Source organism: Pinus tabuliformis, chromosome 3_2 (assembly GCF_031772625.1).
Source record: "Pinus tabuliformis cultivar Carrire ecotype Pingquan chromosome 3_2, CPIR1, whole genome shotgun sequence".
NCBI classification, from domain to species: domain Eukaryota; kingdom Viridiplantae; phylum Streptophyta; class Pinopsida; order Pinales; family Pinaceae; genus Pinus; species Pinus tabuliformis.
The window spans coordinates 875880870-875952958 of NC_142302.1; the positions used below are offsets into that span (position 1 = coordinate 875880870).

Genomic DNA, 72089 nt, shown 5'->3' on the forward strand with positions numbered 1-72089 from the left:
GCTCTAGTAAGGGGTGAATTAAAGAAAAAGACACCATGGGTTAAAACTTCAACATATCATCACCCACATCACCCCGCAAGACAACAACCAACAAGATGGCAACCAATTAGCCACAAAGACAACAACCCCCCCCCGGACAGATAGAGAGGAGCAAAGATCCACCTACTACACATCAACACAGAAGAGCTACCATGGTCAGCGTCCATCTCAAGCGAGCGCGGCACCAGCGAGATCGAGGGTTCATCTTTCTCTTGGATGGCTAGATGCATGTGCATGGTACCAGTGGACTATTCTTTTGAGTAGATCTTATTATTTATGTTCTTCCCATGTTTCGGGGACGAAACATGTTAAGGGGGGTGGAATGTTATATACCTAGGGGGATAATATGGGGTACAAAGAGAGGTACCCAAGGTAATAATGTAATAATGGGATGGGCCATAGTAATAAATAAGGTGGTTAACCCATATCATGTAAGGGACCACAAGTAGTTAGTAATAATGTAATGGGCCCATGGTATTAGTTCGATGGTATGAGGGAACCATGGTAATGATCCATGGTATTGTATGTATGAGGCCTATATAGAGGCTAGAGACTCCACATGGAGTGATGTCAAGGAATAATGTGAAGGAATTATTGTATGAACAGGCATATGGCTTGTGGAGTGTTCTCCTTCCTTAAGGAGTGAATGTATGGTGTTGCCCTACCTTAAGGGTTTTAATATCAATAAAGTGAATCACTTCTATCTATGCTCAGATCTTGTTACTCTTAGGTTTATTTGCATTGGGATCTTAACTTTTAAAAGTTATATGGTAGTAATGTCGAACCAGATTTGGGAAATGCCTCTGAGTTTCAAAAACTCATTCGCGTTGATGTTCTCGGTGAACCTCCGTCTGAACATATGTTTTGCAGTTAGCATTGTGAGCTCATATTTGGTTGAGCTTCACTAGATTGGTGCCAAGAATATTCTGAGATGTCTTCAGGACACAATCTCTCATGGATTGAGATACACTGCCGGAAATATGAAACTGCATGATTATTCGAATGCTGATTAGGCAGGTAGTGTGGAGGATCACTGGAGCACTTCTTAGTGTTGGTTCTCTTTGGATTATGCTTCGATATAATGGATGAGCAGGAAGCAGAAGTCAATTGCCCTAAGCACTTCCGAGACTGGATACATATCTACGAGTATGATCTCATACGAAGCTGCCTGGTTGGGGAAGCTCTTCAGTGAGCTATTTGTACACATGATGAATACCACTTTGATTCTCTGTAACAACCAGAGGTGAGATTCGATTATTGAGGAATCTCGTATTCGATAATTGCTCCAGCAAATAGACATCACATACTACCTTACCTAGGATATGGTAAGTCGATGAGCAAGGAGGCTCCATCGCACTGAGATGATGTACAGGTCGCTAAAGCCCCGAGGGAAAGATCAAATCTGTGATTTTCCCAAACGACTTGGAGTCGTCAAGAGACCCTTATACAAGGGTCCTGCATGGAGATCTGAGGGCTTGCGGTTCTTACTGGAGCAACATACGACCACAAGGTGACTCACCCTCCCCTGGTGGTGCACTCTGGGACAAGATGATTCGCTCTCTTGTGGGACAGGATGATTCGCTCTCCTGTGAGCAGGATGATTCGCTCTCCTGTGAATAGGATGATTCAATCTCCTGTGGACAAGATGATTCACTCTCTTGTGGGACAAGATGATTCACTCTCTTGTGGAACAGGATGATTTGCTCTCCTGTGTAGCAGGATTGATGTGTTCTCCTGTGAGGCCTAGATTGATGTGTTCTCCATGGCGATTGTAGCAGGATTGATGTGTTCCCCTGTGAGGCCTGGATTGATGTGTTCTCCATGGCGATTGCAGCAGGATTGATGTGTTCTCCTGTGAGGCCTGGATTGATGTGTTCTCCATGGCGATTATAGCAGGATTGATGTGTTCTCCTGTGAGGACGGGATTGATTAAGTTCTCCTGTCGAGGCATCCTACCCATGCAATCTGGGACTCATAGGAAGTACCTCTCATCTGATCAATGAGTAGGGAAATGAAGTTAGGAACCATAGTAGTACCGATGGACGCATCGTTGTATCTACCATACTCCCTACACTAGGATGACCTCCATTGATATGGGATCAATGATACTGGTCTGGGACCAGTGGTAAGAGTTGTACCATACTATGACGCTGACTTCGAGTTGGTTGAGACTGGTTTGGGACCAATGGTACGCACTCTGAGACTAACTTCGAGTCAGTGGAGAATGGTATGAGACATTCTCGACCAATTCTTCTTCTTCATAGTTTAGCAGAGCTAAGTTGAGCAGAGCCAGAGCCAGCAGAGCTAGGCAGAGCAGTGCAGGGCACTGATGGCAGAGATAGTACAGTCGGACTTATGGATCAACGGATGGAGTTCTCCCTAGTTGAGAGGAAGTGTTAAATTGGCAACTAGGGCACCTTAGAGAATCGGTTGAAGCAATATGTCTTCAACTGATCTCTATAGATATCATAAGTCAAAGTATGGACTTCTATTGTAAATGTACTTTCTCTCTCTTTCTCTGTTGAACTTTGAAGAACATAAAAGAAGAATTGATAAAGGGTTTCCCCACACATTGTGGGGTTTGTCCCTAGCTTGCGCCACATCTTGTGTCCTCTTGTCTTGGCTTGTCTTCTGCGATTTATATTTATGTTCTATCTGCAGTTTATTTTATGCTGATTTGATTGCTAATATGGAAAAGAAATTAAATAGATTGCTCTAGCATAGGACATACCTAAAATTAACAATTAAACCATTTAAGCAAAAACTCAGGCATATCAATCATTTGCTTTTACCATTGATTGAGAAAGAAGTTAAGAAGCTTCTTGATGCCAAGATAATAGTTCCACTCCGATACTCTGACTGGGTGGCCAATTTAGTACCTGTAAGGAAGAAAAATGGAGAAATAAGGTTATGTGTGGATTTTAGAAATCTAAATAGGGCTTCCTTAAAAGATAACTATCCATTACCTAAAATGGATCATGTGCTGCAGAAGGTAACTGGATCATTCAGAATGTCAATGCTAGATGGGTTCTCTGGGTATAACCAGGTGGTTGTTGATAAAGAGGATCAAAAAAACACTGCATTCACAACTCCTTGGGGAACCTTCATGTATGCTCGAATGCCCTTTGGGTCGATGAATGCAAGTGCAACATTTCATAGGGCTATGGACATTGCATTTGTAGGTGATAAGTTTGTAATGATATCACTGGATGATATCATTGTTTTCTCTAAGTCAGATGAGGAGCATCTGGACCATCTTAAACAGAATTTTGAGAGATGCAGAAAATTTGGGCTTTCCTTGAATCCTAAGAAGTCTATTTTTGCTCTAGAAGAAAGCAAACTATTGGGGCATATTGTCTCAAGAGATGGAGTAAATATAGATCCAGCAAGGGTGCAAGCTGTGCAAAAAATACCCCTGCCCAGGAGTAAGAAAGACATTCAAAAATTTCTGGGGAAAATAAATTTTTTAAGGAGGCTTGTGTCCAATTGTGCTAAAATTGTAAAGGAGATTACCAATATGTTGAAGAAGGAAAATGAAGTACATTGGACCAAGGAAGTCAGAGAGACATTTTCCAGGATCAAAGAAGCATTACAAGAAGCTCCAGTTTTGATTAGCCCTGATTATCAGAAGCCCTTTCAAATATTTTCATTTGCATCACTCAATTCAATAGTTGTTGTTTTGTTACAGAAAAATGATGAAGGAAAAGAACAGCGAGTTGCTTTCTTTAGCAAGAATCTCATAGATGCTAAACTCAAATACAATATTCTTGAAAAACAAGTATATGCCCTGGTAAAGGCCCTAAAGGCTTTCAGAACTTATGTGTTACAGTCTCAGATCATTGCTTATGTGCCAAATGTTGTAGTGAAGGATGTCATAGTCCAGAGTGATGTGGAAGGTAAAAGAGGACAATGAATAGCTAAGATCCAAGAGTATGACCTGGACATAAAGCCCACAAAGCTGGTGAAAAGGCAGGGATTGGCAAAGATGTTGATAGAGTCAAATTTTCAGGCATTGGGAATCAACTTGCTAACACCTGTAAATGGGGGAAGAACTGAAGAGGGTGAAGAAAAATCAAATCCAAGTATGAAGATCCAATGTAAATTTTTATGTTCAGAATGGTACAAGCTCATAGTTCATTATTTATGTTTTCTCTCTTGTCCCCAGTTATTGGATAGAACAAGATATAGAGCATTAAAGATCAAGGCACAGCCATATGTGATTGTCGAGGGTAAATTTTATTGAAAGGATCCTGTGGGAATTTTATTGTTATGTTTGACAGAAGATGAATCCACAGAGACAATTAAATATTATCATGAGAAGTTGTGTGGTGGACATTACAGTTGGAAAGCTACTGCACATAAAATCCTCCAGGCAGGATTTTATTGGCCCACCTTATTTGGAGATATATATAAGTTTGTCAAAAGTTGTCAGAAGTGTCAGCTTTTTGCTGAGAAAAAGAGGTTAGCTCCCTTGCCATTGATCCCAGTCTTCATAGAAGAACCATTCAGACAATGGGGGCTAGACTTTGTTGGAGAAATTAACCCACCTTCAAGTGGACAGCACAAGTGGGTTCTTACAGCTACTAATTATTTCACCAAGTGGGTAGAAGCTATACCTATTAAAAAGGCAAATGACCAGGTGGTGATGAAGTTTTTAGAGGAAAAAAATTTTAGCAGGTTTGGATGCCCTGTCAAAATCATAATTGATAATGCTCAAATGTTCAGTTCAATTAAGTTTGTTACTTTTTGTCAGAAGTATAATGTCATTTTATCTCATTCAACAGCTTATCATCCTCAGGGAAATGGATTGGCTGAATGCAATAAGAAAACATTGATGAAAATTCTTAAGAAAACTATTGCAGAGAATTAAAAAGATTGGGATTCGAAATTAAAGTTTTCTCTTTGGGTTGTCCAAGTGACTACAAAAAGGTCTACAGGAAAATCACCTTTTGAGTTAGTGTATGGAACTCAAACTCTGTTTCCTAGTCAACTTGTGAAGCATGTGATTGCAATGATTCAGAAGGCAAAAGAAGAGCCCAATGCTCTAATAAGAAGGATGCATAAGGTAGTGGAGTTGAGTGAAAGCAGAGATAAAGTAAAATATAATTTGATCATGTATCAATAAAAAATGAAGGGTATTTTTGACAGAAAAACCAAAGAAATTGATTTTAACGCTGGAGACCTAGTGTTAAGGTGGGATATTAGAAGAGAAGATAAGGGCAAACATGGGAAGTTTGATCCTCTCTAGTATGGCCCATTGAGGATTATAGAATTAAGGGCAAATAATACATTCTTCCTAGAGAATCTTGATGGTGAAACTTTACAACTGCCTGTCAATGGGTAGTACCTCAAACATTATTTCCAATCTGAAGCACAAACATCTTGTCATTGTAGATACTGGAGTGAATTAATTGTACAAATTTCCATAGAATTAAATTTGGCAAAGCAATATATGACTCCATGCCCGAGATGAAGGCATTAATCTGCAGTTCTTAGTGCTTCTATGGCAAAAGCACTATCCCTGAGAAGAGCCAGATGTTGTAGCATCCATCATCATTTAAATCTCATTTTCAATATTATCACAAAAAAATCAAATATTATGTTTAAAAAATCAGAAGAGAATCTAAAAGTCCAAAAACAGTGATTTATTTTATATTATTGATGGAATTCAAATCCAATATAAGGTGGGGCCCCAACCCATATATTAAATTTCAAGCGGTATGTTGACATGGCGAATTTTCACTATACCAACAAGGGGAAATACCCTGATCACGGACCCCAATTAGGCCTACTCTCATTTGGAATGGCTAGTTCCAACGGGCTTGAAGGGACCCCGTAAACTGTTAAATGCGTTAAAAGATGGCTTCTAGGAAGAAGACTTTAATTAAATCAACAAAATAAAACAGCTAACCACTATGTATTAAATCCTATCTACACTACTTTTAACTACTCTAATCTAGTCCTAACATCCTAATCTATCCTGCAGGAGCAAAACAAAATGAAGTTAAACATCATATATAAATCCCAAGTCCAAATGAATCAATTATTGGTCCACATAAGAACAAAGCTGTATTAAATTCTAATCACAATTACTTATACAGGAATATACATTCATTTCCATACAAATAACACTTGCAACTGATGTTTAACAAAGTCTAAAATCAGCAACCTTTCATGAATTATCAATGCTATTGAATTATATTCAAATAACCAAGAACAACCATGAACTGGTGGTAACAATATACACAAAGCAAATCACATTTATCTTCGTGCCAGCAACAACACACTGATCCTAAACATATGAGAGAAAAGGGAAACAAATTTGAAACAACATGCTCTTTCTTGAAACAAACAGTCCTCTTTATTCACAATAAATCAAAGCTGTCTTTCTCCAAAAAAAAGCCCTTCTCTCCTATCAGGAAGTAATATTTATGCCTCAAGGCTCGACCCTTCGTCTTCCCCTGTTCTTTTCAATATACCGATCCGAATAAACAGGTGTAGAGCCATCGGTATCACTGCTGACACGTAGAAGGTGTTTCTTGTCACTAAAGTGCTTCATTTCCTGGTGAAACGAATAGATGTTGATTAGAGGATGATGACTGTGTGTCATCTCTTCGTGATGAGATCTGGGGCAGTTTCGCTTTAGGCATACACAGGCAACGCATGGAACTCAACCGACAACACCTAAGGCTGCTTCTTTGAATGGAACACATCCGCTCATGCATCTTTCATCTGGAGCCATACTTGATGCCTATGTCCCTGTCCTTCGACCTTGCTTACCTTCTCTCAGTCTTCGCCTGCAGAGATAACCGACATCAGTCATACTCATATAAATATGATAAACATGCTTAAAAAACACCAATCTTGCCTTCATGAAGCGTTTATAACATCAGAAGGAATAAATGTGAAAGAATTGGCTCCCTTTTTTTTATTCACGCATCGATTAAGTCCCGCAAGCAAAACTCAGTTTACATTGAAAATCATTGTAAAACATAGAACTGGATGGTATTTCGGAAGGGGTCATAAGTGGTAATCAGTGTTGCGAGGTCGGCCCCGATTCCATTATTCAAATGACACGTAGCAGCTAGGAGGAAAGAGGATACCGCTTTTCGGGCGGGTATTCCTCGAGCAACTTGTTCACCCGAAATCTGCGTGGACCGTTGGATCCATGAGGGGTAGATCAACGGTGGAGGATCAAGGTAGGCGGACCCGAAATATATGTAAATGGCACTTAATAGTATTGGTAGGTCCACAATGTATGATTTCCCTTTGAAAGGCTCCAACTTCGATGTTTTTCAAAAACACAAGAATATATGGGAAAACCCCGTGTCCGGCCATAAGACCGAACCTGAAATATTATATACAAGGCCTATACTCTATCTAGTCTGCCATATCGCATCGCATCGTGCCATGTGTTTGGGTTTGAAACTATGTCGATTGCGCCTTTCAACTGGCCGGACCGGACATACATATATGTCGTGGTTCATAAACCTTTCAGGTCCACCTCATAAGACTCCTCTTTGAAAAACTTTGACCCCGGCATATTATCAAATAATACGGGAAAACACGAGAAAACCAGAGTTTGGCCGTTGGGCCGGACTTGAAAATTTATAAGCCCGGCTTTATAATCATCGGCGGGTCTGAGTGATTACGGTGCGCCATACATATAGACCCCGGACCCCGCCGATAGCGAAGAGCAATGGGTCCAAAACACGAAACATATAATATATAGTGTTTAATAAATCCATCGGGTCCGATAACAGTGGTGCACCTTTATATATATATAAGAGTTGGGCCTGGCCGATAGCGATATGCGATATAGCTCTGGACCCGATATATATATAATACAATTAATAATGACGTCGGGTCCGGAGGATAGTGACGCGCCATACATATATAAACCCCGGGGCCCACCGATTACGATATGCGATATGGCTTCCGAACCCGAAATATATGAATTTAGGTTAATACTGCTGTCGGGTCCGGAAGGTGATGGTGAACACTAAGTCTTAGTGTTGACTGCAATAGGCGGAAAAGGGGATTTACGCATGTTTTTGAGCATTTCCGCTATAAAGAGCTATGACGGGAATAATGATGCGATGGAAGGTTTTGTGGGTTAAATAAATCTCGATGAGCATATGAATGAGAGGCTTGAATAAGGTTATATGCGAGGGATTTATTAAGGGGGGCTTCAACCATTCGTGATTTGAAGATTTCACTCTCCATAGAGCTAAATCCCTCGGGTAAAACAGATCATTTGGACAAATGCAAGATTAACTTCTAGGGGACCCATCTAAAAACTTACCAAGGTAAGTTTTGATAGGGTGGTGGTTGTGGCCACAACACGGTATTATAATATATAAGCAAGCGTGGGCTCAAGAAGCGGGTAAAGTGCTCTGCAGGGAAACAAAGAGCACGAGTTATAACTCGGGCTCAACCCCCGCAATTGACCATGACGTCAAGGTGTTTCACTGAGATCTACGGCCTGAGATTGTTGCGGGGGTTCAAAACCGATGAACCTCCCGTACACTCCCTACCCCCGCAGCGGGCCACCCCCATCGTTTCACTTCATGTCATCTCCTCCACGTCATATGCCACCATCATTCATTACTGTCCACCTCATCGACCGTACCTCGTCACCTCATCTGCCACTCCATTAATTAGTTACATTAATTATAGGTTTTCCCTCCGTTTTGATTACCATATATATATAAGACAAATAAAACCCCATTGCATTAGTCTTTTGTTTTAGTACTAAGCAACCTCGCATCCAGTTCAGCACTCTGAGTCAGCGACTGTCCCGGCAACTGTCATCAACAACTGTCACCAGCAACTGTCATCCACAGACACCATGGCCAAACAAGTAAGTTCTTCATCAGTTATCCATGTCCCATTAATGGATGTCGAACGAGATATTTCTGATACCCCCGGCACAATTAAACATCTTTCACTGTATCAAGAGGTTATTATGAACCATAAAAAGTCTCTTATATTCATGGAAATGGTTAGGTCAGGTGTTTTAGCTACTTTTGTCCCCAGGACTCATTTATTCCCTGATTTTATTCAATGGTTAGCCTCAGCAATGTACCCCAAGAAGTGTTTTGTACCCATGGGCACATGTGATTCAATTGGGCACATGTGATCCCACCAACATCGTCCCAAGTGATCCCTTGGGTAGGGTAATTGATCTACCAGGATGGAAGTTTTGGGCGATGTCAACTTCCCTCATCCAATCACCATGTTGTGCTATCTCATCAACCAATTCGGGGCTTCCATGTTTAGGGTTTACCTTCCAAGGGTAAGATAAGGTTTAGCCAGATTGAGTTATAAATCTAAGGCATACCTTTATGTTTCGAATTGAGCTTACACTCGAAATTTTCTATGGCTCAACTAAGGGATCCATACCCTGCCTTATGTAATGCGTCAGACTGGGGCCTCCACGATCGCCATGAGAGCATGTTCCGACTCTACACTGATCTCCTTAAGGCTGATCATTTCAACCATGGCTCTGTCTCAAAGGTCCTGCAGACCCCTAGATCAACACCAATCCTTCATCCCAACATTGATGGTATATTAAGTCGCCCTACGGTGATACCCCACCTGAGCTTGGGCAAATCCCACTCCAATGAGTTCTTGGCCCTTTTGCATTCCCCGTTCTCGGGTAGGGAATTTCAGGCATGTTGGTGTAGGTGCTCCTACTACCATTCTCTATCAAGGGTTCGTGGTGAACTCCTGAAAGGTCTCCACCTCTCCTTCCACATGTCAAGGGTTCCAGACTCCAAGTGAAGGTTGTAAGCATATAACTATTACAGGGCTCCAGAGACTTTGTCTCAACCCACACCCTATAGGGACCCAAGTTGTTCCAGGGTTCCAAAGATCTTATCTCAACCCACAGCCTCTAAGGACCCCAAGCTATTATAAGGCTCCAAAGAATAATAACTCAACACACAGTCTGCAAGGAGCCAGAGGACCAATCCCTCTCTCTTTCATCTTGTTCTCTTCTTTCTACTGAAATGTTCCCTAATGGATGCTCCAATGGGGTGTCTTTTTTCCAATTGTTGCCAGCATCCCATTCCCTATGGTTTCTCCTACCCTCTTTTCCTTATTCTGTAGGGATTTTTCCATCCTCGTCCTTACTTCCTTAGCTAGTCTCATCCCTCATAAAAAAATTGTCCTCTTTTCTTATTAAGGTTCTCAAGCACATGGGTTTGCATACTTTCCTTTGTAGCCCATTCAATTTAAAAATCAATCCATTAAATCATGCGCCAACTAGCCTTTAAATGGTTGTCCAAATAATTCAGGTTTTCTGCGCAAGAAAACCTCAACATCCCAAGAAAGAATTCCTCCTCCTCATCTCTAGAATTTGTGTCCCTTAGACTCAATATCCTTTTCAAATGTTTATCATTATTTTTGTAAAAATATTTACAATGCATGTTATGAGAGAACCATGGGTGGAGTTGTCACAAGGACACTTCTAAGGAGGGGAAAAAGTGGAAAGGGGAGAATATAAAAAGATGACAGTCACAACACAATTGTGAAAATATTCCAACAACCACTACAACCATTGTAATTGTTGTAGCATCCATTTTCATTTAAATCTCATTTTCAATATTATCACAAAAAAATAAAAATCAAAAAATCAAATATTATGTTTAAAAAATCGAAACAGAATGTGAAAGTCTGAAAACAGTGATTTATTTTATATTATTGATGGCATTCAAATCCGATATAAGTTGAGGCCCCGACCCATATATTAAAGTTTGAGCGGTATCACAAAATATAAGCAAGCGTGGGCTCAAGAAGCGGGTAAAGTGCTTTGCGGGGGAACAACGAGCACGAGTTATAACTCAGGCTCAACCTCCGCAATTGACCATGACGTCAAGGTGTTTGACTAAGATCTACGACCTGAGATTGCTGCAGGGGTTCAAGCCCGATGAACCTCCCGTACACTCCCTACCCCCGCAGCAGGCCACCCCCATCGTTTCACTTCATCTCATCTCCTCCACGTCATCCGCCACCCTCATTCATTACTGTCCACCTCATCCACCATACCCCATCACCTCATCTGCCACTCCATTAATTAGTTACATTAATTACAGGTTTTCCCTCCGTTTTGATTATCATATATATAAAAGATGAATAAAACCTCGTTGCATTAGTCTTTTGTTTTAGTACTAAGCAACCTCGCATCCAATTGAGCAGTCTGAGTCAGCAACCGTCCCAGCAACTGTCATCAACAACTCTCACCAGCAACTGTCATCTACAGACACCATGGCCAAACAAGTAAGTTCTTCATCAGTTATCCATACCCCACTAATGGATGTCGAACGAGATATTTCTGATACCCCCTGCACAATTAAACATCTTTCATTGTATCAAGAGGTCATTCTAAACCATAAAAAGTCTCTTATATTCATGGCAATGGTTAAGTCAGGTGTTTTAGCTACTTTTGTCCCTAGAACTCATTTATTCCCTGAATTTATTCAATGGCTAGCCTCAGCAATGTACCCCAAGAAGTGTTTTGTAATGAATCAGTCAGGGAAGAGTGTTTTTCAAATAACCTCACAATTAATACACCAAGCTTTGAATTACCCTGTGTCTGTAACTTACACCACCTTTACTGAAGAATCTCTGATTTCATATTATGATAACATGTCTCCTCAGGAACTTTCTCATGTCACCTCTTCCCTGGCCCCTAAATCTGGTCAATTCTCCCTAGATGGGAATCTCTTCTCTTTAGAAATATTTGCAGTTGACATAAGATCTGTTTTGCAAGTAATTTTCAAGATTCCAGGAAAAGAAGACTCCACGCAGGTGGATAAAGTTGTGCTGGGATTTTTCTCCTTAATGATGAAGCCAGAGATAGTACTAGACATTCCAGCATTCTGGGTAGATACTATCAATACCCAATTTATGACTTTGCCTCTCAATGGATCCTTTAAATTTCCTTCAGTCATTACTTATTTATTTATGTACCAGAATACTGAACATTTTTTCTAATTTGGGACTAAATGTTGTTGCTATCAATAGAAAGAAGCAGTCAGTGGTATTCTGGACAGACCTGATAAGGGGTGATCCAGGAGATATTGGTTTATTGGAGTTTACTTATTTTTTCCTTCCAGTGGCTTATAAAATCTTGAATGGAACTCCACCCCCAACTTTTCTCCCTAAAGGTCAAGAATTTCTTCAATTAAGTAAGGATGTGAGATGTGGAGATTGGTTCATCTTTGAAGAGCATGCAGAGATTAGGCTTTATGGAGCCTCTGTCAAGCCTTACAAGTTACCCAAATTTGTTCCAATGAGGCTTTTTGCCCTTGAATTTACCAGGCATAGCTTGAATGTAGAACAAGTTCATTTTGTTCCTATGAAGAAAGGTTATTTCTTTAAGTTACCTAAAGCAGTGGGACCCTTCATTGTGAATACCAGACAAGCTGCCCAGGAGGTTGAGAGATTGTTGAATGACATTTGTCTTTTACAAGTGGTTGAGTGGGCTTATGACCCTCATCAAATTATTTCAAAGAGAAGAACAGAGAATGGATATTCAGCCTTTGTACATGAAAGTAGACCTGAAACAGAGAAATTGGCAAATGGAAGTTTGCAAAACACTCAGGGGACGGAGATTGAAACCCCTAGCATTACAAAAAAAGGTGTCAGGAGGGTTAGAGAGGAAGTTATTGATCTAGATGAGGAAGAATCTGAAGCAGCAAAAAGGACCAAGCTTCAGGATGCAATGTCTTCAGCACAACCTGGCTTGGTGATTCAGTGAAGAGAAACAGAAGGTGCCCCAACTTCCCCATCTTCCAGAGAACTTCTTCATGATCAGGTTCCTTTAATTCAAAGTATGTTTGCTTAGACAGCTGAGAGAAATCAGAAGGTAAAGTTAAATATGGAAGCTCAAGATGAGTCTCAAGTTGCTCCTGAACAAACTAGATTGCTATATGTTATGGATTTGGAGAGGAGCCAACTTAAAATTGCTTTTTCTCATCCTACTGAAATATCAATGGGGTCCACTAGTAATTTCAAGACTATGAATTTAACTGTTGATACTCACAAGCTTCCAATGCTTAACAAAAACAATTTGCACATGCAAACTAGGCTATTGATCGTAAATGATTTACATAAAACAAATGCAACAGCTATTAAAGCAAAAAAAATGCTAAATAAGGTAATTTAGCGATTAAAGTTGGAAAAAGCCAACTCTAGAGCTTTGAATGCACAGGTGGATGAGCTAAAGAAAATTATCATAAAAATAGTCAATCCTTATGATCAACCTACTATTCAGAAATTATTACAATCTACCAAGTCAAAGATTGGGGTTTTGAAAAAGAAGTTGAATCTACCTACAGGTGAGCATCCCAGCATCCCATTGCTGCAGGGATAGCTGAAGTGGAAAATGAAAAGGAAAATATTCTACAGGATGTGTTGCAGAAAACTAAAGAAGTTTCTTTACTTAAAAACTCTTTGGACAAGCTGCAACTACAAGTGGACACTCATGTTTGTACAACAGTAATGCCAGCCAACACAGATGAACCAGCAGCACAGGTTTTACTGTTGGGAACAAAACTTAAAATGGCTAAGCATGATGTAAAGAAAGCCCAAAGAGAGTTGGAAACAGCTTGCAAGCTATTGAATTTGAGTGAAGAAGAAGCAAGAAGGGAGAAAGATAATGCAAAGAAGTACAGGGAAGATCTCCTAAGGGTTGAAGATGAAATCAAAAGGCTAAAGGAGAAAATGAAGGGCAATATGTCCTTAATTCAAGCCAGGGAAATCCTATGGGATGAAGTCATTGAGGTTATCAAGGGCATTTGGGAATTTCTTGTTATTATATCTGAAGAGAAAACACTAGTCTGAGACATGGAAGAGGTGGTCATGAAAAATAAACAAAAAGATCTAGATAGATCAAAATTTACAAAGAGGATGATAGATTTCATTAATTCTAAATCAACTGCAAAATTGAAGGAGCATGACATGCCAAACAGAACATTATGTGCAATAGATTTCAATAAGATGATTGTCAGAAATATTTATAGGAATAACGCTGAGAAGAAGATAAATGAGATGAAGGAAGCAGTTTCCAAGTTTAACATCCTGTTTGATGAAAGAGTCAGAGTTGGACTTCCTTCTTACTAGGATCTACAAGGAAACTTGTTGCCATGGAAGACATATGAGACTTTGCTAGTTGAGGCAAAGAGCAAAGTGGATAACACTCATGAAAAGACAGCAGTATTAAAGGGAGCCACCATTGTAAACTACCTTAACAAAGATTTTAAGCTTCTCTAGATGGTGAAGACTCTGTTTACAGATAAGCCTACTTATAGTAGGATTACAGCTTGCAGAATAGCACTTGACAAGTTAGAGGAAGCACCAAAGTCAAATGTACCATTATGGAGAAAGTGCAAAGAATGGATGATAGAGCAGACCAAGGATGCATCAACAGGACCTTCTACTCAAGCCACAGATTCAAACAACGAGCAGCAATCACCAATCATACTTTAAATTTTGTTACTTTTTGTTATCTTATTTCTTGAGGAAAATGAAGTGTCTTTTACCCTCTAATGTAATATTTTGTAATGACTTTTACTTTAGCCAGTTAGAAAATAGTTACGCAGTTTGACAGTTTTGGTAGTTACCAATTGTCCCATGATGTATAAAAAGAGGCAAAATTATAGAAAAAATGTCAGAATTTTGAAGAACCTGGAGACTATGCAATTGTATTCTTGATAAATTGATGATTAATGAAAGAATGAGGAGTTTTCCACACATTGATGGGTATGATTTTGTAATTTCTCTGTTATGTGTCATCATGTTTCTTCATTTCTTTAAATATGGTAATGAAGTTGCAAGTCTTTGTTTACTTATGTGAATGAAGTTAAAGTTCCTTAAAAGAGCTCTCCTATGTTTAAAGTTCCTACCTCTAAATTTCTTCTAATTTACAAATAATAGTTCCGGTCAAGCACGGCATATTATCTTTAATTTCTCAAGGCATTCTTCACACAACATTTATATCCAACATCACATGGCATCTTGAGATTTTCATATCAACTAAATATTAAGGGTTAAAAGTCAGGTCCTTCAAGCCCTTCATATGAGGATACATTATACAAATAAGTGACATGCATAATAAAAATTAATGTCTTAAGCATAATTTCTACACAGCCAGAAAATTGGTTTCTTAAGGGGCAAAAATAACATTGATGGTCATCCAAAAGAGAAGTGTTGGAAGTTTCATATAGAGCATAACCAATTAAAAAAAAAAAAACTCATGGCCACTAATTCGAGAAATCAAGTTGAAAGCAAATCAAATGTGGATGAGAAGATCCTTTGTACATCAATGCACAAGGAGATGAATCTAAGTATCCTTCAGTGATAGGAAGCGAGTGAAAAGGCTAAGCTCTTCCATATTAAGATATATGTTAGAAAGACCAAGATTGATGTTTTGTTTGACTTAAGGTCATAGACGAATCTTATTGTAGTAGAGTTGGTCAAAATATTTGGATTGGAAGTTTGTGATCATCCAATCCCATATCCATTAAGATGGGTAAATAAGGATGTTGAGAAAAATGTAATAAAACATCACAAAATTATATTTAATACATATTTCATTAAAACTGGAATTATATAGTGGATCTAGAATATTTTTACTTTAACTAGATTGAGTTTTTCCAAAATAAGGAACTAGAAGTTACTTAATTCAATACTCTGAATGGATATATTGACTATTCTCATGATAAAATTATTATAATAAACTATATAACACAAATTTATATAAACTTATAGAAGAAAATATTCCATGTCTTTATATCTTAATGTATAATAAGTTATTTTTAATTATTATTATTCATTTTTAATTAATTAGTAAAATTTGTAACAAACTAATAATTATTATGATTAATAACAATAATAATTCAAGTATTATTAGGTAATTTAAAAATTAATAAATTATTACTAATTTAATTAAACAACTAATTAATCAATTTAATTTAATTATTTAATAATTAAATAATCTGGGATAATTTTTCAACCTGTTGATCAACTAGAAATCCAATTTTGGGGGGCCACTTTGCCAAAACAACTAATAATTAGGCAAAGGCCTATGGCTTTCTACAAGGCCTATCCCTGGAAAGCAGAGAGAATATCCAAGATCTGCTCATTCTATCTAGATTGACTTATTATAGTAAGTCTAGCAGATAGCACCATTTTAGAGCATCAGATCGATAAAACTATTAAATTGAATAATACCAATTTTTGTGATTGTTACAACAATTTCAATTATTGTTTCAGTAACTTATTTTATTTCTATTGAGATTTAAGGAAATACACCCTAATATTATACCATTTTTAGCAAGGCATATATTTCTCCCATTAAAAGCATTAGATCGATATCCTATGTATAAGAAGTTAAATAACATAGAAGACAAGGTTTCATAAAATTGCTTGTAACTCTAACCAAAACCAGAATCAACTCAAGTGGGAATGGCATAAAGATGAGCAACTTTGCTAGAGCATTAGAAGTTAAAGGAGGAGATCATTTTGTAGAATACAAATATTATTGCATCAAAATTCAATTATTATTAAATAGTGGGGTGATAAAGAGTTAGAGAGTAAAATGGAACTAAGATATTATATTGAGGAGGTAATCAACTCAAATATCCAAAACTAGAAGTACCTAGACTTTGTTTTGAGCAGTGTAAAGAAGAAAATAAATATTTTTAAAATAAGAATAAACTCTTTCGATCTCCATAGTGAAACTAGTCATCACTGGTAAATTCCAAAAACACCATGGGAGGAAAGTGTAAGTCACCTTCGTAACACTAAGAGGATTGAATATGAAAAACACTAAGTTCTCTTAGATTGTCTAGCTCACTGTTAAGCCCCTATACTACTAGAATTAAGGGGAAGGAGGGAACGGAGGTACGGGGAGTTATGAGAACATGAGCAGAGTGAAGGGGAAAGGGCAGGCCGGCCACTACAAATCCTGTTTTATCATAGAAAACCCGATCAGACATGTATTTTGACCTTTAAATATCGAGATCAATAGCAGAGCTAACACTGGCTCCTTCTAGGCATGAGATCCTCCCTGTGAGGTCTCAAGACCCTGCAGATCAATGCCTTTCCAGATGAAAACAAATTAGCCAAAATTCATAGTGTTTCATTGGGCATGGAGTCTATTTTTCCTATACAAAACTGATAAAAACCAAATATTTACAGCTTTCAAGGCCAAGGACCTTAAACCACATAAACTTTTAAAAATCGCCCATGAACTGGGCCATCAAAAACTATTTCTCCTCCCATACTTTTCAGTATGAAGATGTTGTTCCCTTGAATTTGTGAAATGATGAAAGTCCCTGTTCAGAAAGCATCAAATTTCCCATGGTTGCCTTTCTTTTCCTTTAGTGCATTCCACTTCAAAACCAAGTCACCAACCTGAAAATTATCTGTTTTTGCCTTCCTGTCAAAAGCATCATTGATCTTTTTTCTGATGTGTTGCAGCGTTTTCAACCAGCGGTTCTCTGATCTGATGTACCTCTGCTAAATCAGTGATCCTCTTTGCCATCTCTTTTTCCTCATTTTGCTCTTCTAGAAGGAATTTTGCCACAGGGAGAGTTAATTGGATTGAGAATACAGCCTCAGTACCATATACCAGCTTGAAAGGAGAATTCCTTGTGGATTTTTTAATGGTCACTCTGTTAGCCCACAGTGCATACTTAAGCTTTGAATCCCAATTTTTCTTGTTGTCTGCCAGCAGCTTTTTAATTATCTTGATCAAACTTTTATTAGAGGATTCTGCCAGACCATTTCCTTGAGGATAATATGAGGTGGAATGAACAAGTTTAATACCCATTAAATCACACATGTCCACCAATTCCTTTGCCCTGAAGGCTGTTGCATTATCTGTGACTAACTTGTGTGGACAACCAAATCTGGTAAATATATTCTCTGTCAAAAACTTCATGACCACATTATGATCAGCCTTCCTGGTAGGGACTGCTTCAATCCACTTAGTGAAATAACCAATGGCTACTAATATCCATCTGTGCTGGCCACTGAAATGTGGATTGATTTCTCCAATGAAATCCAAGCCCCACCGCTGAAAAGGTCCTTTTGCAAGTATTGGTTTTAAGGGCAAGGACTTCAACTGCTGTTTTCCTTCAAATCTTTGGCACCTGTCACAAGATTTAACAAAAGAAAATACATCAGAAAATAAGGTGAGCCAATAGTACCCAGCTCTGAGAATCTTATGGGCTGTAGTTTTCCAATAATGGTGCCCTCCACACATGCTGGAACGAAATTGTTGCATAACTTCTTTTGACTGTTCTTTGTCCAGACACCTCAAAAGCACTCCAGATGGATCCCTCCAGTAGAGCGGATTTTCATTAATACAATATTTAACTGCCCTAAGCTTTATAGTCCTAGCTTGACTTTGAGTAAGTTCTGAAGGGATTTCTAGCTTCAGCAAAAAATTAATTATTGCAAAATACCAATCACAAGAAGCTATATTTTCGGCCATTGACTGCTTTCTGTCTGGTTCAGTTACTTCCTCTTCTTCATCTGTCTGACCGATTTCTGCAATTGTGCACAGGAAATCAATATCTAATGATCTGCAATTTCTTCAGCCAATAACTTGGCAAGACCCTGACCTCTGACCAACTTGGTGGGCTTCAGTTCTATATTAAATTCTATCATCTTTGCAATCCATTTAGCCCTTCTTCCATCAGCATCAGGTTGTGTTAAAACATCTTTAATTGCAGTAGAGGGTACAAATGCAATTATATTGGAATGCGAGATATAAACTCGGAAAGCTTTCAAGGATTTGATAAGGGCATATGCTTGTTTTTCAATAATATCATACCTCAGTTCAGCATCCCTCAAGTTCTTGCTGAAAATTGCTACTAGATGTTCTGAACCTTCTTCATCTGCTTGCAATAGAACCGCTGCAATGGTGTCTTCAGAGGCAAATGAGAATACATGGAACTCCTTGCTGTAATCCAGACTTATCAAAGTGGAAACCTCCATAATAGCTTTCTTAATAGACTCAAATGATTTTCTTGTTGCATCAGTCCACCTGAGCTCTGCTCCTTTCTTCAACATGGAGGTAATATGCTTCACCAATTCTGCAAAGTTTGGGATAAACCTCCTTACAAAATTAATTTTTCCCAAAAAGAATTGGATATCTTTCTTCGATCTTGGGACAGACAAGGTCTGTATTGCTTTTACTCTTTCTGGGTCAATTCGGACACCTGCAGCAGAAACAACATGTCCTAACAGCTTGCCTTCTTCTAAAGCAAATTGTGACTTTTTAGGATTGACTGAAATCCCAAACCTCCTGCATTTCAGAAACACTTTTTTCAAATGCTGCAAATGATCTTGATCGCTGCTGGAGTATACTGTTATGTCATCAAGGTAGATGAGGACAAATTTATCCTTCTCTCATACAAATGCTATATCCATAGCTCTCTGAAAGGTGGCTCCAGCATTCTTCAACCCAAAAGGCATCTTGGCATACATAAAAGTGCCCCAGGGAGTGGTAAATGCAGTCTTCTCTTGGTCATCTGGATGCACAACAATCTAATTAAATCCTGAAAAACCATCCAAGAAAGACATTACTTTAGCTCCTGAGACCTTTTGCAACAAATGCTCCATCTTCGATAGGGGATAATTGTCTTTCTTTGAGCACTTGTTCAAGTTTCTGAAATCAACACACAGTCTAATTTCTCCACTTTTCTTCCTCACCATTACTAGATTGGCTACCCATTTTGAGTATCTGAGAGGAACTATAATCTTGGCAGCCAGCAATTTTTTAATTTCTTTTTCAATTAGAAGAAGAAGCATAGGATTTATTGGTCTCAGCTTCTGTTTAAAAGGAATGGTGTTTTTCTCCAGAGGGATTTTATGCTGAATAATCTTCTTATCATACATTTTCAGATCACTATACTCCCAGGCAAACACATCAGCAAATTGCTTCATTAATTTGCAGTATTCAGAACTTTGATCAACTGACAAATGAGTGGACAAATTTACATATCTAAGCTGACCTGGACTTCTTATATCATGCTTACAAACTGCAGATTGATCCTCTTTTTGGGCAGCCTTGTAAGGCACATCATTTTGGTCAAACAATATTTCTAAAGGAATTAAACCCTTTGGAATATGATTACTAGGAGGTTGGACAATGCTTTCTTTACCAATTTTATTTCTGAGCTGGGATTAGGGGCTTTCTTGCAATGCTTCATTATCTTGGTCAATTTGCATTTCAAAAAATTCATCAATGACTTGCAGAAACCTATTTAACTCATCATCATCTTCAAAAACTTTCCAATGGTGTACATTATCAGGCAAGGATGGTCTATATTTCATTTGAACTTCATAAATCAGTATGGGAGGCATGGGAGGGATAAATAGACTAGCAGAAACATCAAGGGAATATGCAAGCTGATTTTGGGATCTAGGAATATATGAAATACAGAAATAATCAAAAGAATCTCTGATTCTCCATACCTCATCTCTGTATGCTTTCAGCCTTGGGTGCTTTGCCTGAAATGTTTTATTTACTTGCTGAATGATCAAATCAGCATCTCCAAATACCTTCAGATTCTTGATTCCTCTGTCTTTTGCTGCATTAAGGCCCAACAGCAGAGCCTCATATTCTGTTATATTGTTTGTGACTTGAAAAGCCAGCTTAAAAGACAGCTGAATGCTTTCTTGTTTTGGAGATACTAGCACCACCCCTGCTCCTGCAGTCTCCCTGGAACATGCTCCATCAAAGAACATCTCCCAAACCTGACTTCCTTGCTCTTCCTCAGCCTGAACTGTTGGTTTCCTGATCTGCAATGAGGCCTTCTGGGATTCTTCTATTTGGAGGATACATGCTCCAAAATCAGTGTCCAGTGCATATATGGGATGATTAGTAAGATTCTTCTCATCACTGATGATGTATGCCAACTGTGCTTCCCTGTACAATCTCCTGCTTTCTCCTCCAAAAACTGGGACAGTGGCATAAAATAGATCATTTTGTAATGTCCCACCTAGTCTCTTAATCCACCCTCTAGACAACAGCATATCAAACTTGGGAGGCACATCTGCTACCAAAATATCCATCATCATACTCTTCATGGGCAGCTGTGTTAAAGTAATGGCCAGGTCTTTGATTAATCCTAGGCATTTCACTTTCCTTGAATCAAAAGAGAATAAATCATGATAAAGTCTAGTGATATCAAGGCCTAACTCTTCCATGACAGCGTTAGGCATTAGATTGTGGTTGGCCCCTGTGTCTAGCAAGCAATTGTGGAGGATTTTATCATGACTGGTCAAGGAGACATGAAAAGATAGAGAATTATTATCAGCAGGCTCAATCATGGGGCTGAGCACAATGGCAGGCTTGTCATCTTGCAAATTAACAGAGTCAGTGTAGGTTTGTGTGATTTCCAGCTCAAGAGCTTCAAGGATAGGCTTTCTAAATACTTCCCTCTTCACCAACTCTACCAGAGGCACAGATATTTTCAATTTCTGAACTTCTGACTCAACACTGAAAGAAGAAGATAACTTATCAGAACCTTTTACCTCTTGAACTGGAGCTTTAAGGATGATTGGATCAGCTGCTGGTCTTCTCTGCCTGCTATTCTGTGACTCTGTTTGGACAGCAGCTCTTTGGGCAGCATTCTCCTTGACATTTTTTGCATTTGACCTCAGGTTATATCTTTGTTGTTCCCCAGTTTGTAGAACAGCTCCTCTGTCCCATTCTTGACTTATTTGGTCCTGCAGCAGTGATTCTTCATAAGCAGCCGATATCAAAAATGCAGCACTGCCTTTATCTTCCATGTAGTGAATTTCATACCCATCTTCAAATTGTTCCTCCTCCATGACTACATTTTGGAAAGGAGCTTTAACCTTCTGTTCTTTTGATTCTTCACCCCTTGGAATAATTTGCAACTGTTCATTTGCTCTTCTAAATGGAATGGGATTTTTTGGAGCAAATGTGTTCTGCTGCCTTGTTTTTCCTTAATTTCGCTCAACCTTTAGCTTAGAAATTTCAGCAGCCAATGACTCTATCATCTTATTCATTTTATCCAACTTAGGCTCTGAAGATGAAGTATAGGAGGTAGAACCCTGAGCTCTCTACCTGTCAGCGTGGCTTTTTAGCTTTTTTGCAGCCATGATATTAGACTCTACTTCTAGGGCTGCATCCTGCATGTCTGTCAAAGTAGCACATCTTCTTTCTCTCAACAATAGGCAGAAATCAGAGTCAAAAGCATTGGCATAAGTGAGTTTGGCAGAGGTGGGGATAGGCTTTACCTCAGCTGGTATCTTACTATACATACGATTGAATCTTTTATTAAAATCAGGCAATGATTCCCCATTTTCCCTCTTCAGGTTACCAAACTCAGTATGGTAATACAGCAAGTCTTTTTTATCTCCCCAGTGCTTCAAAAATGCATCATCTAAGGCTTCAATATCTGTTATAGATCTCTGGGGAAATTCTCTGAACCACTTCATGGCCTCTCCATCAAGGCTCTAGACAAAAACTCTCATCCACACATCGTTTTCACTTATATCTAAATTAATAGCATAACTGTAAAAAGCTTCAAGGTGTTCTTCTGCTGTTACTCCCTCTGTACCAGTGAATTTAGGCATATATTTCTGATATTCTCCCACAGGCATAGGATTTAAAGGAACAGGCAAGACTAAAGGTCCATATCTAGCAGCAACAATTCTTTCTATCTTCGTAGGTGCTTGCTGGCCTGCCATGATTGGGGTATGTGGAAGAATACTGGCAGATTGAGCAGTATGAAACAATGAAATGGATGACAGAGACAGAGATGTTTTGGACTGAATGGGAAGCTTTGTTTGGACTGAGATTCAAAGGGGAACTAACTGCACAAGGGGCTGAATTAATCTCTGAAGGAATTTCCTTATTAACAGTGTTGAGCTCTAAATCTTCAAACTGTATATCTTCAGCTATAACTTTATCTTTCAGAGATGCATGAGATTTCTTAGGCTTACCTGATCCTGATGCCTCTTTCTATGAAGCTTTCTTCGATTTGACAATCCTCTCAGGGTCAGGCACTGGTTCAGCTGGTGATTTCTAAGGATTTCTTCGAGTATGTCTCACAAACTGAGCCATAACTTCAATGTGGAGTCGCCAAAGGTTGGTCTTCCTCCAATAGAGTCGCTAGATAGATGATTACAACCAGAAATGTGTATCCAGACCTTGTCTATCATCAAAATCTGGAACTGTGTCGTTCTCCCAGGAAGTTGAACTTCAATCTCCTCTCCCCGACAACGGCGCCAATTAATGTTATCACCCCAAGAAACTCTCCTAGGTTGTATATCAGAGATGCTCGGGAACATTACAAACTCAACAAAAATGTTGGAAAATGGTGGATGAATGGAAGGAATGATGCATATTCAAGCCAGATAACCACTTCGACTATGCTTAACCCCAGACATGGGTGAACACCCCCAGACTACAAGGGTTTAGACCACCAATTACTCACAGTTTGAGGATTAAGTGGAAATGGAGAATACTGATCACACCAGCAGATGCACAGGACCCTGTGATGGCCAACTGCAACCAGTGAGGAGGTCTGCAAATCTATTTCCTAATACACAAACAGGATGACAGCTCTCTTGCATTAAAAAAACAGAAACTTGCATATAAATTCAATGATACATACTAGATTTTAACACAGAGGTAGGATGACAACCCCTCTAATGCTAAACATTAAGAGCACATGAAAAATGCATAACAGGCACAGCCTGGAACAAAGAAGAAGAAGTGGAAAGTGAGCAATTAACAACAAAAGAAGCTTGCATTAGCTGAAAATGAAGACCAGAAGCTGCAGGTATCACAGTAGTTACAGTCTCCAGAAGTTGAACCTTACATCAAGATAGCATTCATCAACCTCATTACATCTTGTTTCTTGGTATATATGGAGTTTGATTACAAAAATCTGTTATGCTACGCGTGGAGGGGTCATAACTGACCACCAACCACATTTACAATCAGATATGGGTCTTTGCTACAAACTGTGTGTTTTAATAAATCAAAATCGGCCTTTCTGATACTCTGTTGTACTTCACAAACCAGTGGAGTGTTGAATGAATAAACTTCAATAACTGCTGGAGGCGTTTAACTGCTTGAGACTGTACTTTCTTTCCTTGGTCGTGCTGTCTCTTGAATGCAGTGGGTGAAATATTAATTGTGCAAAGTATTCGGTGAGTGATCGCTTCATCCTTCAGGTGAATGATACAGGGCAACGGCGCGAAAACATCATGGGGGATGTATGGGCAGGACGGGAATAAACAACAGTCGTCGGATCTTGCAGATGAACGGCGAAGAATGGATCGGAGGGAGCTAAACGGGAGAAGAGAGATGCGGGTCGTTAGATCGCGACGGGACTGATCGGACGGCTATCGGGAGTGAGAGTTGCGCGGATGTTAACAAACGGGGGGTCGTACGAGATGGCGGTAAACGGTTTCCCCGCACCGCTCATGGGAAAAGGTGGTAAACGTACAGTGGGGGCGCGATCCAAAACATTTGTGACGCGTGGCAGAAACTACGGCAGGGAAACCGATTTTCCCGCGGGCCAACGGGCGTGCAGCTTTCGGCGGTAGGTGTAGCGTATAACATTGGATCATGCAGGAGGAATGATCGGACGACGGAAAAAGATAAAGAGTTAACAGTAGTGATGTGACCGGATAAGCCGCGGGCCGGGGACTTTTTCGTATGCGTGCGGTTAAAAAGGTTAAGACCTTAGCGTCGGCGGTTTAAGAAATATGGGTTTGAACGAGGTTTATGAAGGATTGGAGAGGAAACAGAAATAACGGGGTTAAGGAAGCATAAGGAGAATTAAGGGGAAGGAGGGAACGGAGGTACGGGGAGTTATGAGAACATGAGCAGAGTGAAGGGGAAAGGGTGGGCTAGCCACTACAAATCCTGTTTTATCATAGAAAACCCAATCAGACATGTATTTTGACCTTTAAATATCGAAATCAATAGCAGAGCTAACAGTGCATAACTCTTTCTTGGAGAATCTAAATTCAATCAGACTGGTGGCAATGGAAAGAGGATGCAAAGGGCTACTGCAGTTCGCAATTTCAAAACTTAAAATCCAAAAGTACAGAGTTACAGTCGTTTCAAGATCGAGCTCCTAAAATCAAGAAAAAGCGAGATGAGGAAGTTTGATGGCAAGGATCTCGTAAATTGGATACTTCAGATGGAGTAATATTTAAGGTATGTATTGCATCTTCATATTTAGAACCAGATCAATTTTTATGGTATAAAAGGCTTTGTTCTCGTAAACAACTTGTTACGTGGTTAATTTTCACGGAGGAAATAATAGCACATTATGAGGATACAAAGAGCAACACCACAACAATTGGAAAGAGTAAAAGGGTTTTGTTACATAGTGGAAAGTAAAATTATGGCAACAAGGAAATCTACCAACTATAATAATGGAAGTGTTGTTTCTCTTAGCCTTCCACAACCTACAAGGGTTACACCACAACAATTGGAAGAGAAAAGAGAAAAAGGCCTTTGTTACAATTGTGATAACAAATGCACTAAAGGTCATAAGTGTGCTGAGAAGAAATTATTTTACATAGATTATGAAGAGGAGGAAGAAAAAGATCAAGAAACATAAAACAAAGAGTATATACATCAGGAACCAACCCCAGAAAAATAAGAAATGAATCCGACCATATCTTGTAAAGCATTGGCAAGAATTACCACTCCTAAAACTCTCAAGATAGAATGACATATCAAGAAGAAAAAGATTCAAGAAGTGAAAGATCACATCAAGAAAAAAGAAATGAATCCAACCATATCTTGTAATGCATTGGTCGGAATTACCACTCCTCAAATTATCAAGATAGAAGGACATATCAAGAAAAAAATGTTCAAGAAGTGAAAGTTCACATCGAGCATCAAGAAATGAATCCGACCATATCTTGTAAAGCATTGGAAGAAATTACCACGCCTCAAACTCTCAAGATAGAAGGACATATCAAGAAGAAACAGGTTCAAGCAGTGAAAGATCACATCGAGCATCAACAACAAGTTCTCCAACTTTTAAAAGATAACACCACTTTGGTGAAAAATTGAATGAAACAACAGGTAAATCAACATTGTAGTGAAAAATGTTTTGATGTAAGTGATTGGGTATTTTTACTACTACATCTCAAGCAAGCTATTTACGAGAAGGAAAGGTTGGCAATACTACATGCACTTAAGAAATGGCGACCTTACCTAATGGGAAGACACTTAAAGGTAAAAATGGATCATGATAGTCTGAAATACTTTTTAGAACAAATATTATCTTTAGAAAAACAGAAAAAATGGGTCACAAATATTTTGGGTTATGACTTTGACATCATCTATAGAAAAGGGAAGAAAATTTTTGTTGCAGATGCACTCTCAAGAAAGGATGAGGATGTGGAAGCATTGTTTTGTGCTATTTCTATTATCCAACCAGATTGGAAAAACGAAGCAAGAGATGAATGGAAGAAGGACAAAGAAATGTGGCCACCCATTCAAAATTTGCAGAATATCCCAATTCAAACAATATTGCTAGAACTTGAAGAGGAAGGAAAAATCATATTGGAACATGTTGCAATCGCAGAAACAAGAACCCGACAGCTACAAAATCAATCAATTTCAGAGTATCTCATCAAATGGAAGAACTTACCCGTTGAAGATTCCACATGGGAGGACAAAAATTTTATACAGAAGCATCAAGAACTACTCAAGCGTTGAGAACAACACTTTTTGCAAGAGGGGCATGTTAGGCCCCATACTACTAGTGTAACCCCTCACTATTAATAGTACAACCCCCTTATTATATTGTTGTGCCCATGTAGTCCCCATATTTTTATTATTGTGCCCCATAAAAGCCCACTATTGCTATTATTGTGCCCTTACATTATTATTGTTATGTCGGCTCTAATTATATTATGACCCCTTAGACTCCTATATATAGAACGGAGGCCTTGTCATTTGTATCATCCAAGAATTGTTCATTTGTGTAAGGTAAAGAAGGTTGCCCCCTTGAAGAGGCTGAATTCTAAGGCGTTCAACTATCTTTTCTATCTTTTGTGAGCTGGTTTCATAACACTCACACTCAAATTTGATCTAAATTTTAAAATATTTGTATCACTATCAACCTTCTTGACATTTTAATTCAACAAAACTACATTGGTCTTGAAACGATTCTCTTAATAATGTTTTTCGAACATAGAAATAAAATTCTAAAGAATTATGAGTAATCACTTTATGCCCTAGAAAATTCTAAGAAACCATACTCACTCTTAGTGGATGTTAATCATCATCATTATCACCATCATCAGTATATATTATTATAGAAAATTTACACCTTTATAGTTGACAAGATAAAAATAAATTATGACATAGAATAGTAACATAATTTATTTTTTATTATTTATATTTCCTATTAAAAGCTAAGTTGATTGAGATTTACTTCATGAGCAATAGATTAATGTGTTGAAAATATCTTACTTACAAAATTATTTCATGAAAATGACATTACTATTGTCCATTATCAATTATTAGTCATTTTAACAATCAAAATCAATCATAAATAAGAATAGCAATAGTTTAGTATAGATTAATTTTTTTCAAATACAAGAGGAAAGAGTGTAAACTAACTAAACTAATAATTGCCACTGTTTAATATTTATTCTTGAAATGTTTGAATATATAATATTGAAAAGAACATATAACTGATATTCCTCTAAAACTTGTATTGTTTACATTATTTTTATTATAATTAACTTTTATATTTCTATATTAAAATCAATTTCAAGAAGATTTAACTCGTGAGTAATAGATTGCATAAGTATGTTCTTACCTCTTTGTTATTATTATATGAAGTTTGCACCACTTTATAGCTCACAAGAGAAAAGTAAATTATGAATTAGAATAGAAACATAATTTATATTTATTAATTATATTTTGGTGTTGAAAACTAAGTTGATTGAGGGTTACTTCATAAATAATAGATTAATATGCAAGAAATATCATATTTAGAAAGTTGTTTAATGACAATGACATTAGTAATGTCAATATCTATTATTAATCATTTTGACAATCAAAATCAATAATATTTGCATCAAAATTCAATTATTATTAAATAGTGGAGTGATAAAGAGTTATAGAGTAAAAGAGAACTAAGATATTATATTGAGGAGGTAATCGACTCAAATATCCAAAACTAGCAGTACCTAGACTTTGTTTTGAGCGGTGTAAAGAAGAAAATAAATATTTTTAAAATAAGAATAAACTTTTTTGATTTCCATAGTGAAACTAGTCATAACTAGTAAATTCCAAAAACACCATGGGAGGAAAGTGTAGGTCACATTTGTAACACTAAGAGGGTTGAATATGAAAATCACTAAGTTCTCTTAGATTGTCTAGCTCATACTAAAATTTGATCTAAATTTTAAAATATTTGTATCTCTATCAACCTTCTTGACATTTTAATTCAACAAAACTACATTGGTCTTGAAATGATTATCTTAATAATGTTTTTCGAACATAGAAATAAAATTCTAAAGAATTATGAGTAATCAATTTATGCCCTAGAAAGGTCCAAGAAACCATACTCGCTCTTACTGGATGTTAATCATCATCATCATCACCATCATCAACATATATTACTATAGGGAATTTACACCACTTTATAGTTGACAAGATAAAAATAAATTATGACATAAAATAGTAACATAATTTATTTTTTTTATTTATATTTCGTATTAAAAGCTAAGTTGATTAAGGTTTACTTCATGAGTAATAGATTAATGTGTGAAAAATATCTTATTTACAAAATTATTTCATGAAAATGAAATTACTAATTTCCAGTATCAATTATTAGTCATTTTAACAATCAAAATCAAAACATAAATAAGAATAGCAATAGTTTAGTATAGATTAATTTTTTTCAAATACAAGAGGAAAGAGTAAAATAACTAAACTAATAATTGCAATTGTTTAATATTTATTCTTGAAATGTTTGAATATATTATATTGAAAAGAACATATAATTGATATTCCTCTAGAACTTATATTATTTACATTATTTTTATTATAATTAAATTGTATATCTCTGTATTAAAACCAATTTCATGAAGATTTAACTCGATGAGTAGAAGATTGCAAGAATGTTCTTAACTATTTGTTATTATTATATGAAGTTTGCACCACTTTATAGTTCACAAGAGAAAAGTAAATTATGAATTGGAATAGAAACATAATTTATATTTATTATTTATATTTTGGTGTTGAAAACTAAGTTGATTAAGGGTTATTTCATAAATAATAGATTAATATCCCAGAAATATCATACTTAGAAAGTTATTTAATGACAATGACATTAGTAATGTCAATATCTATTATTAATCATTTTAACAATCAAAATCAATTATGAATAAAAATAGTAATATAGTATAAATTTATTAACTATTTGTTATTATTATATGAAGTTTGCACCACTTTATATTTCACAAGAGAAAAGTAAATTATGAATTGGAATAGAAACATAATTTGTATTTATTATTTATATTTTGGTGTTGAAAACTAAGTTGATTAAGGATTATTTCATAAATAATAGATTAATATGCCAGAAATATCATACTTAGAAAGTTATTTAATGACAATGACATTAGTAATGTCAATATCTATTATTAATCATTTTAACAATCAAAATCAATTATGAATAAAAATAGCAAGATAGTATAAATTTATTAACTATTTGTTATTATTATATGAAGTTTGCACCACTTTATAGTTCACAAGAGAAAAGTAAATTATGAATTGGAATATAAACATAATTTATATTTATTATTTATATTTTGGTGTTGAAAACTAAGTTGATTAAGGGTTATTTCATAAATAATAGATTAATATGCCAGAAATATCATACTTAGAAAGTTATTTAATGACAATGACATTAGTAATGTCAATATCTATTATTAATCATTTTAACAATCAAAATCAATTATGAATAAAAATAGCAATATAGTATAACTTTATTTATTTTGAATACTAAAAGAAATAGGGTAAACTGACTAAACTAGTTATTGCCAGTGTTCAATATCTATTCTCGAACTGTTTGAATATATTATATTGAAAATAGTGTAGAATTGATATTCTTCTAAAAAACAGATTGCTTATATTATTTTTATTATAATTAATATTTATATTTCTATATTAAAACCAAGTTCATCAAGATTTAACTCATAAGTAATAGGTTGCATAAGAAATTTCTTACCTATACACTTATTTAATGACATATAAATATAGTGTTTGTTACAATTATTAACTATTTTAATGTTGACAATAAGTAACTATTTTGTCTATGTTTGGTATAAATTATTATACTAGTACAATGTTGGCACACATTCAAAGTCTAGAAGAGAAAATATTTTGTAAGTCTACTTGTGCCATTTGATGATCAAAAAAAAAATTTTATGAACTAGAACACAACAAAGTCGTACTATTTGATTTTGCATCAAATATATAAGATATATTAGGGAAAGCTCACGTCAAACTTTAGCTCAATTGTCCAACATTTATTCATTAAGTATTTAAATGGTTTATATTGAAATTAGTTACTTCAATATTGTTTTAATACACCAAGTCTAAAAGATATTGTGTGGAAGTTTCATGTAATCACATGAAGTATCTTCACATGACTACATTCATGTTGAACCAAAACGTACATATATGTATGAAATAGTATAAGTCTCCCCAAAAATTAATATGAATAGAATATTTGATATACAACATTGAAATTCTTTTCTGAAGTATATTAATAGATCCTTCAAAAGACAAAATTACATTCATGAAACATCTCCACCTAATCTCAAGTAGATCAAGAACAATTTTTACACCATATTTATTTATCTTGGTCTTCTTGTAATGGTTTTTCTTTGGCATCTATGTCCAAACTATGGTATTGATTGTAATAGAGCCAAATTCTGTGTCATCAAGATTAGTTACCAATAGTGTTCTAAAAATCTCCCATCGTATTTCCTTGAAATAGGCTTCCACCAATCAACCTTTACATGAATACTATCACTTTCATTATCATTGAACATATCTGAGGTGGATTTTGCCATCCAAATCGTCTCTCCATCTTCATTTCCTAAACTAACTAATTTCCTTTCTCAACATCAATCATAGGATTGAATGTTGGCTTTGGCTTGTTGTACTTGGATCCAACATATATTGGTTCATCTATCACATTATCAAATATCCATCCTTAATACTTGAGAGTACCTAGACTAGGTTATGGTCATCATACATAATTTGCCTTATCTTGGACCAAAAATCCTCAGAAGGTGAATCACTTCCATCCACTATTGTATGATCATTATAGATTTCATCTAATGTGTCAAGAACTCTTTCCCAATACTCTACTCTATTTTTCCATTCTTTTGTAACAATTTTTTAATCCTCATTGTTGATAGTGTCTTTGTTAAAATTGGAAACTACGGCCAAACTCCATGTGGGTCATCTTATTTATGGCAGCGGATATTTTTCTTGGACTCCTCTCATCGAGAGGTGTAGGATTGATCTAAAGATCATCCGATTCCAATAAGTATTCATGGAGATATGAATTTATTTGTGTTATGGGACAATTTGTCTAGGTCGGCCAACGACTAAACTGCCCCCATGGTATAAATACAAGTGCCTTGCAAGTCATTTGAACACATAATTCTCTTGAGATTTCTTCTTCTCCAATTGTTTTGGGTTTTAGTGGAAAGAAGAATCTCTAAGGGAAAAATGCAGGTCTAGAAGGAGACCCTATACGCAGCGAAAGAAGGATGCCCTAGCCGCTGTCATAATGAAGCCTAGTCACAGGTCTTGTGAAGGTTTGGCCGCAATTCAAAGGGAGCTCTGTCCACTGTTTTAGGGAGCTTCAATAGCATTGGGCCTGAATCTACCTCAAAGGGGCAGCATGGAGGGCAGCATCTCTGTGGGAGACAACAACAGTCATTAAGTGCAATTATGGGCCAGTTTTGATGGGTTGTTAGGGACTATGGTTAGTACCCTAACTAGTCCCAGAATTGCAACAATGCACACTAAGTACAACAGCATAATGATGTGGTTGGTGGTAGCATGATGAAGGCAACATGGTCCAATATGGTGCAACAATGGGACAGCATAGTAATGATGGACATATAGCAACAGCAAAAATGTATTGCAGCAGCAGGGTGATGAGGTATTATAGCAACAGGATGATGAGGTATTGCAGCATGCATTTGGGTGCAACATGGTGCAATGAAGAGCTCAGCGTAGTGCAGCGATACAGTGATGGGTATAGTCATGATTAGTATGAGATGCAGTGTAGTGATGTGAGGTGCAGCATGATGATGAGGTGCAGCATGGTGATGGAGTCACCTTGGAGAATCAGTTGAAGCAGCATGTCTTCAACTGAGTTCAGCTACCTCATGTATCATCTTCTTAGAGATGATCTATGCGCTTACTTAAATAAGTCAAAGCGTTGACTTTTGTTGTATATGTACTCTCTCTCTCTCTCTCTCTCTCTCTGCTGAACTATTGAAGAACATATAAGAAGATTTGATCAAGGGTTTCCCCACATTGGGGTTTGTCCCTGGCTAGTGCCACATCTTGTGTCCTCTTGTCTTGGCTTGTCTTCTGCGATTTATTTTTATGTTCTATCTGCAATTTACTATTACGTTGATGTGATTGCTAATCTGGAAAAGATATTGAGCTAACTATGAAAATTGAAATAAATTGCTCTAAGCATAGAACATACCTAAAATTAACATGGTTTCGGAGCTGAGGTAAAGACAAAGCCCAAGCAAGAGTGAAAGAGCAATCACCAAAGATAGTTGGGAAAGGACAAAAGGCTCAATGGGTTCCTCATCCCTCTTCAAATTCACCAAAGGTGAAATCGAAGTGGAGAATATTATCAGAATGGCGCAGCGGAAGCTTCTGATGGCCTACCTAAAGATCACTTCAATGAGAAGTCTGGATCTAAGGGTGGAAGGAAAGGCAAATGCCTTGCTTACAATAAGTTTGGCCATTAGGCGAACGAGTGTCCAAATGGTAGGGACACATCACTTGATGAAGATAACAATCATTCCAAGGACATCTTCAATGATAGGAGGAATGACAGGTAATGCAGGTCATCAAGGAAATATCTGACTCTTCAAAGAAAGTAGGGAACCCCAGGTATGAAGAATCAATGTTGTTTCTGATAAGATAAAGAAACATTATCTTATATTGGCCCTCTCCTCTAGACTCTTTGGGAATCTGGCTTATTGATTGTAGTGCTTGAAGGCACTTCATTGGATAGAAGGGTGCTCTCTCTAATTTAGTGGAGATGGAAACAATCATGGGACTATACTTGGAGTCAATGCCACCTATCCCAGAAAGGGTGTAGGGAATATTACCTCTCAATTGAATGAGGGTAACCCGATTCATTTAAAAGAAGCTCTTTATGTACCTAATCACAAGAAGAACCTGGTGTCCATTTCGGCAATGGAAGTCAAAGGTTTCAGGGTGGCATTCATCGATGGAAAGGTACGTGTTTGAAAATAGAATTTTCAAAGATGCTTTTATCCTTGAGTTCAGGATTGGCAATTTGTATCAAGTTGCAGGAAGTCCATTGGGGACCATGTCAGTTGACACATCTCATCTATAGCACCAAAGGTCTACTTATTATGGGGCCCTACCCGATGTGAGTCAGATGGTGACAAGGATGCCTGAATTCAAGAAGAGCATGAAGGTACATGTCCGAGATGTACCGAAGGAAAATCTTACAAGGGGACCATTCCACTCATGTAGCAGGTCCACAGGTTTGGAACAACCCGAGGGGTTTGAGATTCATGATCAGGAATCTCATGTATGCAGGTTGAAGAAAGCTCTCTATGATTTAGAGCTAACATCCTGGGCTTGATATGAGAAGATTGATAGCTATCTGATGAAGCTGAGATTCACTAGGAGTGAAGTCGATCCAAACCTTTGCTTGAAGGTTGTGGATGATAGACCTCTCATACTGACACCTTCTGAGGACGACCTCTTTCTGACAGGTGCAAACCCTCTCATTTGCAAAAGTAAGAGGGAGTTGAATTCCGGATTTGGAATGGTGAACTGCAAGCTCGTGACTACCTCGATGGAGCTTTACTTTCAGAAGTTATGTGGTAGGGATGCCAAACCTGATTTGGGAAATGCCTCCGAGTTTCTAAACTCATTCTAGCATTGGTGTTCTTCGTGAACTCTCGTCCAGATCTATGTTTTGCAATTAGCATGTTGAGCTCATATATGGTTGAGCCTCACTAGATTGGTGCCAAGAATATTCTAAGATATCTTCGGGGCACAATCTCTCATGGATTGAGATACATTGCCGGAAATGTAAAGCTGCATGATTATTCGAATGTTGACTGGGCAGGGAGTGTGGAGGATCGCAAGAGCACTTATAAGTGTTGGTTCTCTTTGGGTTTTGCTACGATATCCTGGATAAGCAGGAACCAAAAGACAGTTGCTTTGAGCACCGTTGAGACCTAATACATAGCTACGAGTATGACCTTGTGTGAAGCTGCCTGGTTGAGAAAGCTCTTCAATGCGCTGTTTGGACACATGATGGATACCACTGTAGTCTTCTGTGACAACCAGATGGAGATTCGTTGTTGAGGAATCCCGTATTCTATGATCGCTCCAAGCATATAGACATCAGGTACCACTTTATCTGGGATATGGTACATCGATGAGCAAGGAGGCTCCATCGCATTGGGACTAATGTGCAGGTCGCCAACATTCTGTCGAAGCCCCTAGGAAAGGTCAAATTTGTGACTTTCCAAGAACGACTTGGAGTCGTTGAGAGACCCTCGTATGAGGGTCGTTGAGAGACCCTCATATGAGGGTCGTGTATGATGCATGCATTGAGCTCTGGGAGCTCCGAGGGGCTTGGGGTACTCCTTGGAGCGACAAGCGACCATAGAGCAACTCACCCTCCCCCAGTGGCACGCTGTGTACAAAGTGAATGGTTCAGCCTTCCTCTGTGATACCCCGTGGCGACTTACAGGCAGGATGAGTGGTTCTCCTGCCGAGGCATCCTACCCATGCAGTCTGGGTCTCATGGGAAGTACCTCTCATTTGGCCAATGAGTAGGGAAATGAGGATAGGGACCATAGTAGTACCGATGGATGCATCGTGTATCTATCGTACTCCCTATGCTAGGGTGACCGACATTGATCACGGATCAATTGGAACTAACTTCGGGTCAGTAAGAGTGATACAGCTCACTCTCTTGGAACTGATCTGGGATCAGTAAGAGTGGTATGACACACTCTATGGAACTGACTTCGGGCCAATAAGAGTGATATAACTCACTCTCTCTTGGCACTGATCTGGGATCAGTAAGAGTGGTATGACACTCTCTGGAACTAACTTCGAGTCAGTGAGAGTGATATAGCTCACTCTCTCTTGGAACTGATATGGGATCAGTGAGAGTGGTATGACACACTCTCTGGAACTGACTTCGGGTGAGTAAGAGCGCTATTCAACACTCTCTTTATCTGGGACTGACTTCGTGTCAGTAGAGAATGGCATGAGACATTCTCGATCAACTCTTCTTCTTCATGGTTCAGTGGAGCAAAGCAAAGCAAAGCAGTGCAAGGCACTGATGGCAAAGATCGTACAATCTGGCAGATGGATCAGTGGATGGAGTTCTCCCTGGTTGAGAGGGAGTGTTAAAATTGGCAACTAGGGCCAAACTCCATGTGGGTCATCTTATTTATGGCAGCTGATATTTTTCTTGGACTCCTCTCATCGAGAGGTGTAGGATTGATCTAAAAATCATCCGATTCCGATAAGTATTCATGGAGATATGAATTTATTTGTGTTATGGGGCAATTCATCAAGGTTGGCCAGCAACTACACTACCACCACTTGTGCTCCACGTTTTGGTATAAATACAAGTGCCTTGCAAGTCATTTGAACACACAACTCTCTTGAGATTTCTTCTTCTCCACTTGTTTTGGGTTTTAGTGGAAAGAAAAATCTCTAAGGGCAAAACGCAGGTCTAGAAGGAGACACTATACGTGGCAAAAGAAGGATGCCCTAGCCGCTGTCATAATGAAACCTAGTCGCAAGTCTTATGAAGGTTTGGCCGCAGTTCAAAGGGAGCTCTGTCCACTGTTTAAGGGAGCTTCAATAGCCCTAATCTTGGAGCCCTAGTTGCAGTCTTCATAGGCTAACACAGTCCTATCATGCCCTAACCGTAGGTCATATCAAGCCCTAGCTAAACGCAATCATGCCCTAATCCATACGCTATTTTGGAAGGGTTTGAGACAACGCTTAGACGCAGCAAAAGGGATGCCCTGGCTGCAGTAAAGAGGCTCATATACACAACCCATAACTGCTCCTATACGTTGCCCATACCTGCTCCTATATGTTACCCTAATCTATACGCAGCAAGGCAACCCTAACCACAGCAAGAGAAGGTCCCTAGTGACAGCGTGAAGAGTGTTTGGGTGTTGGCAAGCACTGCTAGTTAGGCATTTGGATGCCACAGTTGTGTTAGGGATATAGGTAAAAGCGTTGGGCCTGAATCTACCTCAAAGGTGTAGTGTGGAGCGCAACGTCTCTATAGAAGACAACAGCAATCATTAAGTGCAATTCTGGGCCAGTTTTGATGGGTTGTTAGGGACTGTGGTTAGTACCCTAACCAATCCCAAAATTGCAGCAGTGCACACTAAAAGTACAACAGCATAATGATGTGATCAGTGGCAGCATGATGAAGGCAACATGGTGCAGTATGGTGCAGCAATGGGACAGCATGGTAATGATGGACATATAGCTTTGGCAAGAATGTATTGCAACAGCAGGATGATGAGGTATTGCAGCATGCATCTGGGTGCAACATAGTGCAATGAAGAGCTCAGCATAGTGCAGCAGTACAGTGATGGGTACGACCATGATGAGTATGAGATGCAACATAGTGATGTGAGGTGCAGCATGATGGTGAGGTGCAGCACAATGATAGGTGCAGCATGGTGATGGAGTCACCTTGGAGAATCAGTTGAAGCAGCATGTCTTCAACTAAGTTCAGCTACCTCATGTATCATCTTCTTAGAGATGATCTATGCTCTTACTTAGATAAGTCAAAGTGTTGACTTCTTTTGTATATGTACAATCTCTCTCTCTCTCTGCTGAACTATTGAAGAACATATAAAAAGAATTGATCAAGGGTTTCCCCACATTGGGTTTTGTCCCTAGCTAGCGCCACATCTTATGTCCTCTTGTTTTGGCTTGTCTTCTGCAATTTATGTTTATGTTCTATCTGTAATTTACTATTATGCTGATGTGATTGCTAATCTGGAAAAGATATTGAGCTAACTATGAAAATTGAAATAAATTGCTCTAAGCATAGAACATACCTAAAATTAACAGTCTTTCCACACTTTATATATGATGTTTTTTCTTCCTTTAGCTCTTTTAAGTAGACATCATTTTCTTTGGGACGTAAGAAATATGGCCTCCCTATGCGAAATTTAGGCCAATTTTCATCATCTATATTCCACAACTCAACCAGTTCTAACCACTCAATACCTCTGATGGATTCTTTGTATCATAGTAATGAAACATCATTGAGCACAAGATATTGGAAGTATTAGATATTAAGATGTTCAACTAGTGTATTTTTCCCCTCCTTGATGTATCCATTAAGGAAACTTTCGAAGTCATACACCTTGTCAATAGGTGTAGGTGGAAGCACTCACTTTTCTTCAATTGTGCGATATGTATCCATCATTTCAAATAAAGAGTATGCATCTCTACTTTTCAGGTTGGAAGACATTCTTCCATACGTTCCATCTATGTCTCCATGGGAGTTCCCCACGAGCAAGAACCCAATGTCAATAGCGATGAAGACACCAAGTGCAGTGAAAAGCAATAGAAACATGAAAATATAGTGATTATTATTATCACTTGTTGCATCGTCCACCTATAACAACAAATGTGGAGGAAGAGGTTTAAAATCAACATTATGATTTTTTTTATCTTCCATGAGACATGAAATCATCCTTGTACACTTTACATTTTGAGTCAATATTAGTGTCAAGTAATGCATTTGAAAAGGGGTTTCTTGAACATCCACTCTCATAAAGTAGACCACCATACATATCAAGTGTGGGTCTTCCAGGTCCCTTGAACACTTTTCAAGGCGTGTAATAGTAGATTGTGATCCCATATGTACAAATGGTAGGGAGAAATTACCAAAACCTCCTATCTTATGCCCATGTGTTAGCATACCTGTCAATGACAAGCATAATTTTGTTCATGCAACAGATTTCGATTTGACACGTAGCCTTGGGATTGAAATCTTTGTTTTAGACATTTTATCGTGGATAATGCTCAAATACTTTGGAAATCAATCTAACATAATTAAGTTTGCATAGTAGCAATATCTTCCACAAATAATAGTCTTGTTATATTTGTTTTATCTACCTCGTGCCTTTTCTTCCAATTCTTTTATGATCATTAATTTCATTCATGCTTTCAACACAATACATTCACTACATTTATTGAAGTTGGTTCTCTTTGAAAATGCCACATTATGAAAGTGGGTATTCTAGATCTTGCTCATTGTTGATTGTGATATTGATGGATAATTGAGCTTTTGAAGAACCCCATTAATCTCTTTTAAAGAAGCATTTTGTGTGTAAATCAAAGGAAACAATCTTAGAGTGGACATTTCTTCTTCTTGAATTTGACGTGTTTTACTTGGTGAAAAATCAGAGTTATCCATTACAATCATGTGCAATATTTCTCTAGCCACCACAGTGTGTGCATGTTCTTTACATGTACTGAGGTTACCATGAATCGTTTTAATATGTCCATGTTGGTAGTTATAGAAGGTGCTTTGAGGAATATTATGTATATTGTGGGTCATGCTTTCTTACAAATAATATTTCCATCAAATATCATGTCCTTTACTTTTCTAACAATAAATGGTAGACCTTGGCCATGACTCTTTGAAAGGATTTTATTTGAGAGGAATAAATTCAAAACAAATTCTTTGATACCATTTTTATTCATGTCTTTCAAACCCCTTCTAGCTACTACAATAGTCTTCCTATCCACACGTTGAAGACAATCTTCTCTACAAGATTTAGTCACAGCCAAAAGTCGAATTTCATTATCTTCATCTATTTTTTATGGCATTTTGCAATTTTTTTGTAGTCACAATTCATTTAATCCTTTATCATGGCCTTGTTACATGCATATCTATTGAGTTTAGATTCATTTTTATTACAAGTATCCTCATCCCATCTATTTAAGGGACTTACATCCTCTACAACGTCCCATATTGCCATTTCATTGGGTGGCTTCTTGAATTTTTCCTTGGCCCTTAACATCTCACCTTTATTGTCCACTAACTTATTTATTGACCATCTAACCAAACAATGTTTCAACTTATACCCAATCCTACATATTTGGCAATTTCTATCTATCTCCTCCACAAAAACACCAAATTCCATTTCACCTAATCTTTCACCCTCCACCATGTCATCCTCATAGACATTAATTATCATTCCTTTAGCAATGCACATGCTTGTTCCTTTGCATTCATGTGTAAGAGAAACCTTTGTACATGTGAAGGTAACCCTATTGTTGGGGATATTTATGGCATGATCATGATAGTGAGATTTCAAATCTAATTATGACCAAATCTCATAAGATTCCAATGCACCCCCCAGAGTATGCTCAAATCCTATTGGATGTGGTAGAGGAGAATCATGTTTTAATACCTTCCCAATTATAACCATTATGCATCATTTGTTTACCATCTTTCCATGCACGTTATGCCCAAGCTCTAAATTGAATATGGAGCCCTCTCCCACTTTCACTCCATCATGCAAAAGACTCATTTGCACCTTTAAAACAAAGTAAATAAGCTTAGTATTTGCTCAAACAAAACAAGAGAATCATGTTTTAATACCTTCCCAATTATAACCATTATGCATCATTTGTTTACCATCTTTCCATGCACGTTATGCCCAAGCTCTAAATTGAATATGGAGCCCTCTCCCACTTTCACTCCATCATGCAAAAGACTCATTTGCACCTTTAAAACGAAGTAAATAAGCTTAGTATTTGCTCAAACAAAACATTTAGTATACTCTCAATAACACTTGAACACATGCTTCAAGATTTTGATTTACCTATGTTGAGCCTCAAATCCATGATCTCATTCTATCACAAACTCAAACATATGGCCAACAACAACATTTTAGAGCAAAATAAGTCTAGCATATTATAGATTTCGTTCTAAATCAAACACAAGCACATTGCCAATAACAACACTACATGGTGAAAGTAATCTAGGGCATGCCAAATTGACTTCTAGCATAAACAACCATGTTGCCAATAACAAGATTGCAATGAAAAACAAATCTAGTGCATGCTAGATTTCGTTTCAGTAAAAAAAAAAATTCAAGGTGAAACAAATATAAGACATGCAATGTGCTTGTATTTGTGCGCGAAGGAAATCTAGCGTGTGCTAGATTTTCTTTACCTTGCAACGCTGGTGTTTATGTTAGAAGAAAATCTAATGTTTGTTAATTTTTTTTACTTGGCAATGTTGGTGTTTGTGCTAAAAACAAATCTAGTACATGCTAGATTTGTTTTATCCTGCAATGCTTTTGTTTGTGTCAAAAACAAATCTAGCATGCACTAGATTTGTTTTATCCTGCAGTGCTTTTGTTTGTGTCACAAACAAATCTAGCATGCATTAAATTTGTTTTACCTTGCAATGTTTTTGTTTGTGCTAAAAAAAAATCTAACATACATTAGATTTTTTTTACCCTGTAATGCTTCTACGTGTGTTTTTGTTTTACCTTGCAATGTTTTTGTGTTTTGTCTTACACTATATTTGTTTTACTTTACAATGCTTGTGTTTGTGCTAGAAACAAATTTAGCACTAGCACAAACACAAGTATTGCAGGATAAAACAAATCTAGCACGTGCTAGACTTGTTTTACCCTACAATACTTGTGTTTGTGCTAAAAACAAATATTACTTTACAATGCTTTTGTTTGTGCTAGAAACAAATCTGGTATGCGCAAAATTTGTTTTACACTACAATCCTTTTGTTTGTGCTTTTCTTTTACCCTACAATGCTTTTCTTTTCGTTTTGCCTTACACTAGATTTGTTTACCTTACAATATTCGTGTTTGTGTTAGAATCAAATCTAGTGCATGCTACATTTGTTTTACCTTGCAATACATGTGTTTATGATAGAAAGAAATCTAGTGTGTCCTAGTTTTTTTTAACCATCTAATGCTTTTGTTTGTGCTAGAAACAAATCTAACCTATGATAGATTTGTTTTTCCTTGCAATTCTTGTGTTTATGGTAGATTTGTTTTTCCTTGCAATTCTTGTGTTTATGGTAAAAGGAAATTGAACACATGTAAGAAATCTAGCATGCACTAGATTTGTTTTACCTTGCAATTATTTTGTTTGTGCTACGAACAAATCTAGTGTGTATTAGATTTGTTTTACCTTGGAATGTTTTTGTTTGTGCTAGAAACAAATCTAGTATGTACTGAGTCTGTTTTACCCTACAATGCTTGTGTTTGTCTGTTTGTTTTAGCCTACAATGTTCTTGTGTTTTGCCTTACACTAGATTTGTTTTACATTGCAATGTTTGTGTTTATGACATAAACAAATCTAGCTAGTGTTAGATTTGTTTTTAGCCTAAAATGTTTGTTTTTACTACATTTGTTTTATACTATATTTGTTTTATACTACAATGTCTTTGTTTGTGCTAAAAACAAATATAGTGAACACTAGATTTGTTTTACCCTGAAATGCTTTTGTTTGTGCTTTTTTTTTAACCTGCAAAGATTTTGTGTTTTCCTTACACTATTTGTTTTACCTTACAATGTTTGTGTCTGTGTTAGAAATAAATCTAGTGCATGCTAGATTTATTTTACCTTGCAATGCTTGTGATTGTACTATCAACAAATCTAAACTACCCTAGATTTGTTTTACCTTGCAACGCTTGTGTTTGTGCTAGCAACAAATCTAGTGGGTGCAAGATTTGTTTTATCTTGCACAATTTTTATCTTATGCCTTACATGAGATTCCTTAAAATACTTGTGTTTGTGCTAAGAATAAAAAAAAATATATATATATATATATATATATATAGCAGACACTAGATTTGTTTTACCCTACAATGATTGTGTTTGTACTAGAAACAAATCAAGCGCATGTCAAATTTGTTTTTACCCTGCAATGGTTTTCTTTATGATTGAAACAAATCTAACAGTGTTAAATTTGTTTTCCCTGCAACGCTTTTCTTTGTAATTTTGTTTTACTCTATAATGCTTTTGTGTTTTGCATTACACCAGATTTGTTTAACTTACAATTCATGTGTCTGCATTAGAAACAAATTTAGAATGCACTAGATTTGTTTTATCTTGTAATGCCTATATTTATGCTAGAAAGAAATCTAGTGCATGTTACATTTCTTTTACTTTAAAATGTTTCTGTTTGTGCTAGAAAGAAATTTAGCACACACTAGATTTGTTTTAGCGTTTGTACTAAAAACAAATCTAGTAAAGGATAGAATTTATTTCCCCTACAATGCTCGTATTTGTGCTAGAAACAAATCTAGTGGGCACTAGATTTGTTTTACCTTGCAGTGCTTATGTTTATGCTAAAAACAAATCTGGTGTGCACGACATTTGTTTACCTTGCAGTACGTTTGTGTTTTACATGTTTTTCCTTACACGAGATTTGTTTTACCTTACGATACTTGTGTTTACACCAGAAACAAATCTAACGGGTATTATATTTGTTTTACTCTACAATGCTTGTGTTTATGCTAGAAACAAATAAAGCATGCACCAACTTTGTTTTACCTTGCAATACTTTTGTTTATGCTAAAAACAAATCTAACGTGAACTAGATTTGTTTTACCCTGCAATGCATTTGTCTATGTTTTTGTTTTACCCCACAACGCATTTGTGTTTTGCATTATATTATGTGTTTTACCTTACAATGCATGTTCCTATGTTATAAACACAAATTTAACATGCACTAGAATTTTTTTTTGCCTCGCAATGTTTTTGCTTATGCTAGAAAGAAATCTAGCACATGCTATATTTGTTTTCGTCACAATGCTTGTGTTTGTGCCAAAATAATCTAGCGCGTGTTAGGTTTGTTTTACTTTGCAATGTTTTTGTTTGTCGTAGAAACAAATCTAGCGCACACTAGATTTGTTTCACCCTTTAATGCATTTTTTTGTGCTAGAAAGAAATCTAGTACACTTTAGATTTGTTTGACCCTATAATGCTTGTGTTTGTGCTTTTGTTTTACCTTGCAATGCTTATGTGTTTTTCCTTACACTATATTGCCATGTATGCATAAGCCATAGCAAACGTTAGACCTTGGCCCTAGGCATTTTCCATTGGGGATGTTGCCCCTCTGAAATGCATGGTTCATTTGCATTTTCATAGGCATTTCATCCCACAATGAGCACAAATGAAGGCTTTTGGATAGTTGCAAGTTGATGGATACTTGTCCTCGAAAACCTCTAATGGATGATATGAGTAGCAAGGAAGCCACAAAATAGGAACACCTTACTTCATGGAGGTCAAAAGCATGACGGAGAGCAAACGCCCTATCTCAAGCAACGACCAAGACATGACAGATGGCAAGGGAAAAAGCTAATGAAGGAAAGCCCTAGTTTAGAGCATTATTTTGGTCAAAGGTCATTAAATAAGAAGTGTTTACCTAAAGGGAGCATTTTAGTTCCTTGATCATTAGCCTTCCCCTTAGTAGGTGGGATGTTGTGGACAAGAAGCTATTAAATGCATGATCAAGTGACCTTATGGGGCATTACACATTATGCAAGGCACATTCCACATATTTGGAGGTATTTTTTGTCATTAAGACATTTGGGTAAAGACACTTTGTTCGAGGCATGTTCTACATTTGGAGGTGTCCTTGCATAAGGAAGCACCATGTGGCAAGGTAAATATGTTAAAAACCACTACAAATATAATTAATGAAAACTCTAAAAGAGTTAAATGATGACATGTGGAAAATGGAACTATGCAATGGTCCCAAGATAACTTTGACCTATAAGCCAAGAAATGCTAAAATAAAACATCATTATTACAACACTTGCATGCTAGAAGGAGAGTGCTAGGGTTTACGAGGGCATAAATCACAGTAAAGGAGGCCTAGGGAGGTCCACCCTTGGTAGGAGGGCATGCTCTATGGATTAGAATGTTAATTTCTCCTTGTTAAACCCTAAAAGGAAGAAGCGCTAAATTTTGATGGAGAAGGTATAACTAGTTCTAGGATTTTGAATGTCTTTAAATACGGGTCTAAGGTGTAAAAAGTGGCATAAGAACCAAGAGTGAGTCAACTGTTGAGACCCATTGTAGGCAACATGAATGGTCAATCTCATATATTATATGCTTGAGAATTATATTTATGAGCTTGGTATGTGAGTTAGGTTAATAATATGATTTAGGCTATATGACACAATCTAACTTTAGACCAAAACCTTAATTATCCTAGTGTTGCTACAACATTACGGATGAAGTGTGTGAATCACTATTAGGCATAAAAATGCCATGTAGGCTCCTTTTTAGACTTGTGGATATTGCATACGAGACATAGACAAGCATAAGAGTTATCTGCAAGTTCTGGAAAAGTTAATGATTTATTCCCAAGTGTAGAATTTTGATTGGTTGTGCAGTCCATACACAAAACCCCTTAAGACTCTCATGGCTAACAATGAGTGCATCCTTATGCCACACAGTTGTTTTTGTTTGGGAATAACAACTACCTATGTGTGTGAGTTTATGCAATTTCTTAAACATAATGACCTAACGAGAACTTATCGAGTAATATTTCTACATCAAGAAGCAATGAATATCAAAAAATAATCGAAATAACAATTCCTTGTCATACAAAAACATCTCAAGTACTGAGGCGATGATGATGAACAATTCCAACATCAAATATTAAACAACTTTGTACAACAACTTACTCCTAGAGTTAATATGAAGCTTCAATAAGCAAGTGTTTACTCAACCATAGCCTCTAATTACACCAAATAACAAGCAAGAACAAACAAGTTCTTGCAACCCACTAGGTAGCTTCCCCATGATAGTAGCTACATAGAGAAGCTAGATAAAGTTCAGCAAGGCTTCCATTTCCAAAAGAAGTCTAATTAGGTTAGTTTAGTTTAATAGGCTGTCAAGGGCAATGTTTGGTGATTGCGGTGATAGCCATTGCTTGAGATTATCATTTAAAAGTTATAGTATTCAACAAAATGAACAGAAAAATAAGTATCCTTAGCGAAAGGATTGGATATTATATAACCACCTAACATTAATAGCTAGCACAATGAGCTAGCTCATTTCTGTGAGAAGATGATATGAGATATTAAGCACAACAATAAAATCAAAATCTCCAAATGTTCTTGTCATTGTTAGACCAAGAGAGTGGTCATGGGTAACCACACCCATCCCACATCAGACTCATCTTGCAGTGCAAAAACCATTCCTTTGAATTGCCTAATCCTCCCAGCTTCCTCTAAACAAACAACACAAATAACAAAGACAAATAAAACATTTGAATTTTTTTTACAAAAATTATTAGAGCATTTCACTGAGCACCATATACATGGAACTTGAGCTAAATGTCTGCCTAACTATTGGACTTTTTTAGTAGAAATTATATTGCAACATTTTACTCCACCCCATAGATCCTAGAGGGTCTCCCACACACTAAATTAATGATATTTTATTCTATTATTTTCTGATTAGGTCAGTTTGGTTTAATAGGCTTTCAAGGGAAATGTTTGGTCATTGGAGTGATGATCATTTGTTGAGATTCTCATTTAAAAGTAATAGGATTCAACAAAATGAACTAAAAAAAATATTCCCAAAAGGAGCTAATATTATATACCCACCCCATTAGTGGCTAGCACAATGAACTTGTATGTTTCTGTGAGATGGCAATAAGAAATATTAGACACAATAATGACACTAAAATCCATGAGACAAAAATCTCCAAATGATCTTGACATTGCTAAAGTCATCACAAAGTAACCACACCCATGCCACATTAGGCTCATCTTGCAGTGCAAAAACCTATCATTTTAATTGTTTAACCCTCTCTTCTTCGTCTGAACAAACAACACAAATAACTAGCAATTGCACCAAATGTTGCAAAGGAAACGCCATAAGTGGGCAGCATATGGAAGAAGAGCGTAAATGTACCCAGTTTGAGTGAAAGAAATCTTAATGTTGTTGTTGTTGGGTAACCTTTTATAGCGTCGATATGTATGAGGAGTCCATAAGTTATCTACAAGATGGAGAGAACGTCATCTGAGTAAGCAAACCAAAATATAATAATAATAAAAGATATGTAAAAAATTATTAATAGTGAGACAAGGAAAGGACAATTAATAAACAAATAAAATATGGTATAAAAATAGAGAGAAATTATTCATTATGTGAAACTTGTTGGAGATGTTAATGTAGACATTAAAGTAGATTTTCTAGTGGAGCCATTCAATGGTGAAGTTATTCTACAATATTAAACAAAAATATATTAATAATGGAAAATATGCAATGATTTATTAATAGTGAAATACAAAAAGAACAATTAATAAACAAGTAAAATATGGTATAAAAAGAAAAACCCCAATGGGGGTGGCAAAATCGAGGATAGTGGAGGTTGAGCCTGGCCTCCCCCTAGATTTCCCATGCGCATGACATGCAGTAGGTATGCTTGGCAGGGTATGCCACAATCGGTCCATGTGAACCCAACTAGTCACGCTCGTGTGCATTTAAACATAGGTCAATGGAAAATGGGAAGTCTGCGGAATTCAATGGGAATTATTATGATACTCTAGCGATGGCAGCTCAGGGCGTGCGACTCCAAGCGATGCCATGATGATAAGTTTTGGAGGGGGGATAAGGTGACTTGCTGCTCTTTGGATGATGTCAGAGGTGGTTTCGAGCTGCAAGAGGGAGTCGTTCGTTCTCTGTTCCTGTATATCTTTCGGCTTTCTCTATGGCGCCCTCCTGATCGGGTAAGCTCCAATAACTCAACCCACCAACGACCCTCTCTGGTGTCTTGATCGACTTGTGGTCTATTGTTGGGTACATTCCTGCGTGGAATTTTGAAGGGGATTTGCATAAATTCTTACCCCAATTGCCTCTCGTTGTTCTGGGCCTATGGTGTTTGGTGGCTCTTCAATATAAGGGTGCAGTAGTGTGAAGTCTTGGGTGGGCTAGCACACTCGGGCGCCTCAGCTCAGGAAGGTGTTTTTTGTGGAGGTCAAACCAAGGCAAGGCGACCAGTACAAAGTAGGAAAAGGGTCCAAAGGCAAAGGTCATCGAGCCCGAGAGGAGATTTTATCTTCGTTGTCAACGTGTCGCAGTGTTGTTGGTGTTGTTGGTGCTAAACGTGTTGTGGTGTGGTGGTGCAGTGTTGTTCGTGTTATGGTGGTACTAGTGGTGTAGTGTTGCTAGTGTTGGACGTGTTGTAGTGTGGTGGTGTTACAGTGTTGCGGTGGTGAAAGCGACCAAGGAGATGGAGAGGTTTTGTGGTGCGGCTTGCGCATGGGACCGCAACGTAGCTCGCGCTTGGGTGGAGGTGAAAGGGGGCCGACCGCGAAACCCAAACCTCGATGTCGATACCGAAAATGGGAGGAGGCGGGGCCAAGCTCAGAGGCAATTGGGAGCTTGCAAGGGCCTCGTCGTGAACGTCGACCACCACCGAGGAAGAGGAACAATCCCCCTTGCACCACCAAAGGTCAATCACGTCAGTCTGTGAAAATGCAACTAGAAGCCTATGAAACAAATCATCGAGAGGAGCATGAGGCGGTCATGGCAGCCTTGACTCAATTCCAATATTTCCAATGTCAACATCAGGTGTGGGTGGTGGTGGTTTGCCACAGACATATGCGCATTTTGGACAAGCTGGAGCAGTTGGAGGCTTGGTTGGTTCATCTAGAGCAACACGTTCGCTACTCATTTCACCCCCTGCTCCACCTGGGATGGATCCATACAACCCAGCTTCTATCAACTCTGATGATTGAATATGTGTTTTGGTGTTCTGTTCATTTTATCAATCTTTTGGCATATCTTGCCCCTACAGTTATGGTCGGTTAGCTTATGTCTTTTTTGGACTATTTGTTTTGGACTGATGGCAATGGTCAACAAACCCAGTGGGGTGAGACTGCCAGACCTTTTAGCAATATCCTTGTAAATATTTTCTTCTACAGCTAATAGAATGTTAAGACTTACAAAAACAAAAACTAAAAACCTTGATGGAAACATGAACCCTATTTTGGCACCCTACAATAGAAGTATAGGATACAAGTGTAATGGATCAACAAGAACCCACAATATAGCAAAGCTCAAGATGTACCATGTTCATATTTAAGATGAAAAATATGATCTTGTTGGAACCATGAACCCTATTCTGGCACCCTACACTTGTAGGATACAAGGCCATGCACATTCCTAATAAAATGGAGAATCGAAGTTAAGATTTAGTATATTTAAGTGGCATGGCTTGTTATTTCAAACAGTCCTAACTTCACATGTTCTCTAGAAAAGCAAACATGGTCTAAACAAATGTTCCCTATGCAAAAAATAGGAAGAGTCAAACCCATGATATACCTAACCTCAAGATGTGTTCATCTCAAAGATGAAAAAGAGGAGCTTAATGGAACCATGAACCCTATTTTGGGACACTAACTCCAAAATTAGGATACAAGGCCATGCACACTTCTAACAAAAAGGAGAATGCACAGGTAATGGAGGATCATATGGAAAATTAAATCACTTCTGAAATCTAAAATATTTATGTAATATGGCTTGTTATTTCAAATAAAGAACTTGGTATTTTCTTTATTAAAATATAAGTATCATCTAGGAAAAACAAGGAAAAGATTAACCCGCAATATAGCTAAAGCTCTAGATGTACTATGTTCATATTAAAGATGAAGAAGAAAAGGTTGGTGGAACATTTCAAAAAAAGAACTTACTTGAGATGTTCTCTAAAAATGCAACAATCATGTTCCAAGGAAATGTTCCCTATGCAAAAACAAGAAAGAGATTAACTCGCGATATGGCTAAGCTCAAGAGGTGACATGTTCATATCAAAGTTGAAAGAAAAGGATGTGTTGTGTTATCAAAGTTGGAAAAAAAAAATGTTGAAAACATCAATACTATTTTGGAACATTAAATTTCAAGGTTAAGATACAAGGCCCTGCACACTCCTAACAAAATTAAGGATCCACATTGGTGGTGGAGATCTTATAGAAAATTAAATCACCTCTAAATTTTAGAATATCTATGTGGCATGGCTTACTATTTTGAACAAAGCCCTAACTATGAAATGTTCTCTAAAAAAGCACCAAGCACGGTCCACACAAATGTTCCCTATGCCATAATGAAGAAGAGACTATTGCCCATCTTCTAACCGGTTACACTCCTGTTACTAAATACAAGCATTCGCTTCAAAAGCATGAAGTACAAGACTTAACGATTAGTTTGATGGTGACAGCCAAGGTACCCCTCTTCGTGACTCTAGAGGCATTATATCTCACAGTGAGACCTACGTCATTTGCCTCAACCCTGTTTTAGAATGGGGTCTCACAACTTTGCTCGACTCTGGTTTAAAGATTCTTTTCGAAATTGCAGCGGAAAAAAGTGTTCAGAGTTTTGAGGTGAGGACTCTCAATTCGTAATAAATTGGATGACCAATCAATAGAATTGTCAAATTTGTTTTCAAATATGGGTAAGTGAGAATTCTTCTCTATCATTAACCATGTATCATGGATTAATGTTTTCAGAGAGCTCAATTCCAATGAAGAAAAACTCTCGAAGGCAGGCCCTCCTCGGTGTTGGTTCATGACCCTGGAAGTAGTGCAGGGATGATTTGTATATTATAGGAGACCTCCACACATATCTCTGATTGAAAGATTTTCTATTTCTCTTGATTATTTACAACAGTTTTCTGTTATTCATTTTGGCTCCTAGACTTTACAGACCTGTTTCAGGTGTGGATCGGAATATAATGTATATGTATATTGCGGTCTAGTTGGAAATCAATACATTAGGCAGTTCCTAATCTATTTTTGCATAATTTAGTACATACTTATCAGATGGATATATTTTGATAAATCTGCCAATTGATTTTCCTTTGTGTATCAGAATTATTTAGGAAATATTGCAATGTCCTCATGGATATTTTTGCATAGAAGTAATCAGACCTATCAGATGATATATTTTGAGAAATCTTCCTTTTGCATCACAACTATATAGGCAGATTTATGGTCACTGAATTTCTTACAGGATCTTTTTGGATGTAGTTTTGCAATGTTATGGAAGCATCTACAGAATCTAATCTCTAATCTTATTCAATAGAATTACGATCTTCTTTTCAGAGAAAAATATTTTTGATTAAAAGAAATAAAAGATTCTTCCACCTTCCCTTAAGCCATAACACTTGGTTCACTTATCCCTCCAATCCTGTATATTGTTATTTTATGGTTGCAGTTCTCGTACTTTCTATATGGGATGGCTTCTGTTGAATCCTTGTTCCGTTTAAGACAACTAACTGCTGTTATGCCATGAGTAAAGTTTTTGAAATAAAAACCACAGAATGCAGCAATCCAGTCTCCAGTCCCTACATTCAAGCTGATTATTATGTGCATTTCACAAATGCCTTCGTATAGTAGACGTGACTGACTATTTATCATATTTCTTTCAAACTGCAAAGCTTGGTTCAAAGGATTGAAACTTCCATAGGCAAACACATAATACAATCATCGAAGTTTCCAGATAAAATCATAGACTCAGTGGAAACAACCACATTGCTTGATAAAAGGATGTTACAATACCTTTTCCGAGTAAGCTATAAATCGATAGCTCTCATCTGTATTTCAGTAAAAATTTGCTACTATTATAAGTCGAAATCATGATGAAAATGCGGTTTTAGATTTTGGATGGTGCAACTAAAATAACAAATAGTGTTTTGTCAGATTCATAAAGCTACTTTGTGATAAAAGTGACTATTTCAGGTATTTTAATTGTATTGAGCAAACCATTGCACCATCACATCACAACTTCCACAGTAACGATGCATCTGGAAGCACAACATAAGTCTATTTCCCATTTAATCAAGTTTCGTATAAATCATAAGCACTTACGCATTATGTTTCTCTTAAAATGCACAGCCAATGAAGTTTAAATTTTCATAGAATGTTCTGTGAGTTTCAATCTAGCTAAAGTGGTACATTACAAATGACCAGTTAAACTTCAATCTAATCCCTCAAAGCCTTTCAAATCAAGAAATTCTCATGACTTGTACCTTTTCTAATTGAGCATTAAAACACAGAGAAATTACACATTTTTTGCTACTGTCTAATATCGTGTGAAATTTTCAAACTTCAACGACCACTGCAATATGTTTTACAAAGATCAGGTTGACAAGTAAAGAACTCTGCTTTAATCCAAGAAGATATTGCAAGGGTAGATAATGAACAATTTAACCATAAATTAGCACTTGTCATGGCAAAGTAGATAAATATCATCATATGCATGCAATCAGTCTAAGATAATAAGTTAATAAACCATTGAGATCCATTAAAATCAAAATTGCTAAGGCTGCCCTACTCTACAATTAAAAACTCAACAGTTTTGGTTTCTCTATTCTTCACTTCTGAATTAACTCTTAGAAAGCCCAGCGAGACCTGGAAAAACAATATACTCTAGCAAAACTAAGTTCTACAACGGACACGTCACTTTTTCTTTGCTCCACTGCAATACAAACATTGAGATTGATCATCTCCATCATTTACCACTAGAAAAGAAACTTCACATAGGTATAATAGAAAAATAAAATTATTAGTTTATTAGGTTTGATTATATTTAACAGAAAATACAAACTTTTAAATAAGATCATTACCCTGTAGCCTGTGATGCAGGTGCTGTCGGTGCCTCAGGAGGTCCTATCAGATGATATATTTTGAGAAATCTTCCTTTTTGCATCACAACTATATAGGCAGATTTTATGGTCACTGAGTTTCTTACAGGATCCTTTTGGATATAGTTTTTGCATTGTTATGGAAGCATCTACAGAATCTGATCTCTAATCTTATTCAATAGAGTTACGATCTTCTTTTCAGAGAAAAATATTTTTGATTAAAAGAAATAATATATTCTTCCACCTTCCCTTACGCAATAAAACTTGGTTCACTTATCCCTCCAATCCTGTTTATTGGATCTTCTTTTCAGAGAAAAATATTTTTGATTAAAAGAAATAAAATATTCTTCCACCTTCCCTTACGCAATAAAACTTGGTTCACTTATCCCTCCAATCCTGTTTATTGCTATTTTATGGCTGCAGTTCTCGTACTTTGTATGTGGGATGGCTTCTGCTGAATCCTTTTTTCCGTTTAAGACAACTAACTGCTGTTATGCCATGACCTTGTTGGGCTTGTTATCTTATCTAATACAGGCTTTTGTGCCTTTCGATACTACCTTTTCCCAAACACATATACTCAATACCAGTCATAATTGCAATGCACAATTGAGAACCTTTAAGACAACAGAAATTAAAAAAAAAAAAGAGTAAAGTTTTTTAAATAAAAACCACTGAATGCAGCAATCCAATCCCCAGTCCCTACATTCAAGGCTCAAGCTGATTACTATGGGCACTTCACAAACTGCCTTCGAATAGTAGACGTGACTGACTATTTATCATATTTCTTTAAAATAGATCCTTTGAGAAGCATGCTTCTGCAGTATTGGACGCTCTTCTATGTCTTCCAGGAATGGTGGGGAAGGCAGTGGCCGTAAATATAACAATAGCTTCGTACCACTCAAGGATAATAATTCCATCGTTGAAAAGTAAATTTTCACAACAGTTCTGAAAAGAGAAAGTCTGGAAATATCTAAGTTAGAAGATGGTACCGCAAAACAGGTTCTGGTTTGAAGGCTACAAATGAAATTGTTGTCAAGATAGGTGAAGAGAAGGTGAATGGTTTTCAGAAGTTGATTGAAAACGGAAAATCCTGTTGTCCCATTAAAAAGCTAGAACAGGATTTCTGCAATGTAAAGAATGTGGGTCAATCATTGTTTAGTAACAATAGCAAGCATATAAACATTTTGTGTCCTCAAAATAATGTGCAAACCTGGAAGATCCCCACATCTATCAAAGGTCAGGAATGCTATACTGCATCAAGCTTGGGGTATTTATGAACTGGTGACAACAGTGAGCCTCTGAAATCTCCAGAATATAAAAAAGAGTTAGATAGAGCTATTGCTGCTCTGTCTTTTACCTGTGACAAAATCTCTATCAATGAGAACTTCAAGCTTTTGCAGTCCGCTCATGATGGGGAACCTTCAAAACTTAGATGGTCTGAAGATAATATGGTATCAGAAATCATCACCAATGAAAATAAGATGGAGCATTCCCAGGTTGATAATGACCTGGTCATACTTTCTAATCTTTCAGCAGGCTCTAGGAAAGATTTGCTAAGCTATCAATGATCTGACCTTGCCTTTAGGTTAATTCATTTGTTGGAAGAATATCAAACTCTTGGTGGTGCTGCTTTCATCAGTAACATGAGGCTCTTAAAGTATCTGATAATTGGACATGGACTTCGTTGTTTTATTTCTTCCAAGAAACTTCATAGAAAAGACCCAATCTTATCTCTGTGGAACTTCTTGCCTCTATTTTATCCTAGATATGGACTGCAACATGTTCGCTGTCATAATAATATGATTCCAAAGCAGTGTGGAAAGGTCTTGCCTGTGTGGCCAAATGTCTAGTTGGATATTTTGGTGGTGGATAATTTCTGAGGTTCAAGCTTGCTTCAATTCGGGGTTTTTTGTGGGAAGTTGTCTATGGTTTCCGCAAGATTATGATCCCAGTTTTGAATCCATTACAAATTAAATGTTCTTGCATGTTCTTACAATCGATGAATGTGCAAGTAACAGTTCCATCAGTCAGTGTTCAGATTTCATCCTCTCAAGGTTTCAGCAAGCCTCTTGGCTTTCTTTTTTACAACTTTTAGGTAATTTCAAATTTTCAAGAGCAAAGTTGAAGGATCTCAAGAGAACGCTAGAAGTTCTCTACATCTTCCAAAAAATTATCCTCTGCCAAGCAGAAATAATGAAGATCTATGCTTCTTTGGAAGTTGTAATGGTCAAATGTCTGGGCACGTGGCTTTCAAGGATTCAGTTATGTTTGTGGAGGATTCTGGTATGACTGTTCCTCTGTTTCATCCAAAGGCAATTATTTTAAATGTAAGTTAGAATTACATTGTTCTTATGGATTTTTAATTATGTTGTTTCTGTAGGTTTTGTTTATTTATATTTGATGAAGTTGACAGGAGCTCATCTATTTATCATTTTTTCAAATTGCCTTTTAATGCATCTATATTCTCTTTCTCGCAAAGGTTTCAATGCATCTATATTCTCTTTCCAGGCTTTGCGATAGAAAGTTTTCATGACATGGACTAGAGGTTTTCTTCTACAGCAGAGTCTAAAAAGGTGAATTTTTGCAGAGTGAATCTCCTTCCAGGCTTTGCGATAGAAAATTTTCATGACATGGATTATCGGTTTTCTTCTACAGCAGAGTCTAAAAAGGTGAATCTTTGCAGATGTGAATCTCCTAATTGCAGAAGGAATGGTTGAAGTGTTAATTTTGAGAATGGTCCAACCATTCCATCTTTTTTCCTAACTTTTGCAGCTGGGATAATTGTGATGCATCCACTACGAAAACTGTTCAAGCTGTTGAAACGCTGTTCACCTTTGAAAACTTCTGCATCAAGCTAGCAAGAACGGTCAACCATTAAAATGCCTGCTACTTAGCCAAATAAAGCCCATGTAAAAAACAATTAAGAGGGGTAGGTTTTGGCGAAGCGGGCATTCAAGGCGGTGACGAGATCGACGGTGAAGTCAGGGCAATTACGGGATTGATTGACACTTAGTGGATGAAATATAAACGAAACCTGAGATAACGTATAGTTTATGGGCTCTGGATAGACGACTAAAGCCTTAGAGCAACCTCCCCTTAATAAAACGGCTTCGGCGTAAAAATTGCAATTCCAATGTGACCTTATTTGCATCAAGGGTATATCGACAAGGTGTTCTGTGTATCTAGCCTAAAATCATTTCTTTCAGAAGTGGTCAAACTCATCATTCCAACGTGCCCTTATTTGTATCAATAGCATATCAACATGGCTTTACGTGTATCCACGGTATGTATATCATGTGTTTTTTCTTGAGACACGTTTTGGAAAATGTGATTCCAGATTTTCACATAGCGATGCGTTCATAGAGAACTCCGATAGGATACGTCGGATTTACCTCATTGATCTGGGAATCCTGCCTGGTAATGGAGCCAAGGATTTTAGTGTACTTAGACAAAAGGTAAATCGAGGCTGCAGGGAGGGTATAAATAAAGTTTATCTCTCAATCTTAAAAAAAAATCAAAAAACACAACAGCAACAACAATCTCTCAGTTTCATGTGCATATGGCCAAATCTGGAAAAAAAAATGCGATCTGAATAAGAGGGAAACAAATTGCATTCAAGCAGCAATAAATGAATAAAAACAGATATCGAATTCAAAACGGTACTCCATATTGAATCCTAACAAATGTGGATGGGGCTCTAAAGTTTTCTTACCTGGATAAATTGCCGCTTGGCGGGCACTTCTGTGACGAAAATTATGGCCGTTGCCACTGCCTCCCATTGTAGAAAATTCACTGCTATACCGTTTCTGCCCTGTGGAAGGTGATGCGTTGCCCATACTTGAGGACCTCTGTCCCATGGACAGATGGCCAGATCCATGAAATTCCCCGGAAGAATGCATCTGCACATGATGATTATTACTTTGATGAATATTATTACTACTAGCCCTGTGCTGCTGCTACCTCCTCCCATAGGACCACTCATCACTAGATGCTTCAAACTAGACAGGGCCTACAGTTTAGCCGCAGGAAACAGCGTGTTATTACTAAACATAGTAATTTGCTGGTCTCCGCTTACCCTCTCCAGCTTCAAAAGCCTAAAAAAACCTCAGCATTGAAAGAAAATATACCTTGTAGAAACCCAACACCAGGGTTTACCGGTAAAATTGTTGCCAAAATCCTGCAAAATGAAGATCGATGGATAGCGGAGAGAGAGGCGAGTCCAAATCCGAACAGCTTGAACTAATTTCCATAGTAATGAAGTTCGGAAGTCGCCAACTGAGAAAGGCCGAGTAACGATTCAGTCTGTTTAAGATGTTCAAGATTTTTTAGAAATAGTTGATTGAAACGAATGTAAGGGTTAGATTGGCCGCAATAATAATGCTTTATGTCAACGATTAATTTAATATTTTTACGCGATAAGGTGTTTTTCTCTTAAATCAATTCGCGAATCTCTCTTTTTTCTTAATCTTGAACGTTAAATTTATTGTTACATCTATATTGTTAGACAATTAAAAGTTTGTTGTATAATTTAATTATAAAACATTAAAAATATATATATATATATATATATGAGTTAATTAATAATTAATTAAATTTTAGTTATTCCTTATTCAATTTGTCGTGCGTGCGCGAATAGTCGTGTTTGCTGCAGAGGAGGGATAGGTGCAAATGCCTTGTTTGTTGCAGGACGAGGAGGGTCAGTTGGAGGATTATTCAATTGACAGCTTTCCCCTACATCCAAATCTTGTTGTCTTTGCATCAGAACCAATTATGGTCTCGTAGTTATTAGTGATTAGGTATTAGGTGTGATATACACTCTAGGTTCTGGCTTGCTGCCTATCACTCTTTGAATGTAGTTCTCATCTCATACAAGTCTCTGAGATTCGCAGCCTTCCGCAGATTCGCAACCTTCACATATAGCCTTCCCCAGATTCACAGCCTTCACATATAGCCTTCCGCCTCTCGGGTTATCATGTTAGTTAATTTAGTTGTTGCTGCCTCCTACAATTTTTTATGTTTGGCTATCTTTTGCCTAGTGTTCTGTCCAGTATTGTTTTGCCCAGTGTTTGTTGATGCATCTGTCGTTGGCTATCTTTTTATTGCACTCTCAATTCGCCTCTTACAGACTTACTAGTTCACCCTCAACCTGTGGGTACACATTTCTACAACTATGCTACTGAAGTTTTTTGAATTGTGTTTTTCACTGACCTTTGACATGCAGATACTTTCCTTGCTTAATATTTGCCCAAATTCTCATGCAAATATTGAGCCAGCAAAAAGTTCCAAGAATATCCTCATGCCCGAAGATGAGGTCGAACCTCCGCTTTATTGGGCAGAATCAACACAGAAAAGTTAGCATGCTTGCCAACTATATCTAAAGAGGTTGAAATAGTATACAAACTCCATAGCATTAACATAGGTAGGCTAAACTTGGTTTTTCCTAATAGGCCTAAATTGTTACTAAGGATCTTGTACCTCCATATCATTGTAGGCTTAAACCGTTCTTAAAGCAAAACCTGCGATCTACTTTGACCAAAAATCAATTAAAGTAATTGATTTGGAAACTTTGGCCTATTCAACAACCCCAGAAGATGCAGGATTGAATGTTGCCCTACAGAAATGTAAAACCCATTGTTCAACTCATGGAGAGAAATCATTGTACCCTCGCCCTACTCCTTAACCAGTTCTCTCTTTTCAATTCATTCAATATGGATTTAGTCTTTCAGCATACATCCCATGATTAGAACACATCATGATAGAGAGAGATATAACTCAGCTTACTAACTTCATCCACCTCATTTAAATCTTCGTAATGGAAATCTATTGAAGCCAAGGCTTCTTGTACTTCTACAAATTTAAAAACTCGTATACCAAATACTACAATAGATGGAAGGAAGGATGGTTTTCTCTCTCAACGGCTTTTCTCTTGGGATCTACACTTAGCTGCAAACCTATAACACAAGAGAATGTTATAGAACTGGACATTGTGAAACCGGGTCTCTTGAATCTGTTAGCAGCTAATTCCTTTGTCACTTATCCAATAATCAAACTAGACAAACATTTCTCTTTGTCTTCACAGTAGTATTGTTCTGCCTAGTGTTTGTTGCTGCAACTGTTGTTGTTTGTTGTTGTTCTTGGTGGGGGTGCAACATGTTATGTTGATGATCTTGGTCTCTACATGATTCATTGTTTCTTATTTAATATTCTACTCTTAAAATCTTGTTTCATTTAACTTATTCTTTTTCATGTTTACCATACAAGTACAATATCTAGAATTTTCTTTTGGCGCACAAAGTTAAAATTTCTGCTTCCTGGCGACTTAAGCACTAAACAAAGGGTCTTCTCTCCAGGTTGGGAATTTTTAAATTCGTATCCATGCTCTAGGGTAGCAATGAGTTTACATCTTCATTTTCCTAAGTACACTTAAAAATCTTCTTGCTGGAAGAGCTTGCTCTCTTTCTTGGGTCTTGTCTTTTTGTTTGCACTCTGTTATTTAGAAAAAAAATTGATGAACTGTAGTTATTGAAAGTACATCATGAATTATTTGAAGGTAGACATATTGATATCAAAGTAGTTTAGTTAAGTCTCTCATTGCTAGGATCCAAGCATTTATCAGTTATATAAGAACTGGGGAAAAAACCATAACTAATAGTGTTATACACTACCAATTTTATTTGAATTATTAAACTTGTATAATTTAGGGAGGCCAATTGTATGGCTTACACTGCCAAATCTAGAATTATATCCTTGTGTTCCCAAACTCAATATTAAAACACTAGCAAGTAGAATTGAAAAGCTTTAACATACTCGCAAAACAGAGCAAAATATTCTATATTTGAAACTTGAAAAAGAATATGTATAAACAAGAACTAAAAATAAGAGTTATAATGGGAATACTCAAACTTTGGTGTAGGCATGCATGCACCCTCTTCTATTTCACTGAAGGACAATCAATTTGCCTCTTACAGGGTTACTAGTGCGCCCTCAACTTGTGGGTACACATTTCTACAACTATGCTACTGCACAGATTGATGCAGCTATAATAGGGAGGAATTTTCCCCGTAACATGTATATATTCTACGAATCCGTCTTTGCAAAGAAAGTGTTATCGTTACCCTAAGTGTCTCCTGTAGCATTCCAATTTCCCCTTATCTAGGGACTTCATCAAAATTTCTGCAACTTGCAAGTCCAAAGGAACCTGTTGGCTTAAGGGGACTTGACCCAGGTTCAGAGTTATTCGTGCCAACCAACAAAACCCTAATTGTTGGCCCTTTCAGCAACAACCTGCGTAGCACAAGCTACAATCTTACCCGAAGCAATATTGGGGGATGCTAGAACCAAGTTTTTGCATCCAGAGACCGTGTGATGTGTATTTATAGCTCGAATCTTCCTTCGCACAGATCTATACCTTCCTATTGTTCGCTACTGCAACTCTATCCAATTGACCTCCAGGTCTTCGCGAAGGTACACGATCATGCTTACCAAGCATAAAATAGGCAAATTCACGACTTTTGCTCAGTAAATAGCAACCCTAGATCTACCTTCGTGCAGATCTACCCTTCCGAACAGTTATAAATAACAAATCTCTCTAATATCTTCGCGAAAATAGTTCATTATACTTTTCATGCATAGACATTAAAGATGCAACAAATTCGCGCAATAGAACACATTAATTTATAGAAAGCAGCTTACGGATAGAAGATACATTAACCTAAGAATAATTAAAGAACAAGGCACATATGCATTCAATTCAACACAAAACTGTCTTTATTAGATTGAGCATTCATATTACAGACTCTTCTACCTTGCGCACTCAGCTGCAAGGGCCCGCGCACTAAGCTACGGACTTGCCAAGGTCTTCACACACTCAGCTGCAAGAGCTTTCCCCTTTCGCCTAAATACACGAAACAGACTTTTCCTATCTTAGCACCTTGCCCTTTCAATAGATCTTCATCCCTAGTTATGTTATTCTAGACTCGCTATGACTCAAATATTTATAGCCTTTCTATTACAATACCATGCTTGTTGGAAATACTAAGAGGGGGGGGGGGGGGAGGGGGTGAATCAATATTTATTTTCAATTGTTCTTTTTATCAGCAAAAACATTTATATATGGAACACAGAAATAGATAGCTGGAATAAATGCTTTTATTAATATAATCTGTGCAATAAAATAGATAAAATATATAAATGGTTGCAATCAGTTGCCAAGCACCAACTTGGACTTTTGTGAGGCTCCAAACCTCCAAAGAACCAACTCTGTTTTGCCAAGGCAACAATCCTGGACTTAGGAGCACCAACTCCCAAGGACTCCAATCCTTTCAGTTCTGAGGTTCCAACCCCACGGACTCCAACCCTTTATTGTAAACTGTCAGAATCTGTTTTGTTGTAGTTCTCTGCTCCCAAACCTACTGAGCTTATGATTCACTTCTATTCTCCTGTTTCTTCCGCCTCTGCCTGAACTTCGACTGCCTCTAACTCTGATTATTCACACGCAGACACACCTTTCCTTGTTTTTTTTTGTTTTATATATTCCTGATGCCTCTGACCGTCGGTTTCCTCTTTCCGCTGGCTTTTCGCCTTCCTCAATGCTAGCTTGATCATTTGGTCGCTTTAGCTTCCTCTGTGCTTGCTTGCTTCTTCAGCTTCCCGATCCTTCGGTCGCTTTGGCTTCCTTTGCGCTCACTTGTCCTTCAGCTTCTCGGCTGTCGGCTTCCTCTGTCTCTTCGAGTTCACCAATACTCCAAGGATACATTAATTCAGAAGAGAGGGCCGAAATACAAAGAAAAAATATTGCATATCAAAACTATAACAGAGAAGCCCTTTTTCAAAATAATATTCATACAATGGACTTTATTGTTTACGGAGAGATTGTACCAGCAGGGAGGCCCCACATGCCACTTCATAATCGCAATCGCAATCGTTCAGGCCCATTGAACTATCGGAAGCGTTTATTTATGCATTTAGCCTTAAGAACCCTGGGCAATACATTTATTGGAATACACAGGAATACATGGAAAAAACCCGATTGAATGCTTAAGGCCAGACTTCAAATGCATTACGCCTGCATCTATAACTTCATCGGGTCCACTCCTCCACAACGTTATCACAATCAGCAGATTGTAGCGCCATCCCTTTAAGACTTGCAATGGATAACTTCCGACATGGCAGATGCGATATAGCATTAGGGTGTGTTATAATAGGACCATCGGGTCCGCAACATATATCGCAATCGGCACTTTCAATGTGGCAAGGCCTTAAGCATTTGCGATATGGCGGATGCGACATAGTATTAAGTCATATTGCAATGTTGCAGCAGGTTCGCATACTTTATCGCAATCGGTGCTTTCAGGGGTGACAGGCCTTTGTATATTGCGATTACCGTGGATGCGATATATCAATAGAGCATTTCATAATGTTGCAGCGGGTCCGCAATCGCATATTTTAATGTGGCAAGGCTTAAAGTCAGAATACAACGACACATATGAAATACATTGAAAACCCGCTTCGAAACACTTAGCCGGACTTCAACTGTTTATACACCCGCACATATATATCGCCGGGTCCTCACATGTATATTGTAGTATGGGGTTTCGATTAGTGGCACATAATAGAACCCCCCGATATGATTTCTCCAATATATATATATATATATATATACTTCGCCTCCAATAGTATATATTGCTCCACTCCTTTAACTCTATTTATATTATATATTGCTCCGTTGTTTCTCTATGTCCTCCGCTCTTGTACTTTTCCGCATATATATGTATTCCGCTCGTCCTCTTTACTCCTCTGATCGATCGATCTTCCTTTGGATTTTGATAGTTCTTCTTTGGCATATATTACTCCTAATACTCCCGATATGGATCCTCCTGTAGCTCCGATAGCTCTGTTTATGCTCCTCTGATAGCTCTACTTTGATATTCTGCAATAATCCTCTAATGCGTTGACTCCTCTTTTGATGAATTCCTCCGCCTCCGATAGTCTTTCCAATGGCTTGACTGTCTTGGATTTCCTCTGGTTCCTCCTCATGGCTTCTTGCTTCCTAGAATATTGCCATATTGACATCAATGACAATCTATATTAACAATCTCCCCCTTTGTTATTGATGGTAATATTCTTCTTCTCTCCCCCTTTGACATCAATGGCAAAGGAATGCATAAGGACTCCCCCTATCGAACTGCTCCCCCTGTAGAACTGCCTCCCCTGTCCTGCAACATCTTTATGAATCAACTTAAGTGATGTTCAAATGCTTCTCAAGGAAGAGTTTTTGTGAAAATATCAGCTATCTGCGCCTTAGTATTGATATATTCCAAGATGATGTTTTGTTCAGCTACTTGTTCACAAAGGAAATGATACTTGATTGGTATATGTTTGGTCTTTGAGTGCATCACTAGATTTTTGTTGAGACTGATATCACTTGTGTCATCACAATAGATGGTAATTGGTTGATCTGTACCTATGTTGACATCTTTTAGAGTTTCCTTCATCCATAGTATTTGAGTACAACAATTTGTGGCAGCTATATACTCGGCTTTGGCTGTGGATAATGATATGGATGTTTGTTTTTTGCTGAGCCAAGATACTAAACAGTCTCCCAGGAAGAATGCATTTCCACTAGTACTTTTTCGATCATCTACACTTACGGCCCAATCAGCATCGGTGTATGCAGTTACAGTAAGAGTTGAGCTCTTAGGGTACCAAAGACCAAAATCAGGAGTTCCTTTCAGGTATCTGAGAATTCTTTTTACAACTAACAAATGGGATTGCTTAGGATCTGATTGAAATCTTCCCACCATTCCTACTACCTGCATAATATCGGGTCTCGTAGCAGTTAATTACAGAAGGGCTCCAATTATTGACATGTAATGAGTTGAATCTACTGGAGGGGAGTCATCATTTTTGCTCAATTTGCAATTTGTGGTCATAGGTGTGCTCATGGGTGCACAGTCTTCCATTCCATATCTTTTAAGTTTAAGATATTTAGCTTGATATATAAACAATCCTAATATGGTTTGAGATACTTGTAGTCCAAGGAAGTGAGATAATTCTCCTATCTTCAACATCTCGAACTCTTTTGACATGTTTTGAGAAAATTCATGGCTCATCTCATCATTATTGCTAGCAAAAATTAGATCATCAACATAAACAAATGTGACTAGTAACTTACCTTCATCTGTCTTTGTGTAGAGATTACTTCCTGCCACTCCCTTCTTGAAGCCTTTTTGTTGTAGATAGTGATCCAATCTTGCGTACCAAGCTCTAGGAGCTTGTTTCAGCCCATATAATGCCTTTTTCAACTTACAAACTAAGTCTTTTCCTTTTGTTAGATCAAACCCTTCTGGTTGCTCCATGTAGACTTCTTCCTTGAGTTCCCCATTCAGAAATGCTAATTTTATGTCCATTTGATATATTTTGAATCCTTTTGAGCAAGCAAATGCCAAGAACATCCTGATAGCTTCCACACAAGCTACTGGTGCAAATGTTTCTTCAAAGTCAATTCCTTCACTTTGTCAATAGCCTTTACAAACAAGCCTTGCTTTGTTTCTGATGATTTGTCCATCTTCATTCATTTTGTTTTTGAATACCCACTTGGTTCCTTTTATGTTTTTGTCCTTTGGACGAGGTACCAGCTCCCATGTCTCATTCTTCTCAATTTGGGACATTTCTTCTTCCATGGCTTTTACCCAATGAGGATCCTTGCTTGAGTAAATGTTTCTGGTTCTATCATGGATAGAAGAGAAATATCATTTTTCTTTAGTGTACTTATCATCCTTCTTCGGGTTTGCATCCCTTCATCTCTATTGCCAATAATTTGCTCTTCTGGGTGATATTTTTGGAGAAACTTCATCTTTGAAGGGGTTTGAGGTGGTTCTTTTTCCTCAGATTCTTCTTGATCTATTTCTTCTTTTTCAGGTTCTTCTTCTTCAATGAGAGGATCAACTTCGTGTTCTTCAATTTCTTTTTCTGGAAGGTCTTCATCAATCTTTACATCAATGCTTTCCACTATTTTCCTTAGTCGATTATTGTAGCACTTGTAGGCTTTGCTCCGTGTAGAGTATCCAAGGAAGATCCCTTCGTCAACCCGAGAATCAAACTTTCCTGGTGAGCCATCATTGATTTTTATGAAGCACTTGCTTCCAAAAATCTTGAAGTACTTTACTGAAGCAGGTCTTCCTTTCCATAATTCATAAGGAGTTTTTTCATAATTTGGTCTTAATTGAGTTCGATTCAAGGTATAGATAGTTGTCCCGACTGCTTCTCTCCAGAATTTTGGCTGCAAATCAATTGCTAATAACATTGTTCTTGCCATTTCTTGAACTGTTCAGTTTCTTCTTTCAACTACCCCATTTTGCTGGGGTGTTCTGACAGCAAATAATTCTCTTTTAATTCCATGTATTTTACAGAATTCGTTAAATTCTTTTGATGTGAATTCTCCTCCTCTATCTGTTCTGAGGCACTTAATCTTTGAGTCCTTTTCATTTTCTACAAGAGCTTTAAGATTCTTAAAACACTCAAATGCTTCAGGTTTATATTTTATAAAATATATCCACATCATTCTAGTATAGTCATCAACAAATAAAACAAAATACCTTTCTCCTTGGAGTGCTGGATTTCTAGTTGGTCCACATAAATCAGCACGGATGGTCTCCAAAGTCTTTGATGTAGAAAACTCCTTGGTCTTGTGGCTAGTTCTGGTTTGCTTTCCATGTTGACATGGACCACATATTCCTTGATTTGGTTTGAATAACTTTGGGATGTCTTGTACAACTTTAATCTTGCTGATATTGATCAAGTTCTCGAAGCTTGTATGTCCAAGTCACTTGTGCCACAACCAACTTTCATCAGTTTGACTTAAGTAGCATTTATCTTCTTGAATCTTGTTCAGAATGTAGATGTTGTCTAATGTTCTAACCCCTTTCGCCACAAGTTCCCCTGAGGAAGAGTTCCTTATTTCACAGTCTTTGGTGCTAAAGACAACATTATGTCCTTGATCACAGATTTGGCTAACACTCAGGAGGTTGTGTTTGAGCTCGTTTACTCGCAGAGCATTTTGAGCTTTTCCTTTTCCATTGATAAGAGTAACAATTCCTTTTCCAACAATTTTGGCAGATCCACTTCCAAAGGATACATTTCCTTCCTTTTTGTTCAATGAGACAAACTTCCTTTGTCCCCCGTCATGTGTTGGAGCACCCACTATCCAAAAACCAATGATTTTCATTATTTTGAGCATATAGAGCCAAGCCACATTTATCCATGTTGGGATTCTCACTTCTTGCTTTTCCTCTTCTAAGTGGGCAATTTTGTTCATAGTGTCCATTATTGTTACATAATGAGCAAATCAGATCAAATTTGGTTAAGGGATCAAACAAATTGTAGGCCTTGATTTGTCTCTGCCTTTTGGGGCCATATGGTTTGTTTATTTGATCCTTTAGTTTTGGTGTTTCATTCTTACGAGCCATGCAATGTCTATTTTGATGACCAAAATTTTTACAATAGAAACAATGTCCAAAGAAGATAGCTTTGTACCTGTTGTAATAGCCATGATTTGAATTGACATTCTTCCTTGGAATTACTCCCGCTTCATTCTTTGGATTTGAGATGGGCCTTTGATGGGATACTGGTTTGTATCTGTTGTAATATCCATGATTCGAATCCACATTCTTCTTTGGATTTATTCTCTCTTCAGTCTTTGGATTTGGGATGAGCCTTTGATGAAATAATTTTTCTTTTTTTGGGTTGCTGGAAAGTGCATCAGCATAGCTTTTCGCACTATTCTTAGTGCTTGATGATTCTCCTTTAAAACCTATTCCAGATTTATCATGTTGAGGTTTTTGATTATTTAGGATAGTCTCAAGTATTTGAGAGCTTTTCCAACCCTTTTTAACTTGCTCCAATTCCTTCCTCTAAATACTATTTCGGCTTCACGTTCTTCACAAGTCTCTTCTTTTTCTTTTAGCTTTGTTTCCAAGAGATCTTCCCTTCTTTTTTTTTCCTCGTTTTCTACCTTGAGAGAAATGATTTTATTCTTTAATTTCTCATTTTCTTCAATGGCACTTATTAACAATTCATCTACATTTCCTTCTAGCCCTGAGTCATCATCATTTGTGAATGCCATGAATAATTTTTCTTGGCTTTCAGCATGGTCACTTTCTTCATCTGATTTCTTTTTGATGACTACAAATTCATCTTCATCAAACTCATCTTGCTTAGAGAAGAGGTTCTTCTTATTGATCCCTTTCTTTTTGTATACCATTCTTTTAGAATTTTCTTCATCATCACTATCATGCTTATGAGGACATTTTGCAGCATAATGAACTATTTTTCCACATTTGAAACAGATAAGAGGGTACTTACATTTTAGCTTAGATCCTTTCTCCAGCTTTCGTACAAATTGCGCCAATTCGGATTCCACATCGGAGTCATCACTACTGACATTCCTTTCTTTCCCCTTCTTTGATTTTGAAGCCTTGAATGCTGCATATTTGGAGCTTGGGCCACCTTTTCTCATCCCATAGGCAGTGAGGATTCCATGGAGTTCATCCATCTTGAGAGTATCTAGATCCTTTATTTCTTCTATGGCGCTTATTTTGGATTCAAATCTATTTGGGAGAGATCTTAAGACCTTTTGAACAATGGTACTTTCTTCAATGTTTTCATCCAATCCTTTAAGAGAGTTGACCACTTTAGCTACTCGGAGAAAGTATGATGCAATATCTTCTTCATCATACATTTTCAGACTTTCAAATTGCCTTCTATGAGTTTGAAGCATTTCCTTCTTGACTTTTGAGTCCTCATCGTATAAGCTAATTAGCTTATCCCACATTTCTTTGACAGAGTTACAATTCATGACTTTTGTAAATTCGGAATCAGTGATTCCACTAGTGATGGAGTTTAAGGCTTTTGCATTTGCAACATAGGCTTTCCTGTCATCTTGATCTATTGGAAGAGTGGAAGGAATTGGGTATTCATTTAGAACTGAATGCCAAACTTCAGGTCCAAGGGACATTAAGTAGTAGGTCATTCTCTTTTTTCAGAAACCAAAATCGGTGTCGTCGAACAGAGGAGGTCTTCCTGATGCTTCATGATTTTCCATCATGACTACGAATCCTTCTTCAAGCTGTTAGGCTAATACGAAGAAGCCCGCTCTGATACCAATTGTTGGAAACACTGAGAGCCGGGGCGGTGAATCAGTATTTCTTTTCAATTGTTCTTTTTATCAGCAAAAACATTTATATATGGAACACAAAAATAGATAGCTGGAATAAATGCTTTTATTAATATAATTTGTGCAATAAAATAGATACAATATATAAATGGTTGCAATCAGTTGCCAAGCACCAACTTGGACTTTTGTGAGGCTCCAACCTCTAGAGCACCAACTTTGTTTTGCCAAGGCAACAATCCTGGACTTAGGAGCACCAACTCCCAAGGACTCCAATCCTTTCAGTTCTGAGGCGCTAACCCCATGGGCTTCAACCCTTTATTGTAAACTGTCAGAATCTATTTTGTTGTAGTTCTCTGCTCCCAAACCTGCTGAGCTTATGATTCACTTCTGTTCTCCTGCTTCTTCCACCTCTGCCTGAACTTTGGTTTCCTCTAACTCTGATTATTCACACGCACACACACCTTTCCTTGCTTTTTCTATTTTAAATATTTTTGATGCCTTCGATCGTCAGTTTCCTCTTGCCGCTAGCTCTTCGCCTTCCTCAACACTCACTTGATCCTTCGGCTTCCCTCCTTCGGTCGATTTAGCTTCCTCTGCGCTTGCTTGCTTCTTCGGCTTCCCGATCCTTCGGTCTCTTTGGCTTCCTCTGCGCTCGCTTGTCCTTCGGCTTCCTGACTTTCAGCTTCCTGGCTTTCGGCTTCCTCTGTCTCTTCGAGTTCACCAATACTCCAAGGATACGTTAATTCAGAAGAGAGGGCTGAAATACAAAGAAAAAACATTGCATATCAAAACTATAACAGAGAGGCCCTTTTTCAAAATAATATTCATACACTGGACTTTATTGTTTACGGAGAGACTGTACCAGCAAGGAGGCCCCACATGCCACGTCACAATCGCAATCGCAATCGTTCAGGCCCACTGAACTATCGGAAGCATTTATTTATGCATTTGGCCTTAAGAACCCCAGGCAATACATTTATTGGAATACACAAGAATACATGGAAAAAACCCAACCAAACACTTAAGGCCAGACTTCAAATGCATTACGCCCGCATTTATAACTTCAACGGGTCCACTCCTCCACAACGTTATCGCAATCGGCAGATTGTAGCACCATCCTTTTAAGACTTGCAATGGATAACTTCTGACATGGCGAACGCGATATAGCATTAGGGTGTGTTACAATAGGACCATTGGGTCCGCAACATATATCGCAATTGGCGCTTTCAATGCGGCAAGGCCTTAAGCACTTGCGATATGGCGGATGCGACATAGTATTAAGTCATATTGCAATGTTGCAGCGGGTCCGCATACTTTATCGCAATCGGCGCTTTCAGGGGTGACAACCCTTTGTATATTGTGATTACCGCGGATGCGATATATCAATAGGGCATTTCATAATGTTGCAGCGGGTCCGCAATCGCATATTTTAATGTGGCAAGGCTTAGAGCCGAAATACAATGATACATATGAAATACACTAAAAACCTACTTTAAACACTTAGCCAGACTTCAACTGTTTATACACCGGGACATATATATCGTCGGGTCCGCACATGTATATCGCAGTCGGGGGTTTCGGGTAGTGGCACATAATAGAACCCCCCAATATGATTTCTCCGATATATATATACTCTGCCTCTGATAGTATATATTACTCAGCTCCTTTAACTATGTTTATATTATATATTGCTCTGTTGTTTCTCTATGTCCTTCGCTCTTTGTACTCTTCCGCATATATATGTATTTCGCTCTTCCTCTTTGTTCCTCTGATCGGTCTTCCTTTGGATTCTGATAGTTCTTATTTGGCATATATTACTCCCGATACTCTTGATATAGCTCCTCCTGTAGCTCCAATAGCTCTGTTTATGCTCCTCCAATAGCTTTGCTTTGATATTCTGCAATACTCCTCTGATGTGTTGACTCCTCTTTTGATGAATTCCTTCGCCTCCGATAGTCTTTCCAATGGCTTGACTGTCTTGGCTTTCCTCTGGTTTCTCCTCATGGCTTCTTGCTTCCTAGAATATCGCCATATTGACATCAATGACAATCTATATCAATAATGGCCACAGCCTATGGGTGAGTCTCAAAACCATTCTATCACTTACCCATACAAGGGGCTAAAGCCCCTTTGACTCTTACTTAACTGCACGTTCTGCTTTCACATTTTGCGAAGACTTTACATTCTTTACAAAATTATAACAAAAAATTGACCCTAGGGACCCTATCCCAATAGGCCCCCAACACAATTATGGTGACTCACCCTCGAGTCACTTAGCTGACTTCTCTACTTTGTGGGGGAGTTCACTGAACTCCTGCTTCAATGCTTCCAACTCCGTGATGCTCTGTACTGCAGCCTGTTTCACCTCCTCGACTAGTTTTTTTTGTACTTGGTCCTTCCACTGCAAGGCGCATGGTCCTTTGAGTTTGCTGAAAAGATTTAAGCTTTTCTTGAATAGTCTGAGAAATTTGGCTTGCCTCCTTTGTCCATGGTTGAAGTTGAGCCTTTAACACTAATTCTTTTCACTACAATTCCTCAACTTGTGCTTGTATCGTCTTCCCTTCCTGTAAGCACGTGAAGCAGAGGACTAGCACCAAGGTGTGTGCAGTTGCCCTGATCTCATCATATTTCTGTTGGGCCTCTCTGATTTATGTAGTCAATCGCTACAAGTTTGGGTCCTCCTGCAAAGTATCCCACAACTCCATGGCGTTATCAAAAAGAAAGTCGCAGCCTTTGACTGCATTCTCCAGAGTAGCCATGTGCTCCTTGATAGATGCGTGGTGCTTCTTCCTGACCTCTAGTGGAGTAGTCGGTTGCAGTTTCAACTGTAGTTCTGATATCTGCATCTGGAAGTCAAAAGTGACTTGGTCTATTTCATCTTTCGATTCACGCACTGCAGTAGCCAATTTCCTAATCTTTGCCACAACTCCTACATCCTCATGAATATGTAACTCTGGTACTGAATTACATGCTTATGTAATTGTTGCTTCCAGGCTTTGACTTCGCATTGTTAGCTCTTCATTTTCTTTCAGGGCCTGAGCCTTCTTAGTGAATATTTTTTCATTGTTCAACTTAACCTCACTGATCACCACTAGTGCGCGCTTCTCTCTGATTCAAAGCTCGTTTAAGACCCCCTAATGAAGCGCGTGGAGGGTCTGAAGTGGCAGCACGACTAAGTTCACACCTATGCCTTTGATCTTTCCCAGTTGGGCGCGGTATTCCTCTAATTCTGCATGGACTGTACCTTCTGGTAAGGAGATGACTCTGAGGTCCAGAGTCCTTTCTGTCTCCAACACTCTCTTGCTCACCTGTGGCAGGCTCACTTGTACAACACTCGCCTGAATTCTACCTATCTGAATCTGCAACTCGCATAATTCCTTCTCGACGCTCCCCAGCATCTGCATGTACTATTGTTCAAACTGTTGCCATAGTTCTGTTGTGGTGTCTCTAACCTTATCCCCAATTTCATCGAGGTCCCCTTATGTGAGGACCATTGGGTCAATGCACGCGTGCTTGTCTGATTTGTGCTTCTTCCTTGGCCTGACAGTTGTCTCCTTTTGTTGCTTCGATAGCCTAAAAGGAGTGCTCTGTGAGTCACCCCCACCTCCTTCCTGCTCTAACTGCTCCTGCTCTTCAGTATGCTAGGAAGCCAATGCTTTGACTTCCACAGTGTCCTTATGGCCAACGTGCTCTTTTTCAGCAGCTGCCTTAGCAATAGTGTCTTTCTTCTTTTGAGCAGCCTTATCGCACAATGTTGCTTGTTCTACTTCTTTCTTCTTATGCTCAGCTATTGTCTGTGTGGAAGAGCTTTCTCCACCCTTACTGGTACCTATGCCAACATCTGTGGGTTGTCGCCACTCCACTGGCCAACTTCCCACAATCTCCTGCACATTTATCTTTGAAACTAGGTATGGCAACTTGTGCCAGATCTGCTTAGGGTCTCGCCTCGCCCGGATAGAGACATTATGGAAGTCGACCTTAAACTCTGCAAAGGCCCTCAACTGCTCAAACAAGGTTGGGGACAACCTTGGTCTTTGACTTATCACTGTGCGGAGGTCCATCTCGACCAAAATCTAGAAAACTTTGGACTCCATGATCCTCTTTGGATCCTTCATTGCCCACAACAAAGTGAACTTCGCTGCCTCTGATAAATATTCTTCCTGCGGAGGGAACTGACTATCCTCACGTAGTCGCCATGCAACTAATACTATCAGCAACAAGAGCTAGGCATAATGAAACTCCTTGCTCTCCTCCTGTGCTTCGCGGCAGTTCACTAAGAACTCCTTGCAAAGGTACTATTCCTAGTTGTACTGCACCCCCTTCATGCATTGTACAACCAACGAAATTACTGGTGTCGGAACCTTGTCCGTGTGACATTTCCTCATGATCTTTCCAGCTAAAATTTGAGCGGCAAACTGCACTGCTTAGTCTTGAATTGAGCAGATAGAATATCCATGCAACTTCTTGATTAGCCCAAACTCAAATTTCATTTTATCCGCAATATCCTTTTCTTTGCTCTTACTTGCAAATTCCTTAGCTGGATCCACCCCTTTATAGGGAAACTTTGTAATTCTATGAATCAACATGTCTGTTATGGGGATGGGTTCGCCTAACCATAAACACCCATCGTGCACCAGCGCGAGCAACTAGCGCACACAGACGGTATTGATAATTGACCGGTGAAAGTGTGGCATATACAACATATGTAGTAATCTCGCTTGCTTGACGCCTTTAACCCATTTCATCAGTTCCAGCCTTGTGACCCCAGTTTCTTCGTAGTAAATCTTGGTCATGTATTTATTGGTGGTCAAGTGAGGGAATTTCTCGTAGTCAGTGAGATCCCAATCTTCCATC

The 72089-nt window shown here is 37.8% G+C and overlaps 1 protein-coding gene across 9 annotated transcripts; it reads right to left on the reverse strand.

Annotated features, from left to right (window-relative positions):
* Positions 1 to 6396: 6396 nt before the first annotated feature.
* LOC149183405 (uncharacterized) lies at positions 6397 to 56431 on the reverse strand. 9 transcript variants are annotated; one of them, XR_016257180.1, is made up of 4 exons: positions 55776 to 56430; positions 49119 to 49167; positions 40062 to 40151; positions 38405 to 39960 (listed from the first exon to the last, which is right to left on the reverse strand). XR_016257180.1 is itself a non-coding variant. In XM_089417101.1 (3 exons), exons 1-3 carry the CDS (start codon positions 56043 to 56045, stop codon positions 39859 to 39861), a joined length of 462 nt encoding a protein of 153 aa, XP_089273227.1. In that variant the 5' UTR covers positions 56046 to 56431; the 3' UTR covers positions 38405 to 39858. The 9 variants fall into 9 exon arrangements, 8 of the variants coding, with proteins under 8 accessions (XP_089273230.1, XP_089273227.1, XP_089273233.1 ...); XM_089417101.1 differs by lacking the exon at positions 49119 to 49167 and having other exon boundaries at positions 55776 to 56431; XM_089417107.1 differs by lacking the exon at positions 38405 to 39960 and having other exon boundaries at positions 39967 to 40151.
* Between the last annotated feature and the right edge of the window lie 15658 nt (positions 56432 to 72089).

Coding starts and splice junctions, on each gene's coding strand:
- LOC149183405 (XM_089417101.1), bottom strand. CDS start 56,045: ATGAGTGGTCCTATGGGAGGAGGTAGCAGCAGCACAGGGCTAGTAGTA. Junction 40,152..55,775: donor CCAAGCGGCAATTTATCCAG/GTAAGAAAACTT, acceptor TTCGTTTTAAAG/GTGCAAATGAGTCTTTTGCA. Junction 39,961..40,061: donor ATAACGTGCATGGAAAGATG/GTAAACAAATGA, acceptor TTTGTTTTAAAG/GTGCAAATGAGTCTTTTGCA.